The 72,089-nt window shown below is 40.4% G+C and overlaps 1 protein-coding gene across 1 annotated transcript; it reads right to left on the reverse strand.

Moving 5' to 3' along the window:
• Positions 1-5,658: 5,658 nt before the first annotated feature.
• On the reverse strand, positions 5,659-56,372 carry LOC110502477 (VPS10 domain-containing receptor SorCS1-like). The gene is made up of 6 exons (XM_090218052.1): positions 55,479-56,372; positions 22,328-22,486; positions 10,636-10,815; positions 7,841-7,987; positions 7,644-7,746; positions 5,659-5,744 (listed from the first exon to the last, which is right to left on the reverse strand). Exons 1-6 carry the CDS (start codon positions 56,244-56,246, stop codon positions 5,659-5,661), a joined length of 1,443 nt encoding a protein of 480 aa, XP_090074178.1. The 5' UTR covers positions 56,247-56,372.
• Positions 56,373-72,089: the final 15,717 nt, after the last annotated feature.

Consider the following 72,089-nt stretch of genomic DNA (forward strand, 5'->3'; position numbering starts at 1 on the left):
AAAATGGCCAAAATGTAGGGTGGTTGATAACGAAATTAAATTGGAGTTTTGTTTTACAATACATGTTTTGTTTTCTAAATATTTTTTGGGAATAAAATGCATAAAGTTCTGAGCTCTATTACAAAATATTTGATTGCAAAACATTTTTTTTCATTTCAACCCTTTTTTTTTGCTTTCATAACAATTATTTTGGAATGAAAATAAAAAAGTTGCTTTCAGAAAGAAAAAAATGATTTGACAATAACCAAGCGGGAGTTTGAGCACTGATAATGCTTTTGGGTCCCAATGCACTACTGTCTCTAACTGACAATGAATGGGCAATATAAACCAAATAATAAACTGATAATTGTGCACAAGTTCAAATGAAACAAGCAGGGAGCAGGTTTCAAACCCTCAACCTTCTTGCCCAAAGTCCAGCATGCTTGTCACGCCCTGACCTTAGAGATCCTTATTATTCTCTATGTTTGGTTAGGTCAGGGTGTGACTCGGGTGGGAAAATCTATGTTTTCTAACTCTTTGTGTTTTTGGCTGAGTATGGTTCCCAATCAGAGGCAGCTGTCAGTTTTTTTTTATTTGTTATTTTTGTTTGAGTGTATCTTGAAAATAAATATCATGAACACTTTCCACACTGCGCTTTGGTCCACTCTTCCTTCCACCGACAACGAGCGTTACAACGCTACTGACAGTGCACCAAAAGCATGTAGTCTCTGATTGGGGATCATATATAAGTTGTGCTTTTCCGTTTGGGTTGTGTGGGGTGTTAATTTCTGTTTAGTGTCTGTGCCTGACGGAACTTTTCGTTTTTTTTTTTTTTATTTGTTATTTTTGTTTGAGTGTATCTTGAAAATAAATATCATGAACACTTTCCACGCTGCACTTTTTAAAATGTGTTATTTTTGTTTGAGTGTATCTTGAAAATAAATATCATGAACACTTTCCACGCTGCGCTTTGGTCCACTCTTCCTTCCACCATCAACGAGCGTTACAACGCTACTGACAGTGCACCAAAAGCATGCTCAAGCCGCAGAGTCGATTGAGTAGCAAGCTACCGCGAGGACGCACTCTATGTAATAAAGTAATGACATTTCAAATGAGTTACCTTACACGTTATGTTGGCTGATAATTTGGTAGCTATGCTGTCCTTACGAACCACATAGCATATCATTACTGCAGTACGTACCGGTATGTTAGCTATCTACCTAACGTTAGTAGTTATACATCAAACTTAACAGTATATTAACTATAGGCTATCTAACTACCCAATGTTTATTGACTTGATTATTCCTGTCATTCTCCCGTCCGCACGACACAGGGATTCTTTAGCTAAATAGCTCAGTACTGTACTGCCAAACAATAGATTATACAGCCCCATATTTTCCATTCCATCCTAACAGAAACCCAGAGGGTTTTTCATTTTTCATGGAATTGAAACACCATAATATTAATCAAATTAATTAAGCAAGTACCAGTCAAAAGTTTGGACACACCTACTCATTCTAGGATGTAATTAAAAAAATATATTTTCTACATTGTAGAATCATAGTGAAGACATCACAACTATGAAATAACACCATCTCCCGCGTGCCCTGCATTCTGTAGTACAGACATGGCCTGCTCTCCCTTATGTAAGGAATTAGGCACTTTTCCATGTTTACTACAGTATGTATTGTAGACTGCAAAGTAGCCTAATAAACAAATAAACACATTTCGTTAATAAAATAATTATAAAAAAATACTCTTTCAAAATGCAGATGTTGATTTAGTTATGGGATCCATAATGAATTACTATGGGAATAAATATCACTGACTTACAGAAATATTGGAACAAAGTTGTCTAATGTGGCGGATGAATCAGAATTAGTTGGGTAACATAGATAAATAATATATTTTATTTATATAATATGCTTATGTGAGATACTTGTCATTAGAATGTATCCTTTTGGACTATAGTGTTGGCAGTTGCACTTTTTTCGAAGCTGGGGCTCAGTCATTTGGGGCCCAGAGAGGGGAAAGGACAGGCTTGTCTTTTACATGTCTCTGGTGTTATGCAGAATATCAGAAAGGGAAGAGGACAGGATGGAACATTGTCTTCATATGTGAATGTATCTGTTAAACCATGTGAAGGATGGATTGATTAAGGGTGAACCAATTACTTGTCTGTGCGCAATTACAATGTCTGTGCGCAAGTTACTCAGTGAGCTTATCCATGAGTGGGGTCAAGAGGGGGTTTACTTGACTTGGGAGTATATAGAGTTGACAATTGAGTTATGCCTTGGATGAGGTAATGTTTTGGTACTATGAAGTACCAGGAATGAGATTAGAACCTCGTTTTAAAGACCAAACTGAGCGATAATTTATAGCGAATGCAATCTGGCTACGGGATACTCCTTTCTCAAGTAAAAGGCCCTTTGTGAAGAGTTCCTAAGATCTGTGGTTCGTCATGTAAGTTGAGAGGGGTGTATCTTTGCTATAAATGATTTGGTTTTTCATTTTTCTCTGAATAGAAGCACCATAATATTATTCAAATGAATTAAACCAAATTTCTTAAAATCAATCCCATATACTATGTTATTACAAAAAAGGTTTTAAATGCTCTGGTACTGCCAATATGAAATACTATCAAATGCTTTTCGAAGATGCCCTCTGGTGATCAAACTAGCAGTAACTTGCAGTAACAGAAAAAATGGCTGAGAATTAAATGACGTGCCACAGAATGCTGCGACAGCACGCAAGGTGTAACTACATGCAACTTTTAATTAAAGGAGGAACCACTGTAGATTCCAATGCCGACTGGCTCTTGAGCGATACATTTGTGGAGTACTGTTTTGACCTTACCTGACTTGACAGCCTAGCTTGTCACATACACATGGTTAGCAGATGTTAATGCGAGGGTAGCGAAATGCTTGTAGTGTAGCGAAATGCTTATCAAGCAGATAAGTGGCCTTTTAGCAATGTCACATATGTGCCTCCACTAGACTAAAGGAGAGGTCCACTTCAGTCCTCAACACCAGTGAATATGTAAGCTCCTAGGAGCCTGCTCAATCTAAGGCCCCTTCCAAACACTAGCCATACTTTCATCACTGTGATGACAAATAACACTATCTTAACTTGTCCAGAGTTAACGAAGTTGAACACAAGACAGATCATTGAGTAGATAAAGGATGAACAACGGTGTTGGAATCAAAATGTGGACAAAATCAGGGTGCATGTTAGAACCAGGTATAAACATGGTTAAAGATGTACCTGGACAGACCCAACCGATCACAGAAATGTATGCTGAAGGTTGTGAAACTTCTACTTCACAATGGAGATAGAGATGTCTACCTGCCTTCTTGATCTTGTCCCCAAAACTACTTTTAACTGTGTCTAGGGCAGTTAGTGTCAATAATTATATGAATACAATTATAAACAGCATGTCATCGTGTTATTGTGCTCCAATGATGCCTTCTTAAATTGCCACTGAAAGGATTAATATAGACTGTATGGAATTGAATTGAATGTTATATATTATCGACAGTTGCAGCCAGTTGTCTCCTCACCACTCAAAGTCAGCCTCGGTGCATGGACAGGAGTCTGACATCTGGGAGATGTACTGATCTCTGGTTTTGACACATCTGGTGTCGGGCTTCAGATTATGAAAGATTCTCTTCACTCCCATAATGCAGACTTTACCCTGTGAGAAATAATGTATTATTTGAAATAATTAACTACAACATTTCAGAATTTACTTTATTTTTGGATGTGTCACACCCTGATCTGTTTCACCTGTCTTTGTGTCTCCAACCCCTACAGGTGTTCCCATTATCCCCTGTGTATTTATACCTTTGTTCTCTGTTTGTCTGATGCCAGTTTGTCTTGTCTGTCAGGTCTTACCAGCATGCTTTCCCATCTTCCTTTTTCTCAAGTTTAGTTTCCTAGGTTTTCCAGTTCTGACTATTCTGCCTGCCCTGACCCCGAGCCTGCCTGCCGTCCTGCACCTGCCTGACTCTGACCTAATTACGAACCGCTGCCTGCCCTGACCCCGAGCCTGCCTGCCGTCCTGTACCTGCCTGACTCTGGCCTGATTATGAACCCCTGCCTGTCCTTGACCTGCTCTTTGCCTGCCCCGTGTTTGCAATAAATATCTGAGAACTGTACTATCCGCCTCCTGTGTCTACATCTGGGTCCTATCCCGAGGCGTGATACGATGTAACAGTTTCAAAGAAAAGCCTCTGAGTGATGAAGTTCTTTTAATATGTTGTTTTTTAAAGTACATGAAAATGTGTATAATTGCTAATTTGTTTTGAAAGTGAATACATAGAAAGCATCCATAATTTTCAGACAAATTTGAGATAGAAAATGGGTGTGGTAGGACATCTCTCTTCATACTGTATTCCATTGGAATAAAGTGCCCAAATCCATTACAAATGTATCAAAGTGGTTGCTCTTACATCATTGTGTAACTGCCAGGTCTGATAGTCGTCTGTGTTACACCTTCTGTTAAAGATGGCCTTGAAGTCTATTTTGACAAGCTGCCACTCAGAACGATGGCTGAAATGGCCAAATATTCTGCAAACACAAAAAGTAAACGATGGTGAAAAATGGCTGAAAAAAAGGGTCGCTAGCTAAAATATATTAAGTGAAATACCTTTTAATCATACAAGTGGGAGATGAAAGGCTGCCTGAGCTAACCACAAGGGATTTGTACAATGACTCAGAAGAGTAAAAAGGGAAAATAAATAAAAAAGTGTCTAACTTCTGACAGCGAGTACATGTTTTTCCACTGTGTTCGAAACAAACTCTTTCTTTTCAAAACGTCCATTAAACTTTCAACGCATTGCAAAATACATACTATTAACCATAGAGTGTTTGTTTTGAATCTTACGTCATGATGAGGGTGTCTTCCCCTGGCTCTCCTAAGACTCCGTCTACATAGAGAGGAGAGGGGGTGAAGCTGTATTTGTTCCAGCGTTTTCCCTCATCAAAACTCAGCCTGGATGGAGAAACAACATGTTGGCTCTCATGCATGGCTCATGTGGAACATAAACCATGCATAGAATAGATTGTACTGTAACGTTAACATTAGGTGGACTTACATAATACAGTCCATAAAACATGTATAGACAAATGTAATTCAATAGACAAATGTAATTCAATGTTGATACTGTAACAGTATGCACGGAAGTTGAATGTTAAAGGAAAAAATACCAGATATGTCTGATGGGGAGAGGTGTGTGTCGAATGGCCACTAGGGCACCACCCTGGTTAAGAAAGAGGACACTATACTCCTCCTCAAATACCTACAAACAGGACAGGATTTCATCACATTTTCAAAGGTCAGAGACGTGCATACCGTTCACGTATACTTTTGATGAGTGGTGGATTTGTATCACTGTAGGCTACTGCTATTCTTCTATATCATGTAACACAGCCACATATTACATTTTATTTTTAAGTGAGAAAACATCAAATATTATCAGCTCCTAAGAAGTTCTATGGAAAAAAAAAAAAAAATCTTCCTTAAGCCAGTATACATGGCATGTGATCAAGGGTAAAGCAAACAATATCATGCATTATGCATCCAGAGTTTGCTCCCTCCAAATTATAAGCAGATTGATCTTTTCTTCTACGTGTTGTTTTGATTTTGTGTCACATTTCAGTGGCACCTGTCTCTTTCAGTCACAGTACCTCTCTCCAAGTGTTGCCAGCATCTGAGGTGATGAAAATGCTGACATTATAGGCGGTAAGCTCGGGCCCAATGGTACCTAGATGTAAAAAGCAGAGCATAGTTACAGTGTAAACACTTTCATTATATGCCTTCTTAACCCACATTAAAATATATTTCATGCACAATGAAATAAAAATACAGATGAAAATATTCTGCCACAGGCTACAGCTCTCCTATAAAGGGAGTATTTACTCAGCCAAAAACAGAGATTCAGAAATTCAAACTCTTTCTTCTGTATCTGCTTTTGCCAAACATCTGGCAGATTCACAGATCAAATTTACAGATCAAAAGGAGCTGACTAAAATGTTTTAAGCCAGAATACCACCCTTTACTTGGGGAACAGAGTTAAAGATAAAAGGGGTCTTTAAGGGTGGAAAAAGAGCAGTGTAAGAGTTGAGCAACCACTGCAAATTGTGAACCTTAAAACCTTTTATGGCTGCAATCCCGCTACCGGGATCGATATGACAACTACCAGTGAAAATAGAGGGCGCCAAATTCAAACCACAGAAATATCATAATTACAATTCTTCAAACATACATGTGTCTTATATCATTTTAAAATTAATATTGTTGTTAATCCCACCAAAGTGTCTGATTTCAAATAGGCTTTTCAGCGAAAGCACAACAAACGATTATGTTAGGTCTCCACCAAACCACAATAAGCACAGCTATTTTCCAGCGAAATATAGCAGTCACTAAAAGCAGAAATAGAGATAAAATTAATCACTCACCTTGAATTATCTTCATCAGATGACACTCATAGGACTTCATGTTACACAATACATGCATGTTTTGTTTGATGAAGTTCATATTTCTATCAAAAAATCTGAGTTGGTGCATTACATTCACTAGTTCCAAAAACAACGTGGTTTTGCATAGCCACATCGTTTCAACAGAAATACTCATCATAAAAGTAGATGATAATACAAGTTATACACATGGAATTATAGATATACCTCTCCTTAATGCATCCGCTGTGTCAGATTCCAAAAAAACATTACGGAAAAAGCAAACCATGCAATAATCTGAGACGGAGCTCAGAACAACAGCCAAATTAGCCGCCATGTTGGAGTCAACAGAAACCAGAAAATACTTGATAAATGATGAACCTTACCTTTGATGAACTTCATCAGAATGCAGTCCTAGGAATCTCAGGTCCACAATAAATGCTTGATTTGTTCGAAAATGTCCGTTATTTATGTCCAATTAGCTACTTTGGTTAGCGCGTTTGGTAAACAATTCCAAAGTCACAAAGCGCGTCCACTATAACGTGACGAAATGTCCAAAAGTTCCGTAACAGTCATTAGAAACATGTCAAACAATGTACTGAATCAATCTTTAGAATGTTGTTTACATATATCTTGAATAACGTTCTAACCGGAGAATTAGAATGACTTCAGATGAGCGGTGGAACGCAGGTCCTTCCCATGTGAACGCGCATGTTGAAAGCATGGTCAACTTGTGGCAGTGGTGACTATTTCCTGTCTCAAACAAACCCCCCTTCACATTAGAGTCATCAGACAAAGTTATATTGACTGTTGACATCTAGTGGAAGGCGTAGGCAGTGAAAACTCATCCATATCTCACTGTAATTTCAATGAGAGCTTGGTTGAAAATCTGCCACCACCAGAAAAAATCCAAACAGGAAGTGGAATTTCTCAGGTTTTTGCATGCTATATGAGTTCTGTTATACTCACAGACATAATTCAAACAGTTTTAGAAACTTCAGAGTGTTTTCTATCCAATGCTACTAATAATATGCAAATATTAGCAACTATGACTGAGGAGCAGGCCATTTACTATGGGCACCTTTCATCCAAGCTACTCAATACTGCCCCTGCAGCCATAATTAAGGAGAGCGGAGGTCCCTGTGATAATTGCTAATGCGGGTAAAAATAAACAAAAGACACAGCTAAACATTTCAAATAGTGCCTACCTGAAGCTACTATAATTCCTGGAGCTGATTCCTTACTGACTATGTTTCCAGACGTGTACGGGTTGTCAGACACATGGAGATGCAGGTGTAATGAACAGTAGGGCTGAAAATCAAAAAAAAAAAAAAACATAATGTGGTTTATAGACAAAAACAGTTATAGGTTTTCAGATATTGGCCACTTTCAAAAGCAGACTCACCTGTACACAGTAGAGTCTGGTTCCCTTCAGATCAGTGGTTGGAGCCTGTAGAAGATGCCAGTCTCGCCCCTTATTGTAAGTGATAAACGTTTTCACTTGGCCCTCGACAACTTTATTTGACAAGAACACCCCTTTTATTCCTGCTACCTAGGAACATTGAGAAACAGACATGAAGAAAAATTAGGGGAAAAGGCTACAACTGTAAATTATTCAAACATAAGTAAAGCTGAAGCCCTAGTTTTGAGGTGAAAGTGAAGTCTTCTGTACATAATAGCATTTATGACAGGGAACACCATTTTGGAGAACATTGCAGGCTAGTGGTGGTCTGGGGGTAGAAGCATTTGGCCAGTCTTACAGTTTTTGCCATGATGCCCCTATACTGTCTGCATTTGAGTGATGGAAACTGGGAGAAAAAGCCATGGCTTGGGGGCTGGGGTCCCTGACGATCTTTTTGGACTTCCTGCGACACCTGGTGCTGTAAGTGTCCTGGAAAGTAAGCAATGTGCACCCATTTGTGCGTTCGGCTGAGAGTACCACCTTCGGTAGCGTCTTGCGGTCTGCGACGGTGGAGTTGCCGTATCAGGCTGGGATGCAGCCCAAACGTACACTACCGGTCAAATGTTTTAGAATACCAACTCAATCAAGGGTTTTTCTTTATTTTTACTATTTTCGACAATGTAGAATAATAGTGAAGACATCAAAACTATGAAATAACACATATGGAATCATGTAGTAACTAAAAAAGTGTTTAACAAATCAAAATACATTTTATATTTGAGATTCTTCAAATAGCCACCCTTTGCCTTGATGACAGCGTTGCACACTCTTGGCATTCTCTCAACCAGCTTCACCTGGAATGTTCCCACATATGCTGAGCACTTGTTGGCTACTTTCCTTCATCAGCCCAAAGGACAAATGTCCACCGGTCTAATGTCCATTGCTGATGTTTCTGAATGCCATCGGATGAATCCCGAAACATATTCTAGTCTGTGCTTGAGAAACAGTCCTGCAGCTTAGCATCCGCTTCCTCAGATCACTTTCGTATGGAGCGCATCACTGGTTCTTCCTGTTTGAGTTTTTGCTTTTAAGCAGGAATCAAGAGGATAGAGTTATGGTCAGATTTGCAAAATGGAGGGCGAGCTTTGTATTCTGTTTGTGGCGTAAAGATTATTCCGAATTTTGTCTCCTGTAGTTGCACTGGTGACATGCTGGTATAAATTAGGTAAAACAGATTTCAGTTTCCCTGCATTAAAATCACCAGCCACTAGGAAAGCGACCTTTGGATCATAATTTTCTTGTTTGCTTAAGGCCCTATACAGGTCGTTGAGTGTGGTCTTAGTGCCAGCATCGGTTTGTGGTGGTAAATAGACAGCAATGAAATATATAGATGAAAAGTCTCTTGGTAAATAGTATTATTTATTAACCTAAAGTTTATCATGAGGCATTTTCACTCAGGCGAGCAGAACCGCGAGACTTAATATTAGAGATCTCACACCAGATGATGTTAACAAAGAAACACCCAGATCCCCAATTGAACTTACCCGGGGCTGCCGTTCGATCCTGCCAATGTATGGAAAAACCAGCTAGATGTATATTATCCATGCTCTTGTTCAGCCACGACTCAAAGGAACATAGGATATTACAGTTCTTCAGGTCCCGTTAACAGGCTGGTCTTGAACGGAGCTCGTCCAATTTTTTCTCCAGTGATTGTACGTTCGCCAATAGAACAGAGGGTAGAGGCAAATTATTTATTCGCCGTTGTAGTTTCATCAGAGTGCCCGCACGTCAGCCACTCTTACATTGTCTCTTCCTTTTCTGAGTCTCTGGGATTAGGACATGGTCTGGGGTGAGCAGTAGGTCCCGTAGGTCCCGTGCCGGCGACTCGTTGAAGTAGAAATCTTCCTCCAAATTGAGGTTAGTGATTGCTGTTCTGATGTCCAGAACCTCTTTTCGGTCATGGTGGAAACATTATGTACAAAAGAAGTTAAGATCAGTGCAAGAAATAGCAGACATTTTCAGGGGCCCGTAAAACAGCAGATATTCATCGCAACGCTATTCTGTATCTAAATAGTACCTTAAATAGTAAAGAAATACCATATGATTGTGAAAAAAAGGTCAGGTTTTTTTAAACCATGTGACTTGATTAGAAAAACTCTGGTCCCATCATAGCTCATATTAAAACTTTTAACAACAGAATAATCACGTCATAAAGTATAAAGTCTGGAATTTCAATTGGTTTGGTTATCAGATAAGGACAAACTACGGGCCCTATAATATTTTTTCCTCACACCATTATGGGACCTGTGGAGCCACCTCTGGTGCATGTTCTACAGTCGTTAAGATTGATATAATAGAAGTGAATATTGAATTAATGTGTGTAGACCTGCCAACTTTGCTAATGTACGAATGCTACATACAGTAACTTATAAAGTTATATTATCATCGTTACGCATGGACGTGCTAGTTAATGGCTAACAAACCTCTATACTTCATAAATACAGATCATAAGGATCTGATACTGTATGAGTGAATAGATGCTAACCCAGGTTTCTATCAACGCTGCATACTTGGATATTGCAGTTCATCATGACTAATGTACTGTATGTGTTTGCTTAAGTTCATAATGTAGGAAATGAGGGGGAACAGCCAGGATCAGGGCTTCAACAAGACCTCCAGCCCTTACAGGGTAAGTACACTCCAGTACCATCTGTGCCATAAAGGTTGAGACCTCTTGGCAGAAGTGGTCGTGTACATACAAACAGGGATGGCAGTCTAACTAAGCCATTGCTACATACCTCATAGAGGTCTATCATGATGTTGCCCTCTGGTCCCCCACTGCTCACTATGTTCTCCAGGGCCAGAGTGAAGAAGAGTCCTCGGGCCTCTGACATGTACAGGTTGTATGAGTCATTCTGGTGCCAGTCCTGCACTGCTGCTACCACCTGGTTATCATCTGTGCTGATTATCTGCAAGTCCTGGTGAAGGAATTATGAGTTAGGATAATATGTCATACAATATAATCCAATACAAAACTTAATTTAGTTTCAGGGCTGCAGTGGTACCACTGGGCACAAACTGGTTGAATCAACGTTTCCATGTCCTAAAAAATAAATCAATGTGAAGCTGTTGAATCAATGTGGAAAACTGACTGGATTTTCAAAAAGTAATTTAAGTAAATACATTTGGGGAATGTTCGTCTTTAATTTTTTTACCTAACTTTTAACCTCAATCTAATGACATGGTTCACATTTCTTTTGATTACACATTGAATTCATGTTAACTGACAACTCAATAAAATGTTAGACACAACTAGACGTTGAACTGATGTCTGTATCCAGTGGGGTAATTCTGTACGAAGCTGTACAACTATTCTACTGTTAGTATGATGTTTGTACATCTGTTCTGTGATGGAATCCCTCTGTGAAAGCTTTAAAACATTCTTGAAATATTTATTTAAATATACTGTCTATATATACTTTCTATTCAATATTTGTATGTTTATTTTATTAAAGTTGGCCTTGGAAAAGCAGAAAAATCAAGAACATATATTCTTTAGAAGTGTTATAATATCAAAACAGTTTTTCACTGGATTCATAACAGGATAGTAGTAATACTCAACGTAATATTTCCAACCCACCTTTGGTAATATGTACTTAGGTAGCTTCATTGGGAAGAAAGCATTTCTTCTGTAAGACACATAATGGACAGGCCGGCCACCCATTGGTACCTAGAGAAACCAAGCAATTTCTATTTCATTTAGAGCAAAATTATTACAACGAATCACTATAAATTGGGCTAACAGACTAATTATGCAATAGTCTTAGTTGTATGTTTTTATACCATTCTCTCTTGGTTTTGGTCAGTAATACCTACAAGTTTACTGTACATTAAGATGAACAGTTTTAGAGAATTTTTATTATAACAGAAAGATTCAAAATTTCCACCTGAATGAAAACATACTGGTCCTGAACGACCAGGGAATCAGGGCTGATAAATCCAGGGAAAGGCCTGCCTTTGTTGGCCTCTGAGCAGTTCTGCAGCTTACACGTTATATACTGGGACCCTATAACAGACGGTAAATAATTGACACAATGTAACAGGAGAAAATAAGTGCTTCGGGACTATTTCATTGTGTCTAGCATTAATTGCATTCATAGTAGAAAGCAGAAAAGCAGGGAAGCCAATTTCTATTTCTACTATTAACAGAGATGGAATAAGTGTCCCTGCGTGTTAGCTACAGCCAAATGAGCCATTCTCCTCAGGGACAAGACAGTAACACTGGAGCCCTTAAGGAACAGACGCTCTCAACACTCCGTCCAACTTAAGAGTCCAGTCCGACCCCTTACATCAGGAGTTCACAAACCTTTTCACTTGGGCCCCCCCCTTCCAGCATTTAATTTTAATTTGATTTATTTCACCTTTATTTAACCAGGTAGGCTAGTTGAGAACAAGTTCTAATTTGCAACTGCGACCTGGCCAAGATAAAGCGTAGCAATTCGACACATACAACAACACAGAGTTACACATGGAATAAACAAAACATACAGTCAATAATACAGTAGAACAAAAGAAAACAAAATATAGTGAGTGCAAATGAGGTAAGTTACGGAAATAAATAGGCCATGGTGGCGAAGTAATTGCAATATAGCAATTAAACACTGGAATGGTAGATCGGCAGAAGATTAATGTGCAGGTAGAGATACTGGGGTGCAGAGGAGCAAAATAAATAAATAAATAAATACCAGTATGGGGATGAGGTAGGTAGATAGATGGGCTGTTACAGATGGGCTATGTACAGGTGCAGTGATCTGTAAGCTGCTCTGACAGCTGGTGCTTAAAGCTAGTGAGGGAGATGTGAGTCTCCAGCTTCAGAGATTTTTGCAATTCGTTCCAGTCATGGGCAGCAGAGAACTGGAAGGAAAGACGACCAAAAGAGGAATTGGCTTTGGGGGTGATCAGTGAGATATACCTGCTGGAGCGTGTGCTACGAGTGGGTGCTGCTATGGTGACCAGTGAGCTGAGATAAGGCGGGGCTTTACCTAGCAGAGACTTGTAGATAACCTGTAGCAGTGGGTTTGGCGACGAGTATGAAGCGAGGGCCAAACAACGAAGAGCGTACAGGTCGCAATGGTGGGTAGTGTATGGGGCTTTGGTGGCAAAACGGATGGCACTGTGATAGACTTCATCCAGTTTGTTGAATAGAGTGTTGGAGGCTATTTTATAGATGACATTACCGAAGTCGAGGATCGGTAGGATGGTCAGTTTTAGGAGTGTATGTTTGGCAGCATGAGTGGGGGACATCCCGCACCCCCCCTCCCCATGCGTGCGCACGGGCCATGTCTATCTCTATGGGCACAACCCCTGTTCATGACACAAACTGTTCACACCCCTCTTGTTGGTGGGGTGAATTTTGCAGTTTAAAGCTTATTTCCTGCAATTCTACACATTTTGTTATGGGGTGCAAAGAACATTGTCATTTTAAAGCAAATCCTCTTGCAATTCTATACATTTTGCTATGTTTAATGTTTATTCATGTGATATTTGAGTAAGAAAAAAGTTACAACAATATCTATGGGCAAAAAAAAAACGAAATAAAAAAGCATTAGCTGACATGGGATAACTCTCTATGGTATGCAATGACTAACATAACGAGAGGAACTGATTATGCACTACCCAATTTTGAAATTGCACCTTCTGCGTTCTACTGTACCGTACTAGAATAACACCTGCTCTTTCTATGACATAAACTGACCAGGTGAATCCAAGCGAAAGCAATTATCCCTTATTGATGTCACTTGTTCAATCCACTTCAATCAGTGTAGATGAAGGGGAGGAGACAGGTTAAGTCTTGAGACAGTTGAGACATGGATTGTTTATGTGTGCCATTCAGAGGATGAATAGGCAAGACAAAGTGTCAAGAACTGCAACACTGCTGAGTTTTCCATGCTCAACAGTTTCCCGTGTTAATCAAGAATGGTAAACCACTCAAAGGACATCCAGCCAACTTGTCACAACTGTGGGAAGCACCCTGTAAAGCAGGGATCATCAACTAGATTAAGCCTCAGGCAGTTTTTTTTCTTGAGCGGATAGTCTGGGCTGGAATAAAATAACAAATAATTTGTAGACTGCAAGTCTGCCCCGTTGGCTGGCAGTTGGGGAACCCTGCTGTAAAGGCTGTTTAGCAGATAGAAAATGTCACTTGTGTGTGAAAATAAGCCCAAGAATCCCTATAATAAAGTCCTCAAATAAGATGTCATAGATGTGGTGATGACTCACGTCTATCAGAAACACTGGTCTCCAAGTGAATCATTCCTGGCTCTTGGTCCAAACCCAGTTTTGACCTGTGGGGACAGGAGAGGCAACTGAGGAACATAGCAAAACATCTATCCAATTATGATATGTACATCATATGGTAAGTATTTGTGGATTTGTAGTAGTATCAGTTAATTCATGATTTGAACATTTTCGTCAATGATGTGTGAATTTATCTCATGATCCAGATATGATATCTTAATTGAAGAGTATGCTGTAGGTGTGCCTTGTGATTCAATAAATCATCTGTTTAACAAGATGAAGAAAGGCACGCTGAGGTCAAACTGTATGGGAAACATGAATAATCATTCTGTTTGTTCTCATCTATTCCAAAAGGATCCTGTCATAAAAGTCCTAAAACAAGTGAGTGACCAGGGATACTCATTCACAAATGTCAACCCCTTTGTTCAATTGCGCTATTAAAACATCAGCTTTCTAGAGAGGACAAAGTCATGTTGGAAAACATTTGAAGGAAAACAATGTTTGTGATTTCCATTTTGATTCAATTCAATTATAATAGGGAACCTAGCTGCATGAAACGTTGATCCCTTTCTCTTTGAAAATATAACAATGACAACAAACATTTCCCACAAACATGACCCCTTCAATCACTGGGCCTGTGTGGTAATTCAAGGGGAAGGTACTTCGGAGCCATTTCATGCTCTTTCAAAAGAGCCACGACTGGGAAGCAGCGGTTAAGTGTGGAGTGACAAGTGTGACCCCTTGTTGCATTAATAGCAGCTAAGTGTGGAAGAAGATGGGTTTCTCCTCACATTCCAAGGTGTCAGTGTCTAAGACATAATAAAAAAAGGGCCCATCTTGCTTCCCTCAGCACTCCGTAATTGTCTTTCTGCTCCATCTTTTTCTAATGGTCTTTCTGTCAAATACTTCATCATCTTCTATTGGAGAACAGCAGCCACATGTTCTTAGATAGGCTGCTTCTATGTTCTTCTATCACTCCGGAATGTATGGACTACATGCCTGCATTGTGTGAGCTATGCTGCTCGTTATCAGGTTGATGGTGTAACTCTGCCAAGTTGAGGCTATTGTAACATAAACTGCAGTATGTGAAGCAGCAAAATATTTTACGTGTATATTAACTGAAAATATTACCTGTATTTTGTCCTTGACGAAATATGCATGCCCTACCTGAATGTAATATTCCCGTCTATAGAAGCCATGCTTTGTTATGATTCTGAACGGTCAGATAGCTAGCAACAATATTAAAAGATGCCATGTGGGTAATTGTATGTGGCTCGTTTCAGCTAGTTTTATCATGTTCTTGATACAATGTCTTGTTTTGAGTGAATTGCTTTCAATGCTAACATGGATCAAATTTGCTAGCTAGCTAACCAACAACTGTAACAATGTACTTGAGAGACAACAAGTGCTCATTGTGCAAATGTATTTACGTTTTCAACAAACATTTGGAGACTAAATATAGTTAAAACATGTCAACAATCTAAGCCAACACTGTTTTGCCCCCTAGTTGAGCACGTGTACAGAAGGTATTGTTGCTAAACAACCAACCCGTCTATACGCACAACCTGTAAATATACTGTACCTCCATACACAACACACACATACTGTAAATATGTTACCAATGTTACCACAGGTTGATAAGTAATTGTAAACTAGAATGAATTCATCATATGACTAATTAAGAAACTAATGTATTACTCAATTTTGTATCCAGCTCTACTGTTGTATCATCTCCACCAGGAAATCTTAGGGCAAATATATCAACTGTTTAGAACAAGAGGCCAATAATGGCTTTAACTTGATGGTACATTGCTTCCACTACATCTTTCTGTTGCTCCAGTTTTGGGCTAAAAAGAAATTCATCATCATTTGTTCGCAAGTGACAAAGTTTGCGAAATACGTTTGTCTAATTTTAGTCCCAATATTAGTAAATGTGATATATGAATTAAGGTATTCTAATTGAGTTATCCACTTTAAGAGATGATGTTGTCCAAATGGTGTTATTTATCAAAACATTAAAAGCTACCTGATCACCCAAAAAGTATTAATCTCCCTTGCTTCCTTGTAAAATAAAAAATATTATGTTTAACAAAAACACATTAATATTATAATTATCTGGCAACAGGCACTACTGCATTAAGTTGTTATATGTCTTGCAAATAGTGTAGATTAGAGACCATTACTAAATACATTATTTCTTAAGCACAACAGTTGGAACTTGAAAAAATAGTGTACAAATATCTATTCATGTGTTCATCAGGACCATACTTGTATCTACTACAGTGCCTTGCAAAAGTATTCATCCCCGATGGAATTTTTCCTATTTTATTGCATTATAACCTGTAATTTAAATAGATTTTAATTTGGATTTCATGTAATGGACATACACAAAATGGTCCAAATTGGTGAACTGAAATGAAAAAAATAACGTGCTTCAAAAAATTCTAAAGAATAAAAAAAATGTCATAAAATTGGTGCGTGCATATGTATTCACCCCCATTGCTATGAAGACAATAAATAAGATGTGGTGCAACCAATTACCTTAAGATGTCACATAATTAGTTAAATAAAGTCCACCTGTGTGCAATCCAAGTGTCACGTGATTTCAGCATATATAGATTTGAAGTCGGAAGTTTGCATACACTTAGGTTGGAGTCATTAAAATGTGTTTTTCAACCAATCCACAAACTTCTTTTTAACAAACTACAGTTCTGGCAAGCCGGTTAGGACATCTACTTTGTGCATGGCACAAGTCATTTGTCCAACAATTGTTTACAGACAGATTATTTCACTTATAATTCACTGTATCACAATTCCAGTGGGTCAGAAGGTCACATACACTAAGTTGACTGAATTTTTTTTCCCAGAAAATTAAGTCATGGCTTTAGAAGCTTCTGATAGGTTAATTGACATCATTTGAGATAATTGGAGGTGTTCCTGTGGATGTATTTCAAGGCCTACCTTCAAACTCAGTGCCTCTTTGCTTGACATCATGGGAAAATCAAAAGAAATCAGCCAAGACCCCAGAAAAAATTGTAGACCTCCACAAGTCTGGTTCATCCAGTAATTTTCAAACACCCGAAGGTATCGAAGGTATCACGAAGGTATCACGTTCATCTGTACAAACAACAGTACGCAAGTATGAACACCCTTGGATCACGCAGCCGTCATACCGCTCAGGAAGGAGACACGTTCTGTTTCCTAGAGAAAAACGTACTTTGGTGCGAAAAGTGCAAATCAATCCCAGAACAACAGCAAATTACCTTGTGAAGATGCTGTAGGAAACAGGTACAAAATTATCTATATCCACAGTAAAACGAGTCCTTTAACGACATAACCTGAAAGGCCGCTCAGCAAGGAAGAAGCCACTGCTCCAAAACCGCCACAAAAAAGCCAGACTACAGTTTGCAACTGCACATGGGGACAAAGATAATACTTTTTGGAGAAATGTCCACCGGTCTGATGAAACAAAAATAGAACCGTTTTGCCATAATGACTATCGTCATTTTGAGGAAAAGGGGGAGGCTTGCAGGCTGAAGAACACCATCCTAATCCGTGAAGCACGGGGACGGCAGCATCATGTTGTGGGGGTGCTTAGCTGCAAGAGCGACTGGTGCACTTCACAAAATAGATGGCATCATGAGGACTGAAATTATGTGGATTTATTGACGCAAAATCTCAAGACATCAGTCAGGAAGATAAAGCTTGGTCGCAAATGGGTCTTCCAAATGGCCAATGACCCCAAGCATACTTCCAAAGTTGTGGCAAAATGGCGTAAGGACAACAAAGTCAAGGTATTGGAGTGGCCATCCCAAGGCCTGACCTCAATCCTATAGACAATTTGGGGCAGAACTGAAAAAGCTTGTGTGAGCAAGGAGGCCTACAAACCTGACTCAGTTACACCAGCTCTGTAAGGAGGAATGGGTCGAAATTCACCCAACTTATTGTGGGAAGCTTGTAGACGGCTACCTGAAACGTTTGACCCAAGTTAAACAATTTACAGGCAATGCTACCAAATACTAATTGAGTGTATGTAAGCTTCTGACCCACTGGGAAATAAATAAAAATAAATAATTCTCTCAACTATTATTCTGACATTTCACATTCTTAAAATAAAGTGGTGACCCTAACTGACCTAGGACAGGGGATTTTTACTTCGATTAAATGTCAGGTATTGTGAAAAACTGAGTTAAAATGTATTTTATACACCTGTTCTGAAAGACCCCAGAGTCCGCAACACCACTAAGCAAGTGGCACCACCAAGCAAGCGGCACCATGAAGACCAAGGACCTCTCCAAACAGATCAGGGACAAAGTTGTGGAGAAGTACAGATCAGGGTTGGATTATAAAAAAAGATTTGATACTTTGAACATCCCACGGAGCACCATTAAGTCCATTATTAAAAAATGGAAAGAATATGGCACCACAACAAACCTGCCAAGAGAGGGCCGCCCAACAGAACTCACAGACCAGGCAAGGAGGGCATTAATCAGAGAGGCAACAAAGAGACCAAAGATAACCCTGAAGGAGCTGCAAAGCTCCACAGCAGAGATTGGAGTATCTGTCCATAGGACCACTTTAAGCCGCACACTCCACAGAGCTGGGCTTTATGGAAGAGTGGCCAGATATTTTTGGCCAACAAGGAAAACGCTATGGTGGTGGCAGCATCATGCTGTGGGGATGTTTTCCATCGGCAGGGACTGGCAAACTGGTCAGAATTGAAGGAATGATGGATTGCACTAAATACAGGAAAATTCTTGAGGGAAACCTGTTTCAGTCTTCCAGAGGTTTGAGACTGGCACGGAGGTTCACCTTCCAGCACGACAATGACCCTAAGCATAAGGCTAAAGCAACACTCGAATGGTTTAAGGGGAAACATTTAAATGTACTGGACTGGCCTAGTCAAAGACCAGACCTCAATCCAATTGAGAATCTGTGGTATGACTTAAATATCGCTGTACACCAGCGGAACCCATCTAACGTGAAGGAGCTGGAGCAGTTTTGCCTTGAAGACTGGGCAAAAATTCCTGTGGCTAGATGTGCCAAGCTTATAGAGCCATACCCCAAGAGACTTGCAGCTGTAATTGCTGCAAAAGGTGACTCTACAAAGTATTGACTTTGGGGGGGTGAATGAATAGTTATGCACGCTCATGTTAAACATTTTTTGTCTTATTTCTTGATTGTTTCACAATTAAACATATTTTGCATCTTCAAAGTGGTAGGCATGTTGTGTAAATCAAATGATACAACCCCCCCCCTCCAAAAAAAAATATATTTTAATGCCAGGTTGTAAGGCAACAAAATAGGAAAAATGCCAAGGGGCTGAATATTTTCACAAGCCACTGTATATGCCATCTATTGAGTTCAACTCCGGTACTAGCAGGTACTTCTTGAGATTAAATTAATTGTGTCAATTCTGATGGGCTATCAGTTCAAAATGCTGTCAGTAGAGGAAAGAGTGGTACTTTGTTTTCTATGAATATTGTATTACAGAGACTTGAAGTATGTGTCCAATGATGATCGAAAGAGATTTTTACTCTCACCAGTAAAATCTGTTGGGGACTACACTCTCATGCACGAGCTGCCATCTTCTTCCAAATTCAACAGAGACGTACAGCTGCAAGAAAAGAACATCCTATAGTTTAAAAAATCAGAAGAGAAAGAATAACATTTTATTCAAGAGTTAAAACTAAGAGTTAAAACGAAGGAAACATTAGACCTGGAGAATTCTCTCCCTCCATTGTAGGGACTGTCATCTATGTCTCATGGAGGGTCATTCAACATTTCAATTATATTGCTTTGTTTTTTCACTTTTTGCACTTCAGAACACTTTGATTGTTTTTGTTATGAGTGCTGTACAGCTGAATCTTTAAAGCAGGCTTGAAAATAGTACTTTATATTTTAACTAGAGTTCATGATTTAATGCCTTGTGACTATTTGAGAGAGATAGCGAGAGACATATTTTTTTTTTAATGACATGCTCGTTTTGGCTCCCAGTGGTACCTGTCTATGGCCATAGGATTTGTCCCTATTTGACATTATAAAATGACACACTTGGGCAGCATTTCCACTTTGGATGAATTGTGTGCCCATAGTGTGCCCATAGTGAACTGCCTCCTACTCTGTCCCAGATGCTAATATATGCATATTATTATTACTATTGGATAGAAGTTTCTAAAACTGTTTGAATTATGTCTGTGAGTATAACAGAATTCATAAGGCAGGCAAATTTTCAAACAGGAAGTGGAAATTCTGGGGCAGGTTGATTTTCAACTCATCGCCTTTTCACATCCAAATAAGATATGGATCTGTTCGCACTTCCTACGCCTTCCACTAGATGTCAACAGTCAGTAGAACGTGGAATGAAGCCTCTAGTGTAACGTGGGACCGGATGGCAGCTATTTGAGTCACTGCTCTGGCAGATTGCCAGTTCCTGGTTACTTATTATATCGCCTTGCGTTCCATTACTCTGTAGACAAAAACGAATGCTCTGGTTGGAACGTTATTGGATATATATGATAATAACATCCTGAAGAATGATTCTCTACTTAGTTTAACCAGTTTATTCGACCTGGAATATAACTTTTTGAAGTTTTCGTCCGAGTTCGCCTGGACCGGTGCCAGCTTTTCGACATGTGAGCTAAACGTGCTAGCAAAAGTAGCTAATTGGACACTAGTAATGGACATTATCAAACAAAACAACGATTTATTGCGGAACTAGGATTCATTGCACAGCATTCTGATGAAAGATCATCAAAGGTAAGGGTATATTTATGATGTAATTTCGTATTTCTGTTGACTCCAACATGGCGGAGAAATGTTGTGTACCTCTGAGCGCCGTCTCAGATTATTGCATGGTATGCTTTTTTCGTAGAGTTGAAAAAAAATCTGACACAGCGGTTGCATTAAGAACCAGTGTATCTTTAATTATATGTAAAACATTTATCTTTCGTCAATGTTTATGATGAGTATTTCTGTATTTCTATGACGTTACTCTCTGTAATTACTCCGGATATTTTGGAGGCATTTCTGAACATGGTGCCAATGTAAACCGAGATATGTGGATATAAATATGCATATTATCGAACAAAACATAAATGCATTGTGTAACATGATGTCCTATGAGTGTCATCTGATGAAGATTATCAAAGGTTAGTGATTCATTTTATCTCTAATTCTGCTTTTGTGACTATCTTAGGCTGGGAAAAATGGCTGTGTGTTTTTGGGGATTTGGTGGTGATCTAACATAAATGTATGTTGTGTTTTCACTGTAAAACATTTTTAAAATCGGACATGATGGGTAGATTAACAAGATGTTTATCTTTCATTTGCTGTATTGGACTTGTTAATGTGTGAAAGTAAAATATTTCTAAAAAATATTTTTGAATTTTCAGCGGAATGTTGGGGTGGGATTCCGTTAGCTGAACGTTTGTCCTAGACAGGATAAATTCCCTTTGTATTATGCTAGTGACCTCCCTCTTTCAGCAGATTAGGGCTGTTTTACTTCATTTTAGAGCACATCACACATAGGGAACTGTTGTACAATAAATTTGTTGTGTACAATACTATTGCACAGTAAAAGACAGCAAATCAATTAATTAATATAAAAGCAGAAACAGAAGAAGGAAACCATACAGAGAGGAAAACAATCACACATTTATATTAACATAAAGATATGGAGTAAACTCAGGGATAACTTCTCCCCAGCTTCTTCACGTCGACCATATTGATGGCTCTCAATAAAGCATCTCATCTCTCCCCCTCACCATTTATCTTACTTTTCAGCCTTTTACTGCACTCTCTCTCATAATCAAGTCTTTCAGTAGGATGGGAGGGGAGAGTTTGATCTCTGTTATGTTGAGTTAAACAAACAGTTTGGTTCTCCTTGGGAATAATAAGCGTGGTCTCAGTCTCCTTTTTGGGACATTAACTAAGTCGACTATTCTGAACAGAGCACATTGATGTGTCGGCTACTAAGAGATGGGAGGTGCTTTCCCCACTGGAAGACAATGATGCTAATAAAAGAACAGGCAGAAGTGTGGAGCACACAGCTACGGTTGAAGTAAACATCTTGTTAAAGCCAATAAGGTCAATAGACTCACTGGAATTAACAAGACCCTTACCTCAATCAAGTTGTGTGTGTTTTCTCGCCCCTCCTCACTCCTCTGTTATAATTGACCGGTTTCTCTTTACCTTCTGGTCATGGCCGTAAGCCAGGATCCAGTCCTCCTGCTCGGGGTGGAAGAGGAGGCTGAGGATGTCGAAGGCTAAGTGGTACCTCTGATAGGATGCGCCCTCATCAAGACTAATGAGCAGGCTGCTCTCCACCTCTGGGTCGGTCAGTAACATGATCTGAGATGAGAGAGGACGGGTCAGGAGATGAAAGGAGAGATTTATAAATCACAACATTTAGCAATAATTATCCTTATCCATTCAAGTCCGTAATGATTAAACTTGCTAATTATACTATAGTTATGAGTTTTCCCTTTAAAAACAAACACATGAAAAAAATCACGTGAATAGAATACATGCAAAAGAACACGTAAGGTTTTCGAACATGTGTGAACAAATCACTTGAAAAATGTAATGCTACGTGAAATTTTGACTGGCAAGACACGTATGGTTTTTGGACGTGTGTGACATTTCACATACATTTTACACGTGAATAAATCACATGGAAAATGTAATGTGGGAAAAACAGACACGTGGTTTTCAGACACGTGAAGTTTCACTTGGACTCAGAGGTAGATGTGACATAGTAAATGTAAATCCGGGACACTCAAAATAGCATGATATGTTACGTTTCGTGTGCTATGTATTCATTTGTGGATGTCTATCATCCATTTTGTATCATATGTTACGAATTACAATTCATATGATATGTTACAAATTCCAATGCTGTTAGCTAGGTGGCTAACGTTAGCTAGGCTAGGGTTTAGGGTTAGGGATTAAGGTTAGGGTTAGGTTAAAGGGTTAAAGTTAGGGGAAAGGTTAGCTAACATGCTAAGAATTTGCAAAGTAGCTAAAAATAGTGAGTAGTTTCAAAGTTGCTAATTAGCTAAAATGCTAAAGCTGTCCGTGATGAGATTGGAACAGATTGTGTTGTTAGACATTCGCGTTATACGCCTACCCATCCACCCTGACCAACCACCATACTTTAGTTTTTTGCCTGAAGTAACCTTCTATCTTCTGTAACCTTATCATACAGTATGTAACATATGAATCTGATTTGAGTGTCCCGGATTTACATTAAGTATGCTATTTGAAAATATGCTTTCATATACGAAACAGCAAATTTGACATGTGTTTTTTTGTAAGGGTTAAGGACAGCAAACAGATATGGTAATGGTATGGTACATGGTAAGAGCAGATACATGTACAAGGACATACCTTTCGTTTGTTATTCGGACTCACGTACAAGTAGCTTAGTAATGTTTTTGGTCCCACCTTTTCATTAAGTTTCTCATATGTGGTTCCATAGTCTATTGACCTAGAATTCAATTATGGGATTAAAAAAAATGTGTTATTCTGATGTTAATGGTGAGAATGAGAGCACGGAGCAATATCAATGATAATACCTATGGCTATGCGGGCAAGCAGAAAATTAAAACAGGAAATAATACAACACAATTTGCCAGTTGAATAGAGAACTGTTTCATTATCAGAATAAACATGGATATATGCAAGAGAATTATATGATTTGTCGTAAAAGTAAAACATTCAGTATTCAAGTCTCCTAAAATGTTGACACCATAATGACCATTATAAATACCAACCCTGTATCTCAGTACTATCATAAAAAAACGAGTTTGATAACAACTGTGGTGGAGTTGGATACAGTTACATAATCATATTAGAAAAATGAGCTGTATGGAGTCATAAACCATTTACAGAAGCATCTACAGTGAGGGAAAAAAGTATTTGATCCCCTGCTGATTTTGTACGTTTGCCCACTGATAAAGAAATGATCAGTCTATAATTTTAATGGTAGATTTATTTGAACAGTGATAGACAGAATAACAACAACAAAAAATCCAGAAATGCATGTCAAAAATGTTATAAATTGATTTGCATTTTAATGAGGGAAGTAAGTATTTGACCTCCTCTCAATAAGAAAGATTTCTGGCTCCCATGTGTCTTTTATACAGGTAACGAGCTGAGATTAGGAGCGCACTCTTAAAGGGAGTGCTCCTAATCTCAGTTTGTTAACTGTATAAAAGACACCTGTCCACCGAAGCAATCAATCAATCAATCAGATTCCAAACTCTCCACCATGGCCAAGAGCAAAGAGCTTTCCAAGGATGTCAGGGACAAGATTGTAGACCTACACAAGGCTGGAATGGGCTACAAGACCATCGCCAAGCAGAGAAGGTGGCAACAGTTGGTGCGATTATTCGCAAATGGAAGAAACACAAAATAACTGTCAATCTCCCTCGGCCTGGGGCTCCATGCAAGATCTCACCTCGTGGAATTGCAATGATAATGAGAACAGTGAGGAATCAGCCCAGAACTACACGGAAGGATCTTGTCAATGATCTCAAGGCAGCTGGGACCATAGTCACCAAGAAAACAATTGGTAACACACTATGCCGTGAAGGTCTGAAATCCTGCAGCGCCCGCAAGGTCCCCCTGCTCAAGAAAGCACACATACATGCCCGTCTGAAGTTTGCCACTGAACATCTGAATGATTCAGATGACAACTGGGTGAAAGTGTCAGATGAGACCAAAATGGAGCTCTTTGGCATCAACTCAACTCGCCGTGTTTCGGGGAGGAGGAATGCTGCCTATGACCCCAAGAACACCATCCCCACCATCATACATGGAGGTGGAAAGTATGCTTTGGGGGTGTTTTTCTGCTAAGGGGAAAGGACAACTTCACCGCATTAAAGGGACAATGGAAGGGGCCATGTACCGTCAAATCTTGGGTGATAACCTCCTTCCCTCAGCCAGGGCATTGAAAATGGGTCATGGATGGGTATTCCAGCATGACAATGACCCAAAACACATGGCCAGGGCAACAAAGGAGTGGCTCAAGAAGAAGCACATTAAGGTCCTGGAGTGGCCTCGCTAGTCTCCATACCTTAATCCCATAGAAAATCTGTGGAGGGAGCTGAAGGTTCGTGTTGCCAAACGTCAGCCTCGAAACCTTAATGACTTGGAGAAGATCTGCAAAGAGGAGTGGGACAAAATCCCTCCTGAGATGTGTGCAAACCTGGTGCCAACTACAAGAAACGTCTGACCTCTGTGATTGCGAAGGGTTTTGCCACCAAGTACTAAGTCATGTTTTGCAGAGGGGTCAAATACTTATTTCCCTCATTAAAATGCAAATCAATTTATAAATGTTTTGTTGTTATTCTGTCTCTCACTGTTCAAATAAACGTACCATTAAAATTATAGACTGATAATTTCTTTATCAGTGGGCAAACGTACAAAATCAGCAGGGGATCAAATACTTTTTTCCCTCACTGTATATTTCACATTTCTAATGTGCATTTTCTGGTTGTCAGAAATACTTCAAGTGTAATATGCTACATTCAGTAACATACAATACTGTACTAGTTTGCAATATTTGAACAAAACATTCCAGCTGTACAGTCTCTGTTTCTTAGCTCTCTGCTTCCTAGTCTCTTGTAAAAATTAAGTTTATTGGTTGCGTACATCCATTTGCAGATGTTATCGCAGTGAAATGCTTTTGTTTTCTATCAGGGCAGTAATATCTAGCAATACAAAACAATACACAAATAATCCAAAAAGTAAAACAATATACAGTTATTTTGTATAAATAGTGTACATATAAAGTGGGTAAAACTGTATGTACACATTTCTGAAGTGACCAGTGTTAAATTACTCTATAGAGCAGCAATCTCTAAGGAATAGGGTAGAGTAGCGGATGGTAGCCAGCTAGTGACAGTGTCTAAGGTTTAGGGCAGAGTACCGGGCGGGGACCGGCTAGTGATGACTGTTTAGCAGCCTGACGGTCTGGAGATAGAAGCTGTTTCACAATCTCTCGGTCCCAGCTTTGGTGCACCTGTACTGTCTTCATCTTTTAGATGCTAGCGAGGTGAATAGGCCGTGGCTCAGGTGGCTGAGGTCCTTTATGATCTTCTTGGCCTTCCTGTAAATGTACTGAAGGGCAGGCAGTGTGCCCCCGGTGATGAGTTTGGCTGACTGCATCACCCTATGGAGAGCCCTTTGGTTGCAAACGTTGCATTTGCCAGCCCGACAGAATGCTCTCTATGGTGCATCCATAAAAGTTAGTGAGGGTCTTATTAAGGGCCAAGTAACATTTCTTCAGCCCAATGAGGTTGAAGAGGTGCTGTTGCGCTTTCACCTCGCTGTCAGCATGGAGGGACTATTTCAGATGGTGGCCATCTTGAAGCAAGTGGGGACAATATACTGGGATAGGGAGAGATTGAATATGTCTGTAAACACTCCAGCCAGCTGGTCTGCACATGCTCTGTGGATGCAGCTTAGGATACCTCCTGGACTGGCAGCCTTGCGAGGGTTAACACGTCAGACAAGGAGAATGAGAGCTAACAGTCCTCTTGAGCTGCGGTGGCCCACAGCGGCAGCTCGGTGCTGTTTTCTTTGAAGCGGGCAATGAGGTGTCAATGTCTGCGACTTTACTGGCTTTCCCTTTATAATCATTGATTGCCTGGAGTCACCTGCCACATACGTCTTGTGTCTAAGCCATTGAATTGCGACTCCACTTTGTCCTTGTACTGTCGTTTTGCCTCTTTGATTGCCTCACGGAGGTCATAGCTGGTCTGCTTATGTACGTCCATGTTCCCAGTCACTTTGATGTGGTTAGATGCAGTGGTTTGCACTTTCAGTTTCGCGCAAATGCTGCCATCTATCCTTGGTTTTTGGTTTGGATTATCACAGTGGGATCACAGTGGGAACAACATCCTCTATGTATTTCCTGATGAACCCAGTCTCTGAGTCAGTGTATACGTAGATACTATTCTCAGAGGCGAACCAGAACATTTCCCAGTCCGCATTGTCAAAACAATCTTGAAGCGTAGATTATGATAGTTCAGACCAACAATTGACAGTCCTTACCATGGGTGATTCCTGCTTAGGTTTCTGCCTATAGATGGGGAGGATCAGAATGGAGGTGTGATCTTATTTGCCGGAGAGAGGGCAGGGGAGGGCCTTGTAGCCACCCCAGAAGGGAGAGTGGCAACGATCCAGAGTGTTGGATGCACGAGTATCACAGAAGATGTGTTGATAGAATTTTCCTCAGATCTCCATTATTAAAGTCCCTAGCTACAATAAATGTTGCCTCAGAATATGTGGTTTCCAGTTTGCACAAAGTCCAGTGTAGTTCCCTGAAAGTCATTGCCGTGTCGGCTTGGGGGAGAACATACACGGCAGTGATGATGAAGAAACTTATCTCGGGAGTTTATGCAGTAATTTGATGGTGAGGTATTCCAGATTGGGAGACCAAAAGGACTTTAGTTCCTGTATGTTTACACAAGTTGTAAATCATAAAACATACTCCTCCATCAATATTTTTCCCTGAAAGTTCTTTCTTCCTGCCTGCATGATGGACGGAGAACCCAACTGACTGAATAGATGGGGACAATATATCCGGAGAGAGCTATGATTCCGTAAAACAGAGTATGTTACAGTCCCTGATGTCTCTCTGAAAGGAGATCCTCGCCCTGAGATCGTCTACTTTAATGTCCAGGGACTGAACGTTAGCGAGTAATATACTTGGAACCGGTGGATGGTAATGCATGAGTCTGAGTCTGACGAGGGCCCCACTTCTTCTTCCTCTTACTCGTCAGCATTTTGGTGCAGACCCCGGGATGAATGGAGCTGCCTTGGGCAGTTCAAACATACAGCATCCATTTCAGGGAAGTCAAATTTCTGGTCGAAATACTGGTGGGTGACCACAGATTTAATATCCAAAAGTTATTTTCAGCTGTAGGTAATAATACAAGAGACGTTCTGAGCAAATAATGTAAGAAATAACAAAAAATAAAGTTTGCTAGGAGCTAGAAACAGAGAGACCGTGTCTGTCTTTATTTTGGCAGTTACCTATATAACCAACATTCAATATGAGAAGTGCCATTAGTTTTCCTAACAATGTGATAGGCAATCACTCAGGCCCATGGTCACATGCTCAAGAAATACTTGTGGCCCTAAACATGAACATCAAAGCCAGAGAGAAATCAACTGAGATGAATTTAACCCATCCTTACCTCCATAGAGAGCTCTCTGTGACACTGCCAAGGCTGAAGTCAAAGTACTTAGTCAGCATTAGAATCACCTACAAAAGAGAACACAGTTCCCATCTCAGCACGCATCTTTAGAAAATACGAGTAATATACAACCCTTTGATAATGTAACACTTCCATGCATCATATCATCTGACACTTTGGAGGGACTTGAAGTAATGAGTTGCATATTATGCAGTATTTCACAATTCTGGTAAATAAGCCTAAAGTTCAAAATAAAGGATTTAAAAAAAATGTTGACTACCTCATTTTCAAACTTGCACCTGTTGCTATTTTATCATTGGAAGTGGTTTGAGCAGGATGGCCTTAGGAGGAGTGCATCATCAATTTTACAACAGCAGCCTTAATATGGATACTCAGCTTAATATGGATGCTTGTCAAACCTCCACACACATAAACTAATCCCAAACCAATTCATGAGGCCTTGTCAAGGCTTCATTCTGCATGAGAATGTTGCATCTTCTGTGTAAAGGTAAAGGTTGTGTCACGGATTCCCCCAGTACTTCTGCTCATTCCATTCACCAGCTCCGGAGGTCTACGTCACCGGCCTTCTAGGTGTCACTGAACTGGATCATCACCACCAACCCCGGACTGTCTTGTCTCATTACGCACACCTGGTTTCCATTCCCCCTGATTAGGATGTGTATATATGTGCCCTCTGTTCCCCATTGTCCTTGTCAATCATTGTTCCCATGTCTGTTGGTCTTGTGAGTACCTGTGCTTTGTTGTTTCGGCTTTCATGCTACGTGCACTTGTTGTTTCGGGTCACATCCCATGTAATTATTAAAGGTTAACCCTCACTCTTTTGTTTGGTTTACATCCCTGTGTACCTTATATACGTATTTGTTTTGGGCTCCGTTCCTTTTTCATGACATGTTGTATTTTTGGGTGGAGTAATAAAACCCCCCATTACTTATTCCTGCGCCTGTCTCCGATCACAATGTGACAGGTTGTGGGGTTTTTTTAGGGCTCAGCGGGTTTCTTCCATTACAAGCATCCCAGGTACAGCAAGGCTCTCCTCGTAAATATCATCTTTTTTGAGAAGATTGTAAAGAACACCATTGTTATATGGCGGTTATACAAGCTTATACTTAATAGGTATGTAGACAAATAAATTGTGAGGTGTCATGTAAATGATTCTACATGTTAATAAATGTCTCTATGGACAGCTCTATTTTCTGTTTTAATTTGAAAGGAGAAACTTCTTTCCTACTCAGCGTTTGTTGGAACCTAAATTGAAGTCTTTGTATCACTACATTAATATTACATACAGTCAATGTTTACAGATTGATTTTTCCCATTCCCTCAGCTCTAAATACTTGAAGACAATGTGGAAAAATGACCATTTAAGTACAAAACTCTCTCAATGGTTTACTGCATAATAAACCAGTGTGGAGGTCTTCTACACCTTGGAGACAACACCTATCTCCTGGGACCATTGGTCTTTCCAGTTGTACCCATTTATTTTGATTAAAATTTGGCCTTTTAGTTGTCTCTTCATTGTAACATATATATATTGTGGTTGGCCAAAGTGTGGTGAGGAATAATCTGAGTATTTTAACACAGCAGTAATCTAGAAACCCACACATTGGGAAATACAGTGCCTTGCAAATGTATTCATCCCCCTTGGCGTATTTCCTGTTCTGTTGCATTACAACCTGTAACTTAAATAGATTTTTATTTGGACTCCATGTAATGGACATACAAAAAAAAGTTGAAATTGGTGAGGTGAAATTAAATAAAGAACTTGTTTCTAAAAAATATAAAACGGAAAAGTGGTGAGTGCATCTGTATTCACTCCATTTGCTATGAAGCCCCTAAATAAGATCTGGTGCAACCAATAACCTTCAGTCACATAGTTAGTTAAATAAAGTCCACCTACACTTGAAGTCAGAAGTTTACATACACCTTAGACAAATACATTTAAACTCAGTTTTTCACAATTCCTGAAATTTAATCCTAGCAAAAAATTCCCTGTCTTAGGCCAGTTAGAATCACCACTTTATTTTAAGAATGTGTAATATCAGAATAAAAGAGAATTATTTCAGATTTAATTTCTTTCATCACATTCCCAGTGTCAGAAGTTCACATACACTCAATTAGTATTTGCTAGCATTGCCTTTAAATTGTTTAACTTGGGTTAAACGTTTCGGGTAGCCTTCCACAAGCTTCCCACAAGTTGGGTGAATTCTGGCCAGTTCCTCTTGACAGAGCTCGTGTAACTGAGTCATGTTTGTAGGCTTCTATGCTGGCACACACTTTTTCATTTCTGCCCCAAATTGTCTATAGGATTGAGGTCAGGGCTTGTCATGGCCACTCCAATACCTTGATTTTGTTGTCCTTAAGCCATTTTGCCACAACTTTGAAAGTCTGCTTGGGGTCATTGTCCATTTGGAAGACCCATTTGTGACAGCTTTAACTTTTGTCTTGAGATGTTGCTTCAACATATCCACATAATTTCCCTTCCTCATGATGCCATCTGTTGGTGAAATGCACCAGTCCCTCCTGCAGCAAAACACCCCCACAACATGATGCTGCACCCCAAGCTTCACAGTTGGTATGGTGTTCTTTGGCTTGCAAGCCTCCCCCTTTTTCCTCCAAATGAGGATAGTCATTATGGCCAAACAGTTCTATTTTTGTTTCATTAGACCAGAGGACATTTCTCCAAAAAGTACAATCTTCGTCCCCATGTGCAGTTGCAAACCATAGTCTGGCTTTCTTATGGTGGTTTTGGAGCAGTGGCTTCTTCCTTGCTGAGCTGCTTTCCGGGCTATGTCGATATAGGACTCGTTTAACTGTTTATATAGATACTTCTGTACCCGTTTCCTCCAGCATCTTCACAAGGTCCTTTGCTGTTGTTCTGGGATTGATTTTCACTTTTTGCACCGAAGTACATTAATCTCTAGGAGACCGAACGAGTCTCCTTCCTGAGTGGTATGATGGTTGCATGGTGTTTATGCTTGCGTACTGTTGTTTGTACAGATGAACGTGGTACCTTCAGGCGTTTGGAAATTGCTCCCAAGGATGAACCAGACTTGTGGAGGTCTACAATTATTTTTCTGAGGTCTTGGCTGATTTATTTTGATTTTCCCATGATGTCAAGCAAAGAGGCACTGAGTTTGAAGGTAGGCCTTGAAATATATCCACAAGTACACCTCGAATTGACTATCAGAAGCTTCTAAAGCCATGACATCATTTTCGGGAATTTTCCAAGCTGTTTAAAGGCACAGTCAACTTAGTGTATGTAAACTTCTGACCCACTGGAATTGTGATACAGTGAAATAATCTGTCAGTACACAATTGTTGGAAATATTACTTGTGTCATGCACAAAGTAGATGTCCTAAACAACTTGCCAAAACTATGATTTGTTAACAAGACATTTGTGGAGTGGTTGAAAAATGAGTTTTAATGTCTCCAAACTGAGTGTATTTTCTATCTTCCGACTTCAACTGTATGTGAAATCTAAGGGTAACATCATCTGCCTCGTGATCTCAGTGTATATTTACACCTGTTCTGAAAGGCCCCAGAGTGCGCAACACCACTAAGCAATGGGCACTACCAAGCAAGCGGCACCATGAAGACGAAGGAGCTCTCCAAACAGGTCAGGGACAAAGTTGTGGAGAAGTACAGATCAGGGTTGGTTTATAAAAAAATATCTGAAACTTTAAACATCCCACAGAGCGCCATTAAATCCATTATTAAAAAATGGGAAGAATATGGCACCACAACAAACCTGCCAAGAGAGGGCCGCCCACCAAAACTTTATTAATTAATCAGAGAGGCAACAAAAAGACCAAAGATAACCCTGAAGGAGCTGCAAAGCTCCAGAGTGGAGATGGGTGTATATGTCCATTGGACCATTTTAAACCGTACACTCCACAGAGCTTGGCTTTACGGAGGAGTGGCCAGAAAAAAGCCATTGCTTAACTTCTCTAGGATAGGGGAAGTATTTGGAATTTTGGATAAAAAGCATGCCCAAATTCAACTGCCTGCTACTCATCCCCAGAAGATAAGATTTGCAGATTATTAGTAGATTTGGATAGAAAACACACTGAGGTTTCTAAAACGGTTTGACTCATGTCTGTGAGTAAAACAGAACTTATGTAGCAGACGAAACCCCAAGGACAAACCATTCTGAACAATTTTTTTGAGATCACTCTCTATTCAATGGATTTTCATTGGGAATCCAGATTTCTATGGGACTTGCTTGCAGTTCCTCCCGCTTCCACTGGATGTTACCAGTCTTTAGAAATTGGTTGAGGTTATTCCTTTGTGTAATGAAGAAGTATGGCCATCTTGATCGATGGTCACTTCATGTGTACTGTTTGATAGAGGCGCATAACCAGAAAGCTAGCGTCAGTTTGTTGTCTTCCTGTATTGAACACAGATCATCCCGTCTTCAATTTTATCGATTATTTACTTTAAAAAATAACTAAAGTTGTATTACAAAAGTAGTTTGAAATGTTTTGGCAAAGTTTACAGGTAACTTCTGAGATATTTTGTAGTCAAGTTGGAATCTGTGTTTTCTGGATCAAACGCGCCAAATAAATGGACATTTTGGATATATATGGACGGAATTAATCGAACAAAAGGACCATTTGTGAAGTTTATGGGACATATTGGAGTGCCAACAGAAGAAGCTCGTCAAAGGTAAGGCATGATTTATATATTTTTATTTCTGTGTTTTGTGTCACGCCTGTAGGGTTGAAATGTTTTCTCTTTTGTTTACTATCGTGCTATCCTTAGATAATAGCATTGTTTGCTTTCACCGAAAAGCCTTTTTGTAATCTGACATGTTGGCTGGATTCACAACACGTGTAGCTTTAATTTGGTATCTTACATGTGTGATTTCATGAAAGTTTGATTTCTACAGTAATTTATTTGAATTTGGCGCTCTGCATTTTCTCTGGATTTTGGATGCTAGTGTCCCACATATCCCAGAGAGGTTAAAGAAAAAAAATAAGCATGCTTGGTGTTCGCCAAAAGTCATGTGGGAGACTCCCCAAACATATGGAAGAAGGTACTCTGGTCAGATGAGACTAAAATTTATCTTTTTGGCCATCAAGGAAAACACTATGTCTGGCGCAAACCCAACACCTCTCATCACCCCGAGACACCATCCCCACAGTGAAGCATGGCTAAATACAGGGAAATTCTTGAGGGAAACCTGTTTCAGTCTTCCAGAGATTAGAGACTGGGATGGAGGTTCACCTTCCAGCAGGACAATGACCCTAAGCATACTGCTAAAGCAACACTCGAATGATTTAAGGGGAAACATTTAAATCTATTGGAATGGCCTAATCAAAGCCCAGACCTCAATCCAATTGAGAATATGTGGTATGACTTAAAGGTTACTGTACACCAGGTGAACCCATCCAACTTGAAGGAGCTGGAGCAGTTTGGCCTTGAAGAATGGGCAAATATCCCAGTGGCTAGATGTGCCAAGCTTTTGAGACCCCAAGATACTTGCAGCTGTAATTTCTGCAAAAGGTGGCTCTACAAAGTATTGACTTTGGGGGGGATAGTTATGCACGCTCAAGTTTTCAGTTTTTTTGTCTTTGTCTAATTTGTTTCGAAAGAAAAATTATTTTGCTTCTGCAAAGTGGTAGGTATGTTGTTTAAATCAAATGATACAAACCCCCCCAAAATCTATTTTTAATTCCAGGTTGAAAGGCAACAAAATAGGAAAAATGCCCAGGGGGGGGGGGGGGGGGGGGAATACTTTCGCAAGCCATTGTAGAGATGAATGGTCTACCAATTACATGACCTTTATAGCTTCCAAAAGTCCCAATCTGCTGGACATTGTCATACACAATAAAATGAACCCGAGCAGTTTGGAAAGTAGAGCCAATTACTTCCTGTCTTCTGGATAGTCATTACCTTATCTATTTACTTGGAGAAGGTCCAGTGGAAGACTCAAATAATTTGCATCCTCAAGTGCCAGCTGGAAAAGTGTTAGGCGAGTGTTGAAAGTGCAAGGTGAAGCTCTCTTAGTGTTGTACATATTTAATGTGCCAGGCATCAATATACAGTGATTCTTAAATTTGCAGATTTTTCTGTGTTAAACAGGGGGTTGGGGCTGGGTACTTACTTGCTATCTAACTGTAGCTATAAAAATCCTGTGTGAATCTCAACCCTGTGTGAATACATTGGTATGAATCTGATCATTCTTGAGGCATGAAAGAGGTGTTATAGTGATTTTAAAGGGCTTAGTTTGAGAAGATTACTACAGTAGAATGAAGGCGCTGTATTAAGAGGGATGGAGGAATGTGGGATAGAGGGTGGAGGGGGGCACCCTATTAGTGAAGGATGAGGAGCCCCTGAAAGAGACATTTAAAGGCTAGACAGACTACAAATTAAGATTCATTCCCAGACTCAGCGACTCCCTGATCCAGCCTTATCAGCTTCAGGAATTAAGTTACCTCATCAATAAAACTGTCAACATATTTACCCGCTGCAATTAAATAGATAGATGATTCCATAAAATCAATTGTTACCAAGTTACTGCTCAGAATATCAATAATATATGATGGTTTTCTATCTTTACCCTATACATGGAAAAGCACTAACACATTACCATTTTTGGTTTTTAAGAGTTTCTCAATCTATTTCCACTACTACAACACTAATGACGCTGATGAAAAATAACAAGCCAGCTCCCTAACGGTAACCCTTATTGTACAGATGTGAATTGTTATACTTTTTAAGTTCTTATTAGCAATGGAATAGAGACACCCCATTCTTAGAAACTTAACTTAACTAAGTACATTATGGCAAATTAATGAGATTCAAACTAGAATGTGCAGTCTAACACAATGAGTCTAAGAATTGTGACACATTTCACTGCGAGCGGAGCCAGTGTTTACTTTCAAAGAGATGTTTCTGTTGATTCATAATGATATTATCATCAAAAGTTATGCATTTTGAAAGTAGAGGCTTTCGTATTATCAACTTATCATCCATCTATATGTTAAAATCGGACTAATTACCCATCTTTTACTGGATGGACGTCCTTTTAAAAGAATACAAACGGAATAAAATGCATAAACTATCATTCTTTATACAACCTTTACCTTTCTGTTTCAGGCACAAGCTCAGAGCTCTCAACCATACAACCTCAACCTGTATTATTGGCTTTCTTTTGTCTACCACATCAATTTGTATCTCTTTATTCACACATACAGTGTTTTTTGAAGTCAGAGCTATTTGGTCTCCTATGGATAACATGTCAACTGGATCATGAATTATTAAGTGACTTCACGGTAGATTATTGCAAAGATAAATTAGTAATGTCCTCACACAACTCTCCTAACCGTCAAGATTCCGAAGCATCCCATACCATGAGAGCTTAATTGCACTGTGTTTCATTGCTCTGGCATCAAGATACCGTGAATATCTCAATATTGTATTGACACTATACAGAGATAGTCAGCGATACAGTGCATTTGGAAAGTATTCCGAGTCTTTGAATTTTTCCACATTTTGATACATTACAGCTTTATTCTAAAATTGATTAAATTGTTTTTTTTTCTCTTCAATCTACACACAATACCCCATAATGACAAAGCAAAAACAGGTTTTTAGATTTTTTTTGCAAATATATTACAAATTAAAAACTTCAAAATGACATTTACATAAGTATTCAGACCATTTACTCAGTACTTTGTTGGAACATGACTCTACAAGCTTGGCACATGTATTTGGGGAGTTTCTCAAGCTCTGTCAGGTTGAATGGGTAGCGTTGCTGCACAGCTATTTGCAGGTCCCTCCAGAGTTATTTGATCAGGTTAAAATCCAGGTTCTGGGTGGGTCACTCAAGGACATTCAGAGACGTGTCCCAAAGCCAGTCCTGTATTGTCTTGTCTGTATGTCCTGTTGGAAGATGAACCTTATCCCCAGTCTGACGTCCTGAGAGCTCTGGAGCAGGTTTTCATCAAAGATCGCTCTGTACTTTGCTCCGTTCATCTTTCCCTCGATCCGTCCATCCTGTCTCCCAGTCCCTGCCTCTGAAAAACATCCCCACATCATGATGCTGCCACCACCATGCTTCACTGTAGGGATGGAGCCAGGTTTCCTCCAGACGTGACGCTTGGTATTCAGGCCAATGAGTTCAATCTTGGTTTCATCAGACCAGAGAAACTTGTTTCTCATGGTCTGAGAGTCTTTAGGTGCATTTTTTTTCCCAAGCAGGCTGTCATGTGCCTTTTACTGAGGAGTGGCTTACATCTGGCCACTCTAGTATAAAGGCCTGGTTGATGGAGTGCTGCAGAGATGGTTGTCCTTCTAGAAGGTTATCCCATCTCCACAGAGGAACTCTGGAGCTCTGTCAGAGTGACCATCAGGTTTTTGTTCACCTCCCAGACCAAGGCCCTTCTCCTTCGATTGCTCAGTTTGGCCGGGCGGCCAGCTCTAGGAAGATTATTGGTGGTTCCAAACTTCTTCCATTTAAGAATGATGGCCACTGTGTTCTTGGGGGACCTTCAATGCTGCAGACATTTTTTGGTACCCTTCCCCAGATCTGTGCCTCAACACAATCCTGTCTCTGAGCTCTACGGACAATTCCTTTGACTTCATGGCTTGGTTTTTGCTCTGACATGCAATGTCAACTGTGGGACCTTATATAAACAGTTGTGTGACTTTCCAAATCATGCCGAATCAATTGAATTTACCACAAGTGGTCTCCAATCAAGTTATAGAAACATCTCAAGGATGATCAATGGAAACAGGAAACACCTGAACTCAATTTTGAGTCGCATGGCAAAGGGTCTGAATACTTATGTAAATAAGGTATTTATTTTCATTTATTTTTCAATTGGCAAAACTGTCTAAAAACCTGTTTTCGCTTTGTCATTATGGGGTATTGTGTGTAGATTGATGAAGAAAACATTTAATTTGAAATATTTTACAATAAGGCTGTAATGTAACAAAATTTGGAACAAGTCAAGAGGTCTGAATACTTTCCGAAGGCACTGTATATCATAAGATGTCTTGTTGTAATTGCTATTATTTTGAAGACCAATGTATCCTTACCTACAACATTTTCAGTAACACTTACATAAACCTTTTACTTGCTTTGACTGTGATTTTTTTTTAAATCAACCTTGTTTGAACCTTGTTTGACTGTAAACTGCTATGGATAAGAGTGCCCGCTAAATGGCCAAAATGTAAATATAAAAATTGAAAAGAACACTGGGTAATATTTCGCTGCGTGGGTAATTCCAGTAATATACTGGAAATTTGAATACAGTAAAAAAAAAATGGTACTGTAAATTGGATTACCATAAAATAAATCACTGTACTGTAATTCTACAGGGAATGTTTTACAGTGCACTATGACTCTCTAGATATCTGTCATTAACATATTTATTCAGCACAAACTCCTTCAAACTAGCCTTAAGTTCAAAAATAAAACATCCATCCTAAAGCATTTATTACATGTAACAAAATGTTGCACAACCAAAATCCACAAAAGCCTATATGCATGTCATCACATTTGCTAATTGAATATCCATTTTGATCTATGTTTCCCTGAACCTCTGTTAACCATATAATTTTAACTGGTTAACCAGAGTATATACAGTAGCTATCCAACATGCAGAAAGGACTCTGGCTAGGGATATCCTGATGCTATCATACTATTAGGAAAATATGAAATGTAAGATCCTTTACAGACACCCCTGTGGCGGACATTTCTCTGTTTTCAATTGTTGAAGTGAGAAATCATCAGAAGCCCCTTCTTCTTTGCATGTATGCTTTTTCTCTAACGACTGTCTCCAGCAGCAATGGCAGCTTGCTGAGCCTCGAAGCTTCATCGTGGATGAGGGGGGTCTGATCAATGCTGGCAAGATAAGAAATCGAGTGGGTTTGTTTCCTACCCAGCCCAAAAGTAGCACCTGCTGAGCTGAGGATGCTTTCAAAAAACACTTTCAACTCATTGATATGCCTTCTGAAATGTGGGTGCTCAGAGATAAAGGTGCAGGGTTGTGTGTTCTGTTGACAAACTCAAAGCTAATGTACCTTACCTGCAATGAGATTTGTCTAACTCTGATACAATGGATGATAATTAATGCACATATTGTAAGAACTGGAACCAAAGCAAATGTTAAAACTTGTTGTGACTAGGGGGCAGTATTTTCATTTTTGGAAAAATAACATACCCAAAGTAAACTGGATATTTTGTCAGGACAAGATGCTAGAATATGCATATAATTGACAGCTTAGGATAGAAAACACTCTAAAGTTTCCAAAACTGTAAAAATATTGTCTGTGAGTATAACAGAACTGATATTGCAGGCGAAAGCCTGAGAAAAATCCAATCCGGAAGTGCCTCATGTTTTGAAAGCTCTGCGTTCCAATGCGTCCCTATTGAGCAGTGAATGGGCTATCAACCAGATTACTTTTTTCTACGTATTCCCCAAGGTGTCTACAGCATTATGACGTAGTTTTACGCATTTATGTTGAAGAATACCCGTATGCGGCTACATTGTGTAAGTGGTCACCTGATGGCTTTCAGAGTGATTCTCGCGTAAAATACAGAGGTAGCCATTTTTCCAATCGGTCCTACTGAAAAAACAATTGTCCCAGTGGATATATTATTGAATAGATATTTGAAAAACACCTTGAGGATTGATTATAAACAACATTTGCCATGTTTCTGTCGATATTATGGAGCTAATTTGGAATATTTTTCTGCGTTTTCGTGACCGCAATTTCCGGTCGATTTCTCAGCCAAACGTAAAGAACAAACAGAGCTATTTCGCCTACAAAAATAATATTTTTTGAAAAAAGGAACATATGGCTATCTAATTGGGAGTCTCATCAGTGAAAACTTCCAAAGCTCATCAAAGGTAAACTATTTAATTTGATTGCTTTTCTGATTTTCGTGACCAAGTTACCTGCTGCTAGCTGGACATAATGCTATGCTAGGCTATCGATAAGCTTACACAAATGCTTGTCTTGCTTTGGCTGTAAAGCATATTTTGAAAATCTGAGACGACAGGGTGATTAACAAAATGCCAAGCTGTGTCTCAATATATTTAGCTTGTGATTTTCATGAATAGGAATATTTTCTAGCAATATTCATGTCCGTTGCGTTATGCTAATTAGTGTCAGTCGATGATTACGCTCCCAGATCCGGGATGGGGTGTCACTAGTTAATCTACTTCTGTAATTTGCTTTGGGGTTGGGGCATACGTCATGACTCTTGTACAATGTCCTTGGTCTAAAATCCTGCTTGCCCTCTCTTGCCCTTGCAGCACACTTAGTGGGGGGCTGAGGTCCAACAGAAGTATCCAAATTTTGAGTCACAGTTAAGGCTGTGGTGGTCATGACATTTTGTCAGCCGGTTTTAAACATGCAAATGACTGCCGGTCTCATGGTAATTCACTGTTGATTAAAATAAGCACGTTTAGATTCTCCAGACCTGCACGCATACAAGCTGATGCGCGCTTTTGGAACATCTACATTTAAAAAAGACGAATGCATCAATTTAATATACACCATCACAATACATCCATTATTTATTTTAGGTTGGTCTAAAGAAACATTATGATATGAATAAAATGTATTTCAGAAGAACAGAATATGAGTTGGCCTACTGAATGTTATCTGACAATGTGCAATGCCATAGGCTGTAGACTTGTTCATTTAGCAGACACGATATGATTCTGTGTCACGCTCTGACCTTAGTTATCTCTGTTTTCTTTATTATTTTGGTTAGGTTAGGGTGTGACTAGGGTGGGTATGCTTGTTTTGTATTGTCTAAGGGTTTTGTAAGTCTAGGGGTTTAGTAGGTCTAGGTATTTGTATGTCTATTGTGGCCTGATTATGGTTCCCAATCAGAGGCAGCTGTTTATCGTTGTCTCTGATTGGGGACCGTATTTAGGTAGCCATTTCCCCTTGGGTATTTGTGGGTTCTTGTCTATGTGTAGTTGCCTGTTGGCACTCGTGTATAGCTTCACGCTTCGTTCGGTTGTTTGTTAGTTTGTTAGTTTGTTTCAGTGTTAATTCGTTTAATAAATTAAGAATGTATGCTTACCACGCTGCGCCTTGGTCTCCTCCTTACGGCGGACTTGACAATAAGTCCCGTCCCATTATTTTATATTCTATGATTTTATAGTAAGATGAATATAATTGAACTTGGTTGAAATAACTAGAAAGGATATTTTCCCATTCTGGAGCGAGTGTGTATATGAAGTGGCTATGTTGATCGTAAAATAGATAATTTGAAACAGGTCCTATATACGCTAGATTTAGAGTTATTTGGCAACTTTAGTAGTGAATGATACAAACCTTATAATGTCTTAGAAATCAAAACGTACTGTATATGGGCTGCATGATGCCACTATAGGCTATTGATTATTTGAAAAATATATCAAAAAAGGTTTCACTCTGTTCCTTGCATAGGCTGTTCTCTCAACATCAAGTGATCATATTTTCACTCATCAGACTATTCTCAATTTAATCATGTGTTTAATAATAACTTTTCTTACATTTAGAATGGCCCATTGTCAAATGGGCAGGAAGAGGGGTAGGGGAGAAATACATGTCATCTGTATGCACTGGAATAGCGAAAGGATGCTACTTCCCTGCTGTTTCGTTTTTCACTCATGCAGGGTAGGCTACTCCGGTTATTTCACTCCACCGTCAACCACTAGCTGCTTGACAGGTGATATTCTGCCCAAACTCTGTATGCCATGGGCTCTCCATCCAATTTGGGAGACCAAGTGAAATCTTTTCGGGAACATCGAGAGCAACGAAACATATTTCACCAAATTCTGCACACTCAAGAAAGGAATGAAGGAGAGAGGGGAGGAGATGGAAACGCATGGTGGGGAGACATTCTGTAGCTAAAGTAAATATGTTTGCCTAATAATTATGAAAATAGAAAAAATTCTCTATTACTAGGTTATTAAAAATCAAATACAAATTCACTGTAAACCTCCCTGCACAATCAATAAACAATCAATGAACCAACAAGCATCGCCTAGGCCTATACGTTCTCTCCCAGACTCGTGGATAGAAAGTCCATCCAGTATGCATAACAATACAGTCCACACTCAAAGGCGATTTCTTAAATCAGTTTTTCTTTATGTTTCCTGCTGCGCATAATATGCAGTAGGCTATGCATTGTACAATGGCGCAAACTTTATTTTAATTCAGATATTTTTTTGGGGGGGGGCTCATATATAAGCTTATGCATAAGCTCTAATATGAATATGGGGTTTTTAATTAATCATCACCTTAGAAAGCGCACACAGTCCATTTTGTTGTGTTAGTCTTTGAAACAACATCCACAATGACCATGTTTTTCACTCAGTTTCAACCTGTTGTTCAACTTCTTTCATCAAATTGATCAATCACAGCGAGGTGAGTTTTAAAAGCACCTACTATTTTGATGTAATTTCTGATTGAATTTGCATTGATGTCGGAGTGGTTAGAGGGACAATAGAGCCATGAGTACCAGGTCACTATGTCATGGTTGCAAAGGTAAATTACCAACTCTGGTGCTGCTACTGTAAAGATGTGAATGGTAGATTGATGCTGCAAGAGTTAAGGCAAGAATAAGTGCTGATGCAAGTTGACGGAGCTAACCATAAAAGAGTAATAATGGTTATGATTTATGATAGCTAATGTTAAGTATGAGGGGCTGATTTATGTAATGCAAAGGCTAAATCAAAATCATTGTGCTGATGTTGCTCTCGCTACTGTCAATATAATGTACATTTGTGAAAATACAGTGCCTTTGGAAAGTATTCAGACCCCTTGACTTTTTCCACATTTTGTTAACTCATAGCATTATTCTAAAATGGATTAAATAAACAAACATCTCATTCTGTTTCCATTGATCATCCTTGAGATGTTTCTACAACTTCTCCGAGTCCACCTGTGGTAAATTCAATTGACTGGACATGACTTGGAAAGAGAAACACCTGTCTATATAAGGTCCCACAGTTGACAGCCCATGTCAGAGCAAAAACCAAGCCATGAGGTCAAAGGAATTGTCTAGGCACAGATCTGGGGAAGTGTACCAAAACATTTCTGCAGCATTGAAGGTCCCCAAGAACACAGTGGGCTCCATCATTCTTAAATGGAAAGAAGTTTGGAACCACCAAGACTCTTCCTAGAGATGGCTGCCCGACCAAACTGAGCAATCGGGGGAGTTGGGCCTTGGTCAGGTAGGTGACCAAGAACCTGATGGTCACTCTGACAGAGCTCCTGAGTTCCTCTGTGGAGATGGTAGAACCTTCTAAAAGGACAACCATCTCTGCAGCACTCCATCAACCAGGCCTTTATGGTAGAGTAGCCAGATGGAAGCCACTCCTCAGTAAAAGACAGCCTGCTTGGAGTTTGCCAAAAGGCACCTAAAGACAATCAAGTTTCTCTGGTCTGATGAAACCAAGATTGAACTAATTGGCCTGAATACCAATTGTCACGTCTGGAGGAACCCTGGCTCCATCCCTACAGTGAAGCATGGTGGTGGCAGCATCATGATGTGGGGATGTTTTTCAGCCACAGGGACTGTGATTGGTGTGACGACAAATGAAGTAGTCAGAATGGATCACTTATAAGGGCACAAGTTGAGACCCAGATGCCGACACTGAAGGCAGATGGTTTGAGTCTTTGATATTTATTAATAATCCAAAAGGGGTAGGCAAGAGAATGGCTGTGGACAGACAAAAGGTCAAAACCGGTTCAGAGTCCAGGAGGTACAGTGTGGTAGGAAGGCTCGAGGTCAGGGCAGGCAAAATGGTCAGGGAGATGGGTACAGAGTCCAGAAAAGGGTCAAAACCGGGAGGACTAGCAAAAGAGAATAGAAAAGGCAGGCGCACAGGGAAAATACACTGGTTGACTTGGAACATACAAGACAAACTGGCACAGACAGACAGAAAACTCAAGGTTAAATACCCAGGGGATAATGGGGAAGATGGGTGACACCTGGAGGGGATGGAGGCAAGCACAGGTGAAACCAATCAGGGTGTGACATCACTATTTCATTAAATATCTCTTGTAGCGAACTTCAAAATAATTCACCACGGGATCAAACTTGATCATAATAAACTCATTTAAATAATGTGTTTGGCCATTCTGACAATCGTTATTTACACTCATGTGCGCCTAGAACAACAGATTCCAACAGGTGGATGATCTCTGGGAACTAATATACCAAAGAATCCGTTCCCAGCGGAGTGCCCAGATCCCTCATTGAGAAGAACAAAGATCTACGTTAGCTCTGCAACGAAGGGTGCAGTCTCCACTCTGTAGAGATAGGATCTCCCCTGGAAATATCTGCCAAGATACTTTAACCTGAGTGACAGGAATTGCACACAGCTCCATATGAGCAGATAACGGGCCAGGTTTAGGGGAGGGATTGGCTTTACTTAACTCATCGCGCTCTAGTGACTCCCTGTGGTGGGCCGGGCCCCTGCAAAACTGACCTTGGTCATTAGTGTTTCCTCTGACACATTGGCGCGGCTGGCTTCCGGGTTAAGGCGGGACCACACAAATAGCCAGCTTTTGAAGCAGACAGGCATTAGGACCTCGGGGACCATTGACATAATGACACCACAACAATCATTATGGCACCAACAAAGATGGTCGACTCGCTTCGAGTTCTTAGGAAACTATGCCGTTTTTATGTATTATTTCCCACATCGTTACCTCAGGAAATCTTAAGTCTTATTACATACAGCCGGGAAGAACTACTGGATATGAGAGCAACGTCAACTTACCAACATTACGATCAGGAATATGACTTTCCCGAAGCGGATCCTCTGTTTGGACCAACACCCAGGATAATGGAGCTAATTCCAGTAGGCAATCCAAAACAATGACGCCGCAGAAGGGGCAGACAAAGCTGCCACCTGGCCAGGCTCCGTAGACTTACACATTGCACACCACTCCCGAGTATACTACTAGCCAATGTTCAGTCGCTTGACATCAAGGTAGATTACATTTGAGCAAGGGTTGACTTCCAGAGAGACATCAGAGATTGTAACATTCTCTGTTTCTCAGAAACATGGCTCTCTCGGAATATGTTGTCGGAAACGGTTCAGCCACCGCGCTTCTCCATGCATCACGCCGACAGAGATAAACACTTCTCTGGGAAAAGGAAGGGCGTGGGTGTATGCGTTATGATTAACGACTCATGGTGTAATCATAACAACATACAGGAACTCAAGTACTTCTGCTCACCGGATCTAGAATTCATTACACTCAAGTGCCAGCCATTTTAACTACCTGGAGAATTATCGTCAGTTATAGTCACAGCTGTGAACATTCCCCCTCAAGCAGACACCAAGACGGCCATCAAGGAACTTCACTCGAAACCATATGCAAACTGGAAACCATACATCCTGAGGTTGAATTTATTGAAGCTGGGGATTTTAACAAAGCAAATTTGAGAACAAGACTATCTAAATTCCTACAGCATATTGATTGCGCTACACCCACGTGCAACACATTCGACCACTGCTACTCTAACTTACGTGATGCATACAAAGCCCTCACCCGCTATCGCATCTGCAAATCCGGCCATGACGCCATCCTGCTCCTTCCGACTTATAGGCAAAAACTCAAACAGGATGTACTAGTGACGAGAAACAGTCGACGCTGGTCCGACCAATCAGAAGCCACGCTTCAAGATTGTTTTGATCACGCGGACAGCCTCAGAGAACAACATCGACCTATTCGCTGACTCGTGAGTGCGTTTATAAAGAGGTGCATTGGAGACGTTGTACCCACTATGACTATTAAAACCTACCCTAACCAGAAACCATGGCTGGACGGTGGCATTCGCGCAAAACTTAAAGCGCGATCCACCGCGTTTAACCATGGAAAATGTCTGGGAAAATGTCTGAATATAAACAGAGTAGCTTTTCCATCCGCAAGGCAATCAAACAAGCAAAATGGTGTTCATTGACTATAGCTCAGCATTCAACACCATAGTACCCTCCAAGCTCATCATAAAGCTGGAGGCCCTGGGTATCAATCCTGCCCTGTGCAATTGGGTCCTGGGCTTTCTGACGGCCCGCCCCCAGGTTTTGAAGGTAGGAAACATCTCCACTTCGCTGATTCTCAACACTGGGGCCCCACAAGGGTGCGTGCTCAGCCCCCTCCCGTACTCCCTATTCACCCACGACTGTGTGGCCATGCACGCCTCCAACTCAATTATCAAGTTTGCAGACGACACAACAGTAGTGGGCTTGATTACCAACAGCGACGAGACAGCCTACAGGGAGGAGGTGACGACACTCGGAGTGTGCTGTCAGGAAAACAACCTCTCACTCAACGTCAACAAAACAAAAGAGATAATCGTGGACTTCAGGAAAATGCAGAGGGAGAACCCCCTATCCACATCGAAGGGACAGCACTGGAGAAGGTGGAAAGTTTTAAGTTCCTCGGCGTACACATCACAGACAAACTGAAATGGTCCACTCACACAGACAGTGTGGTGAAGAAGGCGCAATAGTGCCTCTTCAACCTCAGGAGGCTGAAGAAATTTGGCTTGTCACCCAAAACCCTGACAAACTGTTAAGGATGCACAATCGAGAGCATCCTGTCGGGCTGTATCACCGCCTGGTACAGCAAATGCACTGCCCTCAACCGCAAGGCTCTCCAGAGGGTGGTGCGGTCTGCACAATGCATCACCGGGGGCAAACTACCTGCCCTCCATGACACGTACAGCACCCGATGTCACAGGAATGCCAAAAAGATCATCAAGGACATCAACCACCCGAGCCACTGCCTGTTCACACCGTTACCATCCAGAAGGCGGAGTCAGTACAGGTGCATCAAAGCAGGGACCGAGAGACAGCTTCTAGAAAAACAGCTTCTAGAGACTGAAAAACAGCTTCTATCTCATGTTTCTCACTACTAAACAGCAATCCCTAACTCAGAGAGGCTGCTGCCTACATTTAGACCCAATCACTGGCCACTTTAAAACTTCTTTGGGACTGGGGGACAGTATTGAGTAGCTTGGATGAATAAGGTGCCCAGAGTAAACTGCCTGCTACTCAGGCCCAGAAGTTTCTAAAACTGTTTGAATGATGTATATGAGTATAACAGAACTCATATGGCAGGCAAATACCTGAGAAAAAATCCAACCAGCAAGTGGGAAATCTGAGGTTTGTAGTTTTTCAAGTCATTGCCTATCCAATATACAGTGTCTATGGGTTTATATTGCACTTCATTAGGCTTCCACTAGATGTCAACAGTCTTTAGAACCTTGTTTCAGGCTTCTACTGTGAAGGGGGAGCAAATATGAGCTGTTTGAGTCAGGGGTCTGGCAGAATGCCATGAGCTCAGTCAGGCGCGTGGCCGTGTTCCTTTTCATTTCTAAAGACAAAGGAATTGTCCGGTTGAAACATTATTGAAGATTTATGATAAAAACATCCTAAAGATTGATTCTATACATCGTTTGACATGTTTCTACCAACTGTAATATCATGTTTTTTACTTTTCGTCTTAACTAAGTGATCGGGCATTGAGCATTTGGATTACTGGGCTAAACGCGCAAACAAAAAGGAGGTATTTGGACATAAATGATGGACTTTATCGAAAAAAACAAACATTTATTGTGGAACTGGGATTCCTGGGAGTGCATTCCGATGAAGATCATCAAAGTTAAGTGAATATTTATAACGCTATTTATAACGCTATTTCTGAGTTTTGTGACACCTCTCCTTCTTTGGAAAATGGCTGTATGTTTTTCTGTGACTTGGCGCTGACCAAACATAATCACATGGTGTGCTTTCACCGTAAAGCCTTTTTGACATCTGACACAGCGGTTGCATTAAGGAGAAGTTTATCTTTAATTGTGTGTTTAACACTTGTATCTTTTATCAATGTTTATGGTGAGTATTTCTGTAATTTGATGTGGCTCTCTGCACTTTCACCGGATGTTTGTTTGAGACAATGCATCTCTGAACATAACACACCAATTTCAAATGAGGTTTTTGGACATAAAGATGAACTTTATCGAACAAAACACACATTTATTGTCTAACATGGAGTCCTGGGAGTGACATCCAGTGAAGATCATCAAAGGTTAGTGATTAATTTTAACGATATTTCTGAGTTTTGTGAAACCTCTCCTTCTTTGGAAAATGGGTCCCCCTGCTCAAGCCAGCGCACGTCTGAAGTTTGCCAATGACCATCTGGATGATCCAGAGGAGGAATGGGAGAAGGTCATGTGGTCTGATGAGACAAAAATAGAGCTTTTTGGTCTAAACTCCACTTGCCGTGTTTGGAGGAAGAACAAGGACGAGTACAACCCCAAGAACACCATCCTGAGGTGGAAACATAATTCTTTGGGGATGCTTTTCTGCAAAGGGGACAGGACGACTGCACCATATTGAGGGGAGGATGGATGGGGCCATGTATCGTGAGATCTTGGCCAACAACCTCCTTCCCTCAGTAAGAGCATTGAAGATGGGTCGTGACTGGGTCTTCCAGCATGACAATGACGCGAAACACACAGCCAGGGCAACTAAGGAGTGGCTCCGTAAGAAGCATCTCAAGGTCCTGGAGTGGCCTAGCCAGTCTCCAGACCTGAACCCAATAGAACATCTTTTGAGGGAGCTTAAAGTCCGTATTGCCCAGCGACAGCCCCGAAACCTGAAGGATCTGGAGAAGGTCTGTATGGAGAAGTGGGCCAAAATCCCTGCTGCAGTGTGTTCAAACCTGGTCAAGAACTACAGGAAACGTATGATCTCTGTAGTTGCAAACAAAGGTTTCTGTACCAAAAATTAAGTTCTGCTTTTCTGATGTATCAAATTCTTATGTCATGCAATAAAATGCAAATGAATTACTTAAAAATCATACAATGTGATTTTCTGGATTTTTGTTTTAGATTTCGTCTCTCACAGTTGAAGTGTACCTATGATAAAAATTACAGACCTCTACATGCTTTGTAAGTAGGAAAACCTGCAAAATCGGCAGTGTATCAAAAACTTGTTCTCCCCACTGTATGTTTTTCTGTGAATTGGTGCTGACCTAACATAATCGCAAGGTATGCTTTCGTTGTAAAGCCTTTTTGAAATCAGACACTGTGGCTTGATTAACGAGAAGTTTATCTTTAAAATAGTGTATAATACTTGTTTGTTTGAGAAATTTTAATTATGAGATTTCTGTTGTTTTGAAATTGGCGCCCTGCAATTTCACCGGCTGTTGTTGAGGTGGGACGCTAGCATATCCCAGAGAAGTTAATAAATGGATCACTAATCACTTTATACAATGCACTCTAAATAATGCCAGTTGAATAATGTTTACATATCTTACATTACTCATATCACATGTATATACTGTATTTTATACCATCTATGGCACCTTGCCTATGCCGCTCGGCCATCGCTCATCCATATACTTACATGTACATATTCTCATGCACCCCTTTAGATTTGTGTGTATTAGGTAGTTGTTGGGGAATTGTTAGACTACTTGTGAGATGTTACTGATATTTGATTTGATTTGCCAAGGAGGAGGATGCAGAGCGAACTGCAGACTGTACCCTCTTGTCACCATCCTCATCACCCATGGTGAATGACCATTATCTCCTGAAGGGACAGTGAACCACCTTGAGGACTGTGCTAAACATTTCTTTGGGGCATGCTTGTTTTCATATCCACCACTCTTGACAATTGTGTCTGAATGTGAGGAAGGAATTATGTTTATTATGCTCAAACCTGGACAATACCACACTTTCAATACCCCTGAACACAGAGGAACCTTGGTACCACCATTCTGATACCCGGCCCACACCGGGTTTGGGGACTTCAGCAACAGTAACTTACCCCCATTGATCAAGCCATTTAGGAGCACTGTTGCCACAGTAAATTAATAGGGAGCAGGGCCTTCTGCTAGGGTTGCAAGGTCTGCTCTTTCTGCCACGACCCAGCATGGCATCTGTGACAAGATGTCTGCCACTGCCCAGAAGCACCAAGATGGTCAAAAACTGACCTTGAAGCCGCCCCCTAGCCCAGGACAACCCATCTCTGGTCTGGACCATTTCCTTCACACCTCTAGAACTGCTGAGCTGCCCTCACAAAGGTAAAGAATTGTAGAGCTTTCGTAGGTAAAGATCCCCGTAGAGCTGCATCCTGTTTGTTTTTTTGAAACATACCTGTAAGGTCTCCATAGCCAAGACAAACTACCTTGTTGGCAAAACTGGCTCATCTAAATAAATCCACCTGTACCTCTTAGGAACCACTCCCTTAGCCTGGTACACTTTGTCAAGCTGATACCGCTGAGACCCAACACTGTTTATTCGGAAGCAAAATGCTAGGATTAGCCCCGTTGTTAGCCTCTGGAACTAAGTAACTCGCCAGTTTTATGCAAATAAGCCCCATCTCCTCCATACCCTCTACATTCATGAACTCGCCATAACATGGTAGAACCAGCCTGGCTGAATGAGGGAAATCCAAGGATGCCTTTAGCTCATCTGCAAAATCTTTAAACGGGGTTAAGTGACGCTTCACCACTGCAGGGACAGGAGGCCAATTCCTTCCACCAAACCTGGAGGAACCCTCCAGAGCCAACCAGGGATAGTATAGCATCCCCTGAATTCAGACTCCGAACACTACCATAGAACCTAGAATGAGCCTCACTCGGCTGGGATTACACCCCTATCAACTCCGACCACCACTGTTCCTCTCTTTCGGCCTCAGACAACCCTTCCTGAGGTCACTTCACCGGAAAACCCCTCGCCAGCAGCTGAAATCTTTCTCACAAAGTCCACCCAATGGAAGTTGAGCCCAGCCGGAGACAATGGTCACACGAACGGGTCCGAGCCAAAACCTCCTGAGTGTGTTTCTACCCCAGGCAAACATGACAGTATCTTTAATTTTCATTGTGAAATCACATGCCGTAGGGCACATTCAGATGTTCAAACTCGTTTGCTTAGCCTTTTTGAACTTACTCTTACAACTGACTATCTTACTCAAGCAAGGCAACATTAGCTTCACAAGCAGAGCAGAAAGTAGTTAGCTTTTAGCAAACACAAAAACGGATACCAAGTCCCAAAAATTGCAACATCTAGGGGGACAAGTACTCTCTCCCCACTAACAAACACCTAAGTCGAAGCCAAATCTCATATTCTTTGTGTGCTTGAAAAGTTTATAAATGACGTGACACGTTCTTCCTTCAGGCAAGCAGAAGAGCAAAGAATTTTGTAAATTAATTTTGTAAAAAAAATATTTGATCCATTTTAGAATAAGGCTGTAAAGTAACAAAATGTGGAAAAAGCCAAGGAGTATGAATACTTTCCGAATGCACTGTATGTGACACGTGGTTGGGATACAACTGTGATATGTGGTTGTCTCACCTGGCGATCTTAAGCACTAGCTGTGGGTCGCTCTGGATGGGAGTGACTAAATTGTAATGCAAATCTAGTGCTATGTATGTATATTCATGCATATTATGTATTTTATTTGTTATGTTGTTTTCTGTTTGGACCCCAGGAAGAGTAGACGCTGCCTCGGCAGGATCTAATTGGGGATCCTAATGAATAATAAATACTAAATCCAATGCTGAATGAAACTGAAAAAGATACACATATGGGAACAATAAAGTATGTGAGAATTATGTTATACATAAATTATATAAATGAGATGTGTAGTAAATTACGCTATTCACTGAATATACAAAACATTAAGAACATCTGCTTTTTCCATGACATAGTGAATCCAGGTGAAATCCAGGTGAATCCAGGTGAAAGCAATGATCCCTTATTGATGTCACTTCTAAAATCTACTTCAATCGGTATAGATGAAGGGGAAGACACAGGTTAAAAAATGATTTTTAAGCCTTGAGACAATTGAGACATGGAATGTGGATTGTTTGCCATTCAGAGGGGGAACGTGCAAGACAAAATATTTCCGTGCCTTTGAACAGGGTATGATAGTAGGTGCTAAGCGCACCGGTTTGTGTCAAGAACTGCAACACTGCTGTTTTTTTTCACGCTCAACAGTTTCCTGTGTGTATCAAGAATGGTCCACCACCCAAAGGACATCCAATCAACTTGACAAAACTGTGGGAAGAACTGGAGTCAACATGGGCCTGCCTCCCTGTAGAACGCTTTGACACCTTGTAGATTCCATGCCCCGATGAATTGAGGTTGATCCGAGGGCAAGGGAAAATAACCCCATACTTACTGTAAAATATGGTGGTGGATCTTTGAAGCTACGGGGCAATTTTCCTTCCACTGGTCCTGGTGTACTTAAAGGCATTATGAACTTTACCAAGTACCAGGATATTTGAACCAAAAACCTGGTTGTCTCGGCCAGGAGGCTAAAACTTAGTCACAAGTGGCTCTTCCAGCAAGACAATAACCCCAAGCTCACCTCAAAATCCACCCTTACGAAAAAAGATTGCATTATAACTGCAGTTAGATTGCAGTATAACTGGAGTATGCTGCAAATACTGTGTCCAAAAGAACACAGTTTTATTATTTGCAGTGTAACCCCCCAAGATGGTGTAGCAGTGCAGATATGATTTGTCGTCCTCTCGTTTACTTTTTGTATTTTTCATCTTTTTTTGTATATATTTCAATTTATTTTTCGATCTCTTTTTGATTTCTAAATTAAATATACCTTCTGGTAACCTGCCTCACTCAATGTGACACGGATCCGCTATTTTTTTTTTTAGACCTTATAGACAAAACCTCTATCAGGAGCTAGCCATCAGAAGCTAACCAGCCATTAGCTACTAGCTATTTAGTCATTGTTAGCCTCTGCACAGGCACCAGCTGTTTTTTAGCCTGGATAATACCTACCAGCCTCGGACTGTTTTTCTCCAATACAACGCCGGATTCCTGCCGTAAACCCTGGACCATTACTCCTGATAATCACAGCTAGCTAACTACCGCAAGGTGATCCAGCCCCGAAGCTAGCCCTGAACCAGGCTGATCTCCCGGCTATCAAACAAAATTACTACAACTACAATACCTCTTTCGCCATCTGGCCCGGTCTCTTTGTCGACACGACGACCTGCCAGACCACCACGACTGGTCCGCAGACGTAATTCCATCCGACCTCGGAGCAGACGCTTCTACTAGCCCCGGCCTGTTAACTTTAAAAGGCATGTCTCCCGCTTGCTAGAGTAGCAACGACTACCCCACGGCTTCCCTGTTCCAGCTATTGCTGTTCATTGGACCTTACGATCACTTGACTACATAGCTGATGCCTGCTGGACTGTTCATTTATCACGGTACTCCACTTTGTTTACTTTTGTTATCTGTCAGCCCTAGCCCCGAACTCAGGCCCAGTGTGTAGTTAACCAACCCTCTCTGCCCATTCATCGCCATTTTACCTGTTGTTGTTGTCTTAGCTGATTAGCTGTTGTTGTCTTAGCTAGCTCTCCCAATCAACACCTGTGATTGCTTTATGCCTCGCGTTATGTTTCTCTCAAATGTCAATATGCCTTGTATACCGTTGTTTAAGATAGTTATCATTGTTTTAGTTTACTGCGGAGCCCCTAGTCCCACTCTATATGTCCCCAGACACTCTCATTTGTTGACTTCTCTAATTAAAAAAAAACTTGGTTTCACACATGTTAACATCAGAAGCCTGCTCGCTAAGTTTGTTTTCCTCACTGCTTTAGCACACTCCACCAACCCTGATGTCCTTGCCATGTCTAAATCCTAAATTAGGAAGGCCATCAAAAATTCTGGGATTTCTGAGATACCCAACTACAACATTTTCCGTCAAGATGGAACTGCCAAAGGGGGAGGAGTTGCAATCTACTGCAGAGATAGCTTGCAAAGTTATGTCATACTTTCCAGGTCTATGCCCAAACAGTTCGAGCTTCTAATAAAAAAAAATGAATCTCTCCAGAAATAAGTCTCTCACTGTTGCCGCCTGTTATAGACCCCCCTCAGCTCCCAGCTGTGCCCTGGACACCATATGTGAATGAATTGCCCCCCCCCCCATCTATCTTCAGAGTTCGTTCTGTTAGGTGACCTAAACTGGGATATGCTTAACACCCTGGCAGTCCTACAATTTAAGCTAGATTCCCTCAATCTCACACAAATGATTAAGGAAACCACCAGGTACAACCCTAAATCCGTAAATATGGGCACCCTCATAGATATTATCCTGACCAACTTGCCCTCTAAATACACCTCTGCTGTTTTCAATCAGGATCTCAGCGATCACTGCCTCATTGCTTGCATCCGCTATGGGTCACTGTCAAACGCTCACTAAAACACTTCTGTGAGCAGGCCTTTCTAATCGACCTGGCCCGGGTATCCTGGATGGATATTGACCTCATCCCGTCAGTCGAGGATACCTGGTCATTCTTTAAAAGTAATTTCCTCACCATCTTAAATAAGCATGCCCCTTTCAAAGAAATGTAGAACTAATAACAGATATAGCCCTTGGTTCACTTCAGACCTGACTGCCCTTGACCAGCACAAAAACATCCTGTGGCGGACTACATTAGCATCGAATAGTCCCCGCAATATGCAACTGTTCAAGGAATTCAGGAACCAATACACGCAGTCAGCCAGGAAAGCAAAGGCTAGCTTTTTCAAACAGGAATTTGCATCCTGTAGCTCTAACTCCCAAAAGTTTTGGGACACTGTAAAGTCCATGGAGAACAAGAGCACCTCCTCCCAGCTGCCCACTGCACTGAGACTTAGTAACACAGTCACCACCGATAAATCCATGATAATCGAAAATTTCAATAAGCATTTCTCTACGGCTAGCCATGCTTTCCTCCTGGCTACCTCAACCCCGGCCAACAGCTCCGCACCCCCCGCAGCTACTCGCCCGAACCTCACCAGCTTCTCCTTCACCCAAATCCAGATAGCAGATGTTCTGAAAGAGCTGCAAAACCTGGACCCGTACAAATCAGCTGGGCTAGACAATATGGACTCTCTCTTTCTAAAACTATCCGCCGCCATTGTTGCAACCCCTATTACCAGGCTGTTCAACCTCTCTTTCGTATCGTCCGAGATCCCTAAAGATTGGAAAGCTGCAGCGGTCATCCCCCTCTTCAAAGGGGGAAAAACTCTAGATCCAAACTGTTATAGACCTATATCCATCCTGCCCTGCCTTTCTAAAGTCTTCGAAAACCAATTTAATAAACAGATCACTGACCATTTCGAATCCCACAGTACCTTCTCCCTAATGCAATCTGGACCTCTGGCAGTCTCTATGGGGGTACCACAGGGTTCAATTCTCGGGCGGACTCTTTTCTCTGTATAGATCAATGATGTCGCTCTTGCTGCTGGTGATTCCCTTCTGCGTAGATCCACCTCTACGCAGAAGACACCATTCTGTATACATTTGGCCCTTCTTTGGACACTGTGTTAACTAACCTCCAGACAAGCTTCAATGCCATCAAACACTCCTTCTTTGGCCTCCAACTGTTCTTAAATGCTAGTAAAACCAAATGCATGCTTTTCAACCGTTCGCTGCCCCCACCAGCCCACCCGACCAGGATAACTACTCTGGACGGTTCTGATCTAGAATTATGTGGAAAACTACAAATACCTAGGTGTCTGGTGAAACTGTAAACTCTCCTTCCGGACTCACATCAAACATCTCCAATCCGAAAGCAAATCTAGAATCGGCTTCCTATTTCACAACAAAGCCTCCTTCACTCACGCTGCAGTTACTGCACTTTTACTGCAGTTACAAAACTGCAATCTCTTTTTGTAAACAAACAAAATATTGGCCACAAAATCAACATGTTTTTAGGCAATTTGAGTCTGTGGACTTGAAATCCATTGAAAGCATGTGGTTTTAATTGAACAGGGCAGTCCTGTGTTTTTGTGTGTTTCCAATTTCCACAATCCAGCTCTTCAGCATCCTCTCATTAAATGGCCTGCTGCACTGGTCTGTACTGCCAGGGCATTATCAGTGCCCATGGTCTTCCAATGCCTCACAATTTAAACCAAGCTCCAGGATTTTAACTAGATGCGTACACAATACAACTTAACTACATATTATTGACCCTTCAGAAGACCAAGTCCACCACCTAAATTGTAATTTTAAAATACAGAACATATAGGCTAATTGTTATACATTCAAAACGATTATGCAATGTGCTATAGGCTAATGCAAGGGTGCAATCATCATTGCCAAGTTTGACTTACACTGCTATTTTGTCCGGAGGAATGCACCATGGCTTGGTTATGAGCTGAATCCCCGGTGAGTGCGAACGTAGAACTAATGAGTTTCAACTCATCATGTTGCCCCGGGGTTGAGGCATCTTCACTGTTCCATCGGAATCCGGACCAAGTTGCTCTGCTCTCCGCCGTCTGGAAGCTACGCTTTCGTCTCCTTCCACGGCTCCTAAAACTTGCTCCAACCTTGTTTTTTGACAATTCACGTCGTTTAAGTCTATTTTCTCTTCCAAAACAATTAATCTTATTATGTCTAGTGTTATTGACGGATACTTTATTGAGGGTGGCAGATGGAATATATATGCCCGAGCCACTTTGATGCTGATAAAGCTCCTCAGAACTGGAAAGTTTCTCCCTGCTCTGACGTTTTTCAAATCCACGGCTGTCTGATTTATTTGCAAAGTGCTGCTCGGATTTACGCACTGAAATGACCTCCCCATCACCGGAGACGCGCGCTAAATATTCCGCAACTTTGACTTCTTTACATCTGCCATTAAAGGGGTGACAACGTGGTGACTTCTCTGCTAACCCCACAATTTCACCCTCTGGTACTTTTCCAAACGGGTCAAATACCACTTCAGAGAGTTCACGGGGAGCCGGCTTGATAACGGGGAGTTGGCATGATGGAATGCACCTTATCTCCGTTTTGATCAAGTCCAGGGTGGAAGTTAGGGTAAAGAGCCACATCCACATAGCAATGTAACAATAAGAGCAGCAGCCGGGTACGGTTGCCTCCATCCTTGGTTAAAGTTAGTCCGCTTTGAATTGTGTCTTGTAGATAATAGAATAGTTTTTAGGGTTTGATTATTATCTGTTGAATCGTTTCGGGACCGTAGGTTGATACGGTGCGCGAAGAAGTGCTCAAACAAGTAGTGATGCAAACGATGCACTGAGGAGGAGCTGGCGGTTAGATTCAGTCATGATAGGAGAGAAAAGAGAGGGGCTATATTTCCCATGTGCTTTCTTCCACATGATCTCAACCACGATAGAAAAATAATGATTGGAACATATTTACCATGATTACATTTCCATTTGAGGTGACTTACTGTTAAGGGTAATTTAGTCTCTGGATAACATAGAAAATTAGAAATTATTTTAGTCATATTTTAATAAGGAACAGCCCTTAAAACATACTGATGCATTGTTAATGATGCACTCCATTGGACCAATTGATGCATATAGGCTGCTTAATTTTTGTCAAGACATTTTGGCTACACTTTCAAATCAACATAGCCTGCGTATTTATTTTTGCTCAGAGCGGTCTTTGGGGACCTTAACTATGTCCACAATTTGTATTGTCATTAATAGACCAATTATAAGACATGGGTTCATAATTTGCAATTCCTTATTAGTATATTACATTTTCAAACGCAAGTAACATGGGTAAGCGTTAGGATAGATCACTTATATGGCATTTCTTAATGAATAGTAAATCAATAAATCATAATTATATCCATAACACTTTATTACCCCTGTTCAAAAAAAATGATCTTGTCAATGTCATTCTTACAAACGCATGTCTAAATCATTAGTAAAAAATAACCATGCCCTTGATATCTTTTCATTTTCTATCAGAATGGACTGTTAACTGAGCAAAGAGCATCAGATATTCAGCAGTAACTGTGACTCAAGGAAATGATCCTGCCCATCACTGTGTCATTTGCTCCGGACTTTCACCTTAGTTAATGCCATGGAATTACAGGTGTTGAAATAATAATGTGAAATACAATGCACTCTTGTAAAAAAAAAAAAAGAGTGTTATCTAGAACCTAAAGGGGTTATTCAGCTGTCCCATTTAAATAACAGTTTTTGGTTCAAAGTAAAACAATATTGTGTTCAATGTAGAACCCTTTCCACATGGAACCCAAAAGGGTTCTACCTGGAACCAAAAACGTTTCTACCTGCAACCAAAAATGGTTTTCCTAAGGAGACAGCCCAATAAAACCTGTTTGGGATAGGGGGCAGCATTTTCACGTTTGGATGAAAAGCGTGCCCAGAGTAAACGTCCTTCTACTCTGGCCCAGAAGCTAATATGAGCACATTATTAGTAGTATTGGATAGAACACACTCTGAAGTTTCTAAAACTGTTTGAATGATGTCTGTGAGTATAACATAACTCATATGGCAGGCAAAAACCTGAGGTTTGTAGTTTTTCAACTCATCGCCTATCGAATATACAGTGTCTATGAGGTCATATTGCACTTCCTAAGGCTTCCACTAGATGTAAACAGTCTTTAGAACGTTGTTTGAGGCTTCTACTGTGAAGGAGGGGGGAATGAGAGCTGATGGAGTCAGGGGTTTGCCAGAGTGGCATGAGCTGATCACGCGTGCACATGTGAGAGTGGCCTGCGTTCCATTGCAATTCTAAAGACAATGGAATTCTCCGGTTGGAACATTATTGAAGATTTATGTTAAAAACATCCTAAAGATTGATTCTATACATCGTTTGACCTTTTTCTACGAACTGTAATATGACTTTTTGAACTTTTCGTCTGAACTTTCGCCTGGACCTGCCCGCGCCGCGTGAGTTTGGATTTGTTTACCAAACACGCTAACAAAAGGAGGTATTTGGACATAAATGATGGACTTTATCGAACAAAACAAACATTTATTGTGGATCTGGGATTCCTGGGAGTGCATTCTGATGAAGATCATCGAAGGTAAGTGGATATTTATAACGCTATTTCTGACTTTTACTGACTCCACAACATGGCGGGTATATGCATGGCTTGTTTTTGTGTCTGAGAGCCGTACTCAGATTATTACATGGTTTGCTTTTTCCGTAAAGCTTTTTTGAAATATGACAGCGGCTGCATTAATGAGAAGTATATCTATAATTCTGTGCATTATAGTTGTATCTTTTATCAATGTTTATTATGAGTATTTCTGTAAATTGATGTGGCTCTCTGAAAATTTGCCGGATGTTTTCGAGGCACAACATTACTGACCATAAAGCGTCAATGTAAACTGAGATTTTTGGATATAAATATACATGTATTGTGTAACATGAAGTCCTATGAGTGACATCTGATGAAGATCATCAAAGGTTAGTGATTCATTTTATCTCTATTTCTGCTTTTTGTGACTCCTCTCTTTGGCTGGAAAATGGCTGTGTGTGTTTTTGTGACTTGGCTCTGACCTTACATAATCATATTGTGTGCTTTCACTGTAAAGTATTTTTGAAATCGGACACAATGAGTAGATTAACAAGAAGTTAAGCTTTAATTTGGTGTTTTGCACTTGTGAATGTATGAAAGTTACATATTTCAAAAAAATATTTTTGAATTTCGCGCTCTGCCATTTCAGCTGAATGTTGTCGAGGGGTCCCCCTAGCCATAAGAAGTTTTAACACCCGCCCAGTCGCACAAATGTGCCGGAGGAAACATTGTTCAACTGACGACCGAGGTCAGCCTGCAGGCGACCGGACCGCCACAAGAAGTCACTAGAGCACGATGAGCCAAGTAAAGCCCCCCTGGCCAAACCATCCCCTAACCCGGGAATTGCCTTAGACCGCTGCGCCACTTGGGATGCCAATACAATACTTCTTTATGCAACAGGGATCTTATGTTTGTTTTCGGTAACACTTGACACCCAGCGTCATAACACATTATGACACCTACATAAGAGTGTCAAAACCCATATTTATTCAATTGCGTTTTTTCCCTAGCACTACACATCTGATTCAAATTATCAACTAATCAGCAAGCTTTGCTAATTTGAATTAGCTGTGTAGTGTTAGGGAAGAAGGCAAAATGTGAGGACCGAGTTTGGGAAATGCTGGTCTACACACATAGGCCTATAATCATGATTGAAATTCCCAATCACCCATCCATCTGCATTAGGCGGTCTTCCTGTCTGATGCAGCATAACCAAAACAGATTGAGACATCTAGTGCACACTGCATTGCTAATGGCTGCAAATGAAAGACGTCTCTGTGCTGCTGACCCCTCCATGTAACAGGAACATGTCCCAGCTCAAGCAAAGAGATGGGGAGGACAGCTCAATATAGAGACGCTCTAAGGCATCAGTCAAGTCCAACCTCATCCTATTGATTAACTGTTCCTCAGGACTAGAATGAAAGAGTTGGCATGGTGAGGATGGCTTCCACATCTAATAGAGCCCCAATGTTGGATTCAATCCAAGTAGTCATTGCACAGTATGAAGGATTTCATATACTATATTCTCTGGCCAATGTATTGCCATAATTCTGCATATTTTCAGCAACTTCATGCACAACTATTATGCTAATAAAGTGAGTGATTCTTGTATTACTTTTACAGAATAGAATCTTAGAGTTGACCTACTCATTATCTTAGCTGTGCTGGACACTCAGTCAGATTGGCAAATGGTAATTTCCAAAGATGACAACAGGTCATGGGGCCAATTTTGAAAATGAACATAATAAGCATGCTTTTGTGTTAGCTCCTCAAACTTTTAGGAAATAGGGTTTCAAAGGGGTTAACTTCTTATGGCTGCAGGGGCAGTATTGAGTAGCTTGGATGAAAGGTGCCCATATCAAACACCCTGCTCCTCAGTCATAGTTGCTAATATTTGCATATTATTATTATTATTATTATTATTATTGGATATAAAACACTCTGATGTTTCTAAAACTGTTTGAATTATGTCTGTGAGTATAACAGAACTCATATAGCAGGCAAAAACCTGAGAAATTCCACTTCCTGTTTGTTTTTTTCTGGAGGTGGCAGATTTTCAACCAAGGTCTTATTGAAATTACAGCGAGATGTGGATGAATTTTCACTTCCTACGCCTTCCACTAGATGTCAGCAGTCAATAGAACCTTGTCTGATGACTCTAATGTGAAAGGGGGTCGATTGACACAGGAATTGTTTACCAAACGCGCTAACCAAAGTAGCTAATTGGACATAAATAACGGACATTTTTGAACAAATCAAGCATTTATTGTGGACCTGGGATTTCTAGGACTGCATTCTGATGAAGTTCATCAAAGGTAAGGAAAGATTTATCATGTATTTTCTGGTTTCTGTTGACTCCAACATGGAGGCTAATTTGGCTACTGTTTTGAGCGCCGTCTCAGATTATTGCATGGGTTTCTTTTTCCGTAAACTCTTTTTGAAATCTGACACAGCGGTTGCATTAAGGAGAGGTATATCTATAATTCCATGTGTATAACTTGTTTTATCATCTACATTTATGATGAGTATTTCTGTAGAAACGATGTGGCTATGCAAAATCACTTGATGTTTTTGGAACTACTGAATCTAACGCGCCAATGTAAACTCAGATTTTTTGAAATAAATATGAATTTTATCAAACAAAACATGCATGTATTGTGTAACTTGAAATCCTAGTGTCATCTGATGAAGATAATTCAAGGTTAGGGATTCATTTTATCTTTATTTATGCTTTTTGTGAATGCTATATTTTGCTGGAAAATGGCTGTCCTTATTGTGGTTTGGCGGAGACCTAACATAATCATTTGTAGTGCTTTCGCTGAAAAGCCTATTTGAAATTGGACACTTTGGTGGGATTAACAACGAGAATAGCTTTAAAATGATATAAGACACATGTATGTTTTAGAAATTGTAATTGTTAGATTTCTGTGGTTTGAATTTGGCGCCCTCTATTTTCACTGGTAGTTGTCATATCGATTCCATATTGGGATTGCAGCCATAACAAGTTAAACCTTCTTAAGGATCTCTACAGATAGGTGTCCCACCCACGGGATGGTTGAGCCAATGTGCGCTAATGTGATTAGCATGAGGTTGTAAGTAACAAGAACATTTCCCAGGACATAGACATATCTGACATTGGCAGAAACCTTACAATCTTGTTAATTTAACTGCACTGTCCAATTTACAGTAGCTATTACAGTAAAATAATACCATTCTATTGTTTGAGGAGAGTGCACAGCTATGAACTTGAAAAGTTATTCATTTTCCAATTAGGCACATTTGGGCAGTCTTGAAACAAACATTTTAACAGAAATGATATGCTTCACTGGATCAATTTACAACTTTGCACAAACACTGTTGCCATCTAGTGGCCAAAATCTAAATTACGCCTGGGCTGGAATAATACATTATGGCCTTTCTCTTGCATTTCAAAGATGATAGTGCAAAAACAAAGGTTGTATTTTCTTTGTATTATCTTTTACCAGATCTAATGTGTTATATTCTCCTACATAAATTTCACATTTCCACAAACTTCAAAGTGTTTCCTTTCTACCCTGCCTTTCTAAAGTCTTCGAAAGCCAAGTTAACAAACAGATCACCGACCATTTCGAATCCCACCGTACCTTCTCCGCTATGCAATCTGCTGGTTTCCGAGCTGGCCATGGGTGCACCTCAGCCCCGCTTAAGGTCCTAAACGATTTCATAACCACCATCGATAAAAGACAATACTGTGCAGCCGTCTTCATCGACCTGGCCAAAGCTTTCGAAGCTGTCAATCACCACATTCTTATCGGCAGACTCAGCAGCTTTGGTTTCTCAAATGACTGCCTCGCCTGGTTCACCAACTACTTCTCAGATAGAGTTCAGTGTGTCAAATCGTAGGGCCTGTTGTCCCGACGTCTGGTAGTCTCTATGGAGTTGCCACAGGGTTCAATTCTAGGGTTGACTCTTTTCTCTGTATACATTAATGATGTCGCTCTTACTGCTGGTGATTCTCTGATCCACCTCTACGCACACAACACCATTCTGTATACTTCTGGCCCATCATTGGACACAGTGTTAACAAACCTCCAGACGAGCTTCAATGCCATATAACACTCCTTCCGTGTCCTCCAACTGCTCTTAAACGCAAGCAAAATCAAATGCATGCTCTTCAATCAATCGCTGCCCCCACCCGCCCTCCCGTCTAGCATCATTACTCTGTACGGTTCTGACTTAGAATTCGTGGACAACTACAAATACCTAGGTGTCTGGTTAGACTGTAAACTCTCCTTCCAGACTCACATTAAGCATCTCCAATCCAAAATTAAATCTAGAATTGGCTTCCTATTTCACAACAAAGCATCCTTCACTCATGCTGCCAAACATACCCTCATAAAACTGACTATCCTGCCGATCCTCGACTTTGGCGATGTAATTTACAAAATAGCCCCCAACACTCTGATCAGCAAATAGGATGTAGTCTATCACAGTGCCATCCGTTTTGTCACCAAAGCCCCATATACTACCCACCACCGCGACCTGTATGCTCTCGTTGGCTGGCCCTCGCTTCATATACGTCACCAAACCCACTGGCTCCAGGTCATCTATAAGTCTTGCTAGGTAAAGCCCTGCCTTATCTCAGCTCACTGGTCACCATAGCAGCACCCACCCGTAGCACGCGTTCCAGCAGGTATATTTCACTGGTCACCCCCAAAGTCAACTCCTCCTTTGTTTGCCTTTCCTTCCAGTTCTATGCTGCCAATGACTGGAATGAATTGCAAAAATCACTGAAGCTGGAGACTTATATTTCCCTCACTAACTTTAAGCATCAGCTGTCAGAGCAGCTTACCGATCATTGCACCTGTACATAGCCCATCTGTAAATAGTCCACCCACACAACTACCTCATCCTCATGTTGTTATTTTTTTTTTGCTCCTTTGCACCCCATTAACTCTACTTGTACATTCATCTTCTTGTACATTCATCTTACATCTATCACTCCAGTGTTTAATTGCTGAATTGTAATTACTTCGCCACTATGGCCTATTTATTGCCCTACCTCCCTAATCTTATTACATTTGCACACACTGTATATAGACTTTTCTATTGTGTTATTGACTGTACGTTTGTTTATCCCATGTGTAACTTTGTGTTGTTTGTGTCGCAATGCTTTGCTCTATCTTGGCCAGGTCGCAGTTGTATATGTGAACTTGTTCTCAACTGGCTTACCTGGTTAAATAAAAGGTAAATAAAAAAATAATAAAATGGTATCAAGAATATGAACATCCTTTCTTCGCATCCTGAGCTACAGGTAGTTAAATTTGGGTATGTCATTTTAGGCGAAAGTTGAAAAAAGGGGCGGATCCTTAAGAGGTTTTAATAAAGGTGTATGTCAATGTATGCTCAATACAAAAGTATAATCAACTCATCGAGGCTCTGTCACAAAAATGGAAGATGTAATTACTTAGAAGAGAAAGGAATGAATTTGTCTGCCGCCAATCAAAAACCATGCACGGCTTAAAATGAGTAGTATTAATCGTAAAATGTATCAGTTCCACTTAAGTTTGAGAGGTTTGACAACTATTGACAACATAATATTCAAGTTAGTTGGGAACAGATTTTTGATTTCCCAATACCGTCGGGTTTATGAACTGATGTTTAAAAAAAAAACATTTGATGCATCAATCCATTATTTTCAATTTAAACTATTATATAAAATGTTCTGCACAAAAAGAATGCTCAATATATGGGGCATTGAACAATCAGTCCTGTGCAGACTCGAAGCAACAGAATCAATAGATCATCTCTTTTGGTACTGTCATTTCACTTTTGGAGTCAGGTCCAGGAGTGGTTGTTGAGTCATAATGTTTGTATTCAGATGGACCTACAACCAGTACTGTTAGATCTGAAAAACCATGATCAAGCAATAGGAAATATGATTATACTCTTCGATGTAGTATTTCTTTTTAGGGAAATCTCAGTAGCAATGGTACAAATAGAGAGTTTAAAGACCCTTGTGAGACATCACAGTCAAATAGAAAGATCCTTTGTAAAAGGAAATAGTAAAATGGTAATAACTGGGAAAGACGGGCTAGTTTGTGGACATCTGAGCGATGGAATTAAGATTAGAGGTATTGGTTGATTTGATGATGCACTTGGATTTCAGTATATGTAGGAGGAGGCTATACAGGGGTATGTCATCAAGGCAAAGGGTGGCTACTTTGAAGAATCTCAAAAATAAAATATATTTTGACCTGTTTCAAACTTTTTTGGTTACTACATGACTCCAAAAGTGTTATTTAATTGTTTATATGTCTTCACTATTAGTCTACAATGTAGAAAATAGTCAAATAAAGAAAACCCCTTGAATGAGTACGTGTCCAAACTTTTGACTGGTACTGTACGCATATTCAATTGTAATGTTTTTCATTTGGTCCTCCAACCAGGGGAGGGGGTGTTAGAAAAAAAAGAAGGGGATTAGAATTTTTTTTTTTTTATAGAGTAATCTGTCTGGTAATATCATATCTGATCTATAATATATATAATTACAAAAAATGTTGGTCTATTTTCTTTCTTATTAGTAATCTACATTATTCATTTCACTCCAACTTTTGAGTCTAAACAAAAACCATGCTTACAGGGACCACCAATATAAGAGACTGCATCACTACCTGTGGACTGCAGCCAACACAGGGAGTTACATTGGACGTTTGTTTAATCATCCAGTTAGAGGGGAAGTGCAGTTAAAAACATGATTTTCTTATTTTTTTGTATAATATTTCCACACTATGAGGTTGAAATAACACTCTGAAAATGTGAAAATTATGATGCCCTTTTTGTCTCAGAGCTATCCCTGGAATTTCAGCCTGTTCAGGTGGGATAGAGTTTCTGGCCCAGATCATGACATCACAGTCTGATCTGATTATTCTGACCAATGACTAGTCATCTTTTATTTGTGTATCCTCCAATTTTGAAGGGGTAAACATGGTAGGCTTTAGAGTACGATCCTATCCACCAGTCAGGGCTGTTTTATATAAATATATTTACATTTGTATCAACACCCACACGCTCAGACTGAGCATTTCAATGGCAAAAGGAGGCTCATGGTAATAAATTATGAATATATTTGTTTTATAAACACACACAGCTATTTATTAAACTTACATTGATGATTTTAAAATATGTACTGTATTAAAAAGAATGCATGGGGGCTTTAAGCATGAATTTACTAATAATGAGAGTTTCTGGTTTTGTGAAATTAAAACACAGTTAATCCACAGACAATTACAGTGTCATCATGCCTTCTGACAAAAGCTCTGACATCAATTATTATCATTATTGTATATTTTTTTCATTGAATTCATGATATGTCTATTGTACTTCATCAAAACTGTCAAAGCAACATAGTCATGTGACTTTAAAACACAGAGGGAACAAAGTTCTCACAACCAGTATTGACCATTTTAATGCATGTTTTGTCATGTCTTGTTGTCTTGTTTCTAGAAATGGCTGTAATGAGTCAAGCGATGGTTAACTTTTAATTGAGGGTAAATATTTTTTACGTGCCTTGTTGTTTTCAACCCGGTGGAGCAGCGTAGACATTAATGCTGGCTGTTAAACCTAAAGGTTGATAATGATGTAATTTATGCTCAAGAGGCAGTTTGGAATGCTAATCCGCTCATGCTTTCAATCATAGCCTGCTCGCAATATCATAAAATATTTACTTTCTCAGGAACCCTATTCTGTGTGCTGGTGCAAAATCCTCAGCCTCTTGGAGAGGTACTAAGATAGACTCATATACCCTACAGTGCTCCTCTGCCATATTGGGAACCTGTTAGGGAAATTTAAAATGCTCTGTGATTTTGTCAGATTTCAAATGTCTAACCTTTCCATCTTAGATTTGTGTTGCACTTCACAGTACTAAATATAAGAGTTGCCCCCCGGTGTCTTACAAGCATGCTGTTTTGATCTCTAAGGTTGTGATATATGCGTTGGTTAATAATTGATGTCAAGTATGATGTTTCTCTCAATCCTCCTTCATAAGGCTCAAAAAGGACATTCCTGAAAATGAGAGGGATCTCCTGAAAGATGAAATATTTTACTTAGTGAATGACTGATGCACTGTGTGGGAGTTGTCTCTAACGGTAATTAATCAAACCTCAGTGGTTTATTGGGCTGTCATGGCCTTTAGATTGCTCAGGATAGACTGGGATGACCTCATTTAAAGATCTAACATATGGAGCTAGCAACTTGTGCACTGGACTTTCTGCAAGAGTTTTTGCAGGAGAAAAAACAAAAGTGACTCTCTCCTTGTTTATATTATGTCTCGCATGACTAATTAGGCAGGCGAAAAGGTCTGAAAACCTCAATTTAGCCACAAGGAACCTTCTTACACTGGAGCTACACAAAACTCTGAGACTACAGTAAGCCTACTCAGGGCCAGGCTGGAATTACTTCTGCTCCACAAGAAGCCCCCCTATAGTGGAGAGGACAGGGAAAAAACAAAGCAACATAAGACCTGAGGCTGTTGACTTAAAGAATGGAACACAGAGAGAGCAGTGGGGCTGGTGTATATCATACTCAGTTACAAAACGGCAACTGTAATCTGTTACGTTTCCAGCAAAAAAATATTGTAATCAAATTACAGATACTTTTGAGTGTCACGGCATCATCATACTGAGCTTGTTGTCATTGCAGACAATCTCAACGCTGTGTGTTACTGGGAAGACATCCTCCTCCCTCATGTGGTACCCTTCCTGCAGGCTCATCCTGACATGACCCTCCAGCATGACAATGCCACCAGCCATACTGCTCCTTCTGTGCGTGACTTCCGGAAAGACAGGAATGTCAGTGTTCTGCCATGGCCAGCGAAGAGCCCGGATCTCAATCCCATTGAGCGCAACTGGGACCTGTTGGATCAGAGGGTGAGGGCTAGGGCCATTCCCCTCAGAAATGTCCGCGAACTTGCAGGTGCCTTGGTGGAAGAGTTGGGTAACATCTCACAGCAAGAACTGGCACACCTGGTGCAGTCCATGAAGAGAAGATGCACTGTAGTACTTCCTGCTGCTGGTGACCACACCAGATACTGACTGTTACTTTTGATTTTGATCCCCCCCTTTGTTCAGGAACACATTATTCTATTTCTGCTAGTCACATGTCTGTGGAACTTGTTCAGTTTATGTCTCAGTTGTTGAATCTTGTTATGTTCATACAAATATTTACACATGCTACGTGTACTGAAAATAAATGCAGTTGACAGTGAGATTTTTTGCTGGGTTTGTATACAGTATATACACTACCGTTCAAAATATTGGTGTCACTTGTCAATATTGGTGTCACACAGAATTGTCCTTGTTTTTGAATGAAAAGCACATTTTTTTTGTCCATTAAAATAACATCAAATTGATCAGAAATACAGTGTAGACATTGTTAATGTTGTAAATTAATATTGTTGCTGGAAACGGCAGATTTTTAATGGAATATCTACATAGGCATATTATTATACATATTATCAAGATATCAAAGTGTTACCAACAATATTGTAAACAATAGGTCAAAATCAAACACAGCATATGGCATTCATTTTTCACATGTAAATGGTACTTTTCAGTAGTGCTCAAAGCATGCCATTCCATGAGCGCAGCATTTAATTTTCAACTCAAATCAATGAGCCCAATCAGTCCTCCATGACAACAAAATCATAATCACAGAGTAGGGATGGCTAATAAGTCCTTAGTTTTGGGCTTATGCTCAGATAAATCAACTTGGCTAATCTATGCTTCCATATTTACAGGTCCTATTCTTGAAGATCAAGGGTTATAATATTTATCGGAATGATTGGAATTCTGCTAGACCTTGGTTTTTAATGTTAAGATATAATTTAATCGTGTTATTATATGTAGTCGGAAGCAATGGGTTAGAAGAAGCCTACATAACCCATAAAGTAAAATGTAACATCCATATATGGCAAGCTAGGTAAACTTTAACATTGATTTATCCTGCAATAGATGTCGTTCAATTGGGAACATTCATTTTTGTCTTCTTCTCATGCCTCTTAAGCGGAAAGTAATCTAAACGTAACTGAATGTTAATCAAGTTACTGAGTTTGGGTAATCCAAAAGTTAAGTTAATGATTACAATTTTGGACAGGTAACTAGTTACTGTAATGGATCATGTTCAGAAAGTAACCTACCCAACCCTGATCACACTACATCATAGTGAACTCCCACAGCTGTTTCTAACGGGACACTTAAGAGGGAGGGGAGTGACTGACTGTGTTCAACCCAGCGAGAAGTGGATAGAGGGAGGACAAAGAGATGAGAGGACACTGTCTAACCTGGTTGAAGGCAACAGATCAAACATGATGGCACTGTACTCGTGTCCACCACTTGTGCCAAAGGCCTCAGAGAATGTTGGTGTGATGCAAGAAAAAACTATCTATCTCTAAATAAGCTTCTCAGAAGTTCATATCATATCAAACATGAAAATGGCGCCGGAAGAAATGGGCGCCCAACCAATTGTGCTTTATGTGTTTTTTTCGCATTATTTGTAACTTATGTTGTACATAATGTTTCTGCAACCGTATCTTACGGCAAAAAAGAGCTTCTGGATATCAGGACAGCGATCACTCACCGCGGATTAGACAAAGATTGTTTCTTCAACAAACAAGACGCACAAGACATTCTTCAATCACCCTGCAGGGCCGACATCCATGTTATTTGCAAGAGGAAGCGACGCAGGTACAGAGGACAAAGAGCCGGATGCCTGGTCAGGATCCGAAAAAGGCGAGTGGGAAAGCTGCCGTTATCGTCAATACTACTCGCCAACACTACTCGCCAACACTACTTGCCAACGTGCAATCATTGGACAATAAACTAGACGAGGTACGATCACGAATATCCTACCAACGGGACATCAAAAACTGTAATATCCAATGTCTCACGGAATCATGGCTGAATGACGACATGGATATTCAGCTAGCAGGATACACGCTGCACCGGCAAGATAGAACAGTACACTCCGGTAAGACAATAGGGGGGGGGGGGGGGGGGGTCTGTGCATATTTGTAAACAACAGCTGGTGCACAAAATCGAAGGAAGTCTCCAGATTTTGCTCACCTGAAGTAGAGTATATTGTGATAAATTGCAGGCCACACTACTTGCCTAGAAAGTGTTCCGCTATACTTTTCGTGGCTGTTTATTTACCACCACAGAAAGATGCTGGCACTAAGACCGCACTCAGTCAGCTGTATAAGGAAATACATTAACCTGTTGGATCTCTAGGGGCGCTATTTCATTTTTGGATAAAAAACGTTCCCGTTTTAAGCGCGATATTTTGTCACGAAAAGATGCTCGACTATGCATATTCTTGACAGTTTTTGAAAGAAAACACTCTGACGTTTCAGAATCTGCAAAGATATTGTCTGTAAGTGCCCCAGAACTCATTCTACAGGCGAAACCAAGATGAAACGTCAAACAGTAAATGAGCAGAATTTCTGAAGCTCTGTTTTCTAATGTCTCCTTATATGGCTGTGAATGCGACAGGAATAAGCTTAGACCTTTTGCCGTTTCCCCAAGATGTCGGCAGCATTGTGACGCATTTGTAGGCATATCATTGGAAGATTGACCATAAGAGACTACATTTTCCAAGTGTCCGCCTTGTGTCCTGCGTCGAAATTGGTGCGCAAAGCCAGCTGCAAGTATTTTTCCATTTGATAGAGAGGAGAAACCATGCTTCCACGAACGATATATCATCGAAGAGATATGTGAAAAACACCTTGAGGATTGATTCTAAACCACGTTTGCCATGTTTTCAGTCGATATTATGGAGTTAATTTGGAAAAAAGTTCGCGTTTTGAGGACTGAATTTTCGGGTTTTTTTTGTAGCCAAATGTGATGTACAAAACGGAGCTATTTCTAATACACAAAGAATCTTTTTGGAAAAAACTGAGCATTTGCTATCTAAATGAGAGTCTCCTCATTGAAAACATCCGAAGTTCTTCAAAGGTAAATTATTTTAATTTAAGGATTTTATGTTTTTGTTGAAATGTTGCGTGCTGGATGCTAACGCTAATGCTAACGCTAAATGCTACGCTAGCTAGCTACTTTTACACAAATGATTGTTTTCCTATGGTTGAGAAGCATATTTTGAAAATCTGAGATGACAGTGTTGTTTACAAAAGGCTAAGCTTGAGAGATGGCATATTTATTTCATTTAATTTGCGATTTTCATGAATAGTTAACATTGTGTTATGCTAATGAGCTTGCTGATAGATTTACACAATCCTGGATACAGGGGTTTTTTCATAGCTAAACGTGACGCAGAAAACGGAGCGATTTGTCCTAAACAAATAATCTTTCAGGAAAAACTGAACATTTGCTATCTGAGAGTCTCCTCATTGAAAACATCTGAAGTTCTTCAAAGGTAAATTATTTTATTTGAATGCTTTTCTGTTTTTTTGTGTAAATGTTGCCAGCTGAATGCTAATGCTAAATGCTACGCTAAATGCTACGTTAGCCATCAATACTGTTACACAAATGCTTGTTTTGCAATGGTTGAGAAGCATATTTTGAAAATCTGAGATGACAGTGTTGTTAACAAAAGGCTAAGCTTGAGAGCTAGCATATTTATTTCATTTCATTTGCGATTTTCATGAATAGTTAACGTTGCGTTATGGTAATGAGCTTGAGTCTGTATTCACGATCCCGGATCCGGGATGGGGAGATCAGAAAGGTTAATAGGAAACCACTCACCCAGAGGCGGCGCTCCTATTTGCCGGAGACTTTAATGTAGGGAAACTTAAATCAGTTCTACCAAATTTCCATCAACATGTTAAATGTGCAACCAGAGGGGAAAAAATTCTAAATCACCTGTACTCCACAGACAGAAAAGCTCTCCCTCAAATTTGGTAAATCTGACCACAACTCTATCCTCCTGATTCCTGCTTACAAGCAAAAATTAAAGCAGGAAGCACCAGTGACTTGGTCAGTAAAAAAGTGGTCAGATGAAGCAGATGCTAAACTACAGATCAAATCAAATCAAATGTATTTATATAGCCCTTCGTACATCAGCTGATATCTCAAAGTGCTGTACAGAAACCCAGCCTAAAACCCCAAACAGCAAGCAATGCAGGTGTTGATGACTGTTTTGCTATCACAGACTGGAACATGTTCCGGGATTCTTCCGATGGCATTGAGGAAAACACCACATCAGTCACTGGCTTTATTAATAAGTGCATTGAGGACATCGTCCACTCAGTGACTGTACATACATACCCCATCCAGAAGCCATGGATTACAGGCAACATTCGCACTGAGCTAAAGGGTAGAGCTGCCGCTTTCAAGGTGCGGGACTCTTACAAGAAATCCTGCTATGCCCTGCGACGAACCATCAAACAGGCAAAGCATCAATACAGGGCTAAGATTGAATCATACTACACCGGCTCCGACACCAGCTCTGACGCTCGTCTTATGTGGCAGGGCTTGCAAACTATTAAAGACTACAAAGGGAAGCACAGCCGCGAGCTGCCCAGTGACACGAGTCTACCAGACGAGCTAAATCACTTCTATGCTCGCTTCGAGGCAAGCAACACTGAGGCATGCATGAGAGCATCAGCTGTTCCAGGTGACTGTGTGATCACGCTCTCCGTAGCTGACGTGAGTAAGACCTTTAAAACTTCTTCGATATAGGGGGCGCTCTTTTAGTTTTTGGATAAAAAAACGTTCCCGTTTTAAACAAAATATTTTGTCACGAAAAGATGCTCGACTATGCATATAATTGACAGCTTTAGAAAGAAAACACTCTGACGTTTCCAAATCTGCAAAGATATTATCTGTGAGTGCCACAGAACTGATGCTAAAGGCGAAACCAAGATGACATTTTAAACAGGAAATGCCCCAGATTTTGAATGCGCTTTGTTCCAATGTCTCCTTATATGGCTGTG

This window comes from Oncorhynchus mykiss, chromosome 23 (assembly GCF_057628025.1).
Source record: "Oncorhynchus mykiss isolate SJ-2025 chromosome 23, ASM5762802v1, whole genome shotgun sequence".
In the NCBI taxonomy this organism is placed as follows: Eukaryota; Metazoa; Chordata; class Actinopteri; order Salmoniformes; family Salmonidae; genus Oncorhynchus; species Oncorhynchus mykiss.

Bases quoted from the DNA above. Each gene is read 5' to 3' on its own strand.
- LOC110502477 (XM_090218052.1), bottom strand. From the start codon at position 56,246: ATGGAGGCAACCGTACCCGGCTGCTGCTCTTATTGTTACATTGCTATG. The intron at 10,816-22,327 runs GTAAAGAGAAAC...TTCCTTCACCAG, and splicing joins CTTACGGCCATGACCAGAAG to GACTTGCAGATAATCAGCAC. The intron at 7,747-7,840 runs GTGAGTCTGCTT...TTTGATTTTCAG, and splicing joins CCAGACTCTACTGTGTACAG to CCCTACTGTTCATTACACCT.